The 63,133-nt window shown below is 37.5% G+C and overlaps 1 protein-coding gene across 1 annotated transcript; it reads right to left on the bottom strand.

Annotated features, from left to right (window-relative positions):
• Window positions 1-11,993: 11,993 nt before the first annotated feature.
• On the bottom strand, window positions 11,994-35,761 carry Ednrb (endothelin receptor type B). The gene is made up of 7 exons (XM_090341994.1): window positions 35,210-35,761; window positions 18,295-18,407; window positions 17,952-18,156; window positions 16,183-16,332; window positions 15,149-15,282; window positions 14,466-14,574; window positions 11,994-12,149 (listed from the first exon to the last, which is right to left on the bottom strand). The coding sequence occupies exons 1-7, from the start codon at window positions 35,696-35,698 to the stop codon at window positions 12,015-12,017; spliced, it is 1,335 nt and encodes a 444-aa protein (XP_090198120.1). The 5' UTR covers window positions 35,699-35,761; the 3' UTR covers window positions 11,994-12,014.
• Window positions 35,762-63,133: the final 27,372 nt, after the last annotated feature.

Genomic DNA, 63,133 nt, shown 5'->3' with positions numbered 1-63,133 from the left:
TAAAAGAAATGCAAATCAAAACAACTCTAAGATTTGACCTCACTCCAGTAAGAATGGCCATGATCAGGAAATCTAATAACAAGAGATGCTGGTGGGGATGTGGCCAGGAGGGATCACTACTCCACTGCTGGTGGGAGTGCAAACTCATTCAACCACTATGGAAAGCACTATGGCAGTTCCTCAAAAGGCTAAACATAGAACTCCCCTATGACCCAGCAATTCCACTACTTGGCATTTACCCAACCATCCAGAAACAAGGACATACTAAATCCACTAGCACAATGATGTTCATTGCAGCACTATTTACCATAGCAAAGATATGGAACCAACCCAGATGCTCCTCAGTTGATGAATAGATCACAAAGATGTGGCATTTGTACACAATGGAATTCTATGCTGCTGTCAGAAAGAATGACATTGCCCCATTTGTAAGGAAATGGAAAGACTTAGAAAAAATCATATTAAGTGAAGTAAGGCAGATTCAAAGGAACATAGGCTCAATGGTTTCCCTCATTTGTCATAATCAGTACAAACCTTGGGTTCTCCTAGCAGAGATTTAAAATAAAACAAAGCTTAGATACATAAGGCCATATAGTATGACACTAAATGAAAGGACCTCCAGGATATAGACACAAAAGCCATATAATGAGTGATTGTTGTCCTTCATGTACTATGTTATCTCTCATCTCTTTTGCTGTCCCTTGGTTATCTCAAATTGTTGCAGTATTTCACCTTGTTATCTGATATATTGTATATATGCTTATTTGGTTATTTGAAATCAGATAGGGAAGGGGAGAGAACAAGATAAGGGCAGGGGCCGGAGGAGGGAAATGGGGCCAAGACATGAGCAAGGGTATCAGTGTTTGTGAAGAAATGCACTTTCTATCTGATGAATATAACCCTTCTATTAATTACAATAAAATATATGGAAAAAAGACAGAATGCATGAACACTTTTACTTTATTTATACTCATTGCTGGAAAGAGTATAGATCTTGATTTAATTTTTTCAAAGATGATCAATATATCCTGATTCTTAATCTACCCAATTAGCTTAGATTCTTAAATTCTGCCCAAATTTGGTGTGGAAATAAAAGTTGTGGTGAGTAGACTACCCATGACTTTTTCAAGACCCTCTCAGGCTCTAGTGAGTACAGTCCTTGTAGATTAGAAAGTTTGCACAAATAAATGAATATAAATAAATACCTTTAAAGCAGTCTTGATGCAGTGGACCAGATTCTTCCAGGATTTGCTCTGTCTGTCACAGAGTAATTCCATCACCCACATATGGTGATACATTCTGTTTTTCAGATATTCAATGCCCTTTATCATGGAAATTCTGGAAGCAATAACTATATGAAACAATGTACCTCTCTTGCTCCTCAACCATTTTACTCCACATCTCCCTAGCCTGAAAATCTTTTCCACTGAGCTTCAAGTTACATTTGTATGCATTTAATATTATTATAAAGGTGATGCTCAGTGAAGTTACAATCACATGAATTAGATAAAAAGTACATTTCAGGGCCAGGAGCATAGCTCACTTACCATGTAGGAAGCCCTGGGTTCAATTCCTTGGTACCACACACACAGAAAAAGCTGCAAGTGGTGCTGTGGCTCAAGTGGCAGATGCTTGCCTTGAGTAAAAAGTGTCCAAGGACAGCCCAAGTCCTGAGTTCAAGCTCCAGGGATGGCAAAAAATAGTACGTTTCTTTCTGAACCATGTTACCCCTTCCCTCACACTTTTCTCCCAGTTTTTTCCTCCCATCCCCACCCACAAGTTGTCTATTTCATTTTCTATGTAGTGCTAGCATCATTGCTGCATTTGTTCACTCTGTCCCACCATTTCTGTATTTTCCCCCTTGCCCTCCTAAAGACAGATAAATGAGCAAACAAGATAAAAGGAACAAAGCAAAAGCAAAGCACAGCAATAAAGAAAAAAATCTCATTTCCATTTCCTGATGTTCATTTTAATACACACTATTTTATTTTATTTTTTCATATATTTTTATTGTAATTAATAGAAGCGTTACATTATATTCATCAGCTAGAAGGTGCATTTCTTCACAAACATTGATACCCTTTCTCATGTCCTGTTTCCCATTTCCCTCCCCGCCTCACAACTTGATTTCCCCCCTTCCCTCTCCTATTTCAAACAACCAATTAATCATATATAAAATATATCAGATAACAAGGTGAAATATTGTAACAATATGAGATAACCAAGGGACAGTAAAAGAGGTGAGAAATAACATAGCACATCAAGGACAACAATCATTCCTTATATGGTTTTTGTTTCTATATCCTGGAGGTCCTTTCATTTAGCATCATACTATGTGGCCATATGCATCTAGATTTTGTTCTATTGTAAATCTCTGCTAGGAGAGCCCACGGTGTCTACTGATTATGACAAATGAGGGAGACTATTGGGCCTATGTTCCTTGAGTCTGGCTTACTTCACTTAATATGATTTTTTTCTAAGTCTTTCCATTTCCTTACAAATGGGGCGATTAATAAACACTATTTTATATGATCAAATGTACATAGGTATTATGCCTTTGTGTTCTTCTCCTAAGAATACATCTTTGGTCTTCTGTGTGAATGCCTAGAGATCTATATAATTTACCATGTTCTAATATATATTTTTAATTTTTTTACCATCGAGTGTGCTTACTTATAGATTCTTTATAGGATATTTTCTCTCAGATACTTTATTTGTAGATATAAATCAGTAAAGTTTCAGAGGTTTACATAGCAATGTAAATGACTCCTGTTGGTGGTGGTTCAAAGGAAGCTTATATGGCATAGAAAATGAATCTCTGGAAATCAAGATTTCATTTGAATGAGTCTTACTATAATTAAGTTCTAATGGGCACTTTTGCTCTTTGAAAGTCCTCTGAATCAATTTTGAGTGACATAGCTGTTGGGAAGCTGAGATTAGTGAAGACTCATAAATGAAGTAATAAAGATTAGAAGGGGTGAGGTGTATGAAGGGTCAGACATTCTTCTGTAGACTTCCTTTGACCTGTGTGCTTTGTCTGTTAACTTTGCTGCAGGAGTTTACCATCTTAAGAGGCAGCCTCTGAGCAAGGAGAATGATGCTATCTCCTAGACAAACTTGAAAAGGGAATAAACAACACATTCCTCTTCAGAAAAGTACGTCACACTGCTGACTTTTTTGTATGTAAGAGTTTACCAAAGAAAATCTGGAACCACTAAATGTTACTTGCTCAACCAATACCCTGTAACCACAACATCTAACTTTTTGGAAGAAAGACGAGGATTGGTAATATTTTTAATTAGCTCAAATCTCTATAACTAGGTAGTTCATTGGTTAGTCAAGAAGGGAATCAAGTCTGTGAGACTATAAATCTATAACTGAGATTTAGATTTTATAATCATGATTACGGTGGTTTTAGAGAAGAGATAAGCTGGACTATCACAGTATCAGGCTTCCCATTTTATCCAAAGTCTTCTACAATCTGTTTTTTAAAACAAAGTCTTAGAGAATAATGAGTATTAAAAAAACCTACAGTAGTTGCAATCATATCTGCAATTACTCAATTCTTTTGTCTGCAAACAAACAAATGATTGCCTATATCATTCTTGAATGGAGAGGGTGTGGGAAACAAATGAAGGGAAGCTACTTCCAGGCCAGTTGGACCGACTTTACAAACACTTCACATATAAGAGGTTTCAGGAAATGCATTTCAATTTTCTGGTGATACGAGGGTGCATATGGAGTTCCTCTTCTTTGGTTTGACAATCACAATAACATATCCTGTTATACGATTTAAAAATCCTTTCGATGAGAGGAGGTCACACAATGACAATTGGGTAGATGCAAGCCTTTTCATTACATTCAGCATTATAAGAGGTGAGGTCATGAGACAGGTCCAGGTGGTGAATCGCTCCAGAGTGAGGATAAGAGCTAGCTGGGGGAAGCACTAGGAATCAACTCACGGGAGTGTGGTAACCATGTAGGACTCTGGGATTCCGGTGGGTAGCTAAGTTGAATAATTTCATGCTCCAGTGCATCCAGACTGTTTCTAATTCTCTGATACCTGGCCCTGAGGAAATTAGGGTTGTTCCACTGAAAGAGTCAATTAGTTAGGACCATCACCTTGGCCTAGCTACACAAAACTCCTATGTAGAAAAAGACATTTCTTTCAAAATGCCTTGCCTCTACCTCTTCCTGGCCACTTCTAGTTTTGATAACCTTACCTTGACCCTGGGGAGAGGATTTGCAGCAGGGACTTGATTAGAAATTGGCAACCAATCAGCATGTTATAGGATCTGACTGATAAAGTATCCAGCAGAACACAGCCCAGGGTATCAATACCCTTTAGACAGAGCCATCTAAGGAAGTGAGAGGCTCGTTATGACAGAGAGAACATACAATGGGCACATAAAAAAGTGGGGGCAGCAGCTATTCAGCAAGATACTTTTTTTCTGAAGAAAGTTCTTTCTATGCACCCTTCATTGTCTTGTACTTCATCAAATTCCTGAGACAGGAACGTAAGGAGACGATAGAGGCAGAAGCTGGCAGTGGAGCTGCAACCCTGTCAGGCATTGCTTGCTGCTTAGCTACAACATTAAGCAGGCATTGGCTACCACTGAGCTACAGGATTAACAGGGCATTGTTTAATATAGGATTGCAACTCTAGTGCGCTCTGCCAGCTGCAGAGCCAGTAGGACTGTCTGAGCTGTGCCCACTACAAACACAACAGAAAGTTTACCTCTAGAAAATGAGACAAAACCTGAAAACTAGAGAGAGCATGGGGTTAGAATGGGCACATGTATATTATATGCATACATGAACAATATCACAGATTTATAGTGTATGGATAGAGAATAGACTAAGACTATGTCTGATTCCTGACAGACTTCCTCAAGATGCACAACAATGACAAAATAAGGTATGGCAGTACCTTGAACTGTGGCTCAACTATTCGGCATCAGAGTAGTTTTTTTGATAGCATGACATTTGCTTCTTTCCAGCCTGCTGTATTTAATCCTTCCCTATATACATCCAGTTATTCATAATGTTGTGTCTAGAAGAAGGAGGAAAGTTCATTTTCATCATTTTCCATGTATTTATTGTACTTTAAGTGGTGAATATTTTCTCTTTGTATTGTCTGTTGTCTTCTTGATTTATTTATCTAAAGAATCTGAAAAAAATATAATGTGCTTTGTGGATGCCACCTTATGTAAACAGTTTGTGAGAAATCTGTAAGCAATTACTAGAATCATATGTGAGCAATTACCAAAAACATATTCCCAACATATGCCCTATGGGAGTGAGTATAGCAAGACAGTGGAGGGACCTGAGCTTTCATTCTAGTTCTGTGGCCTACAAGTTGTACACTACTGGGCTGAAACAATTGGCCTAGAACCCAAAAGGTACACAATTTGATACTTGATAAGTGAATGCATTAATTCAAAGAACATATTGTTCATCTACTGTTTTCAAGACATTGTTTTTGATTCTAGGGTGAGATCAATGATTCACAGTCCCTTCCCTGTAGAGTTGAGATTTTAGTGGAATATTGAAACCCAAGCAAGCAAATCAAATCTACGACGAACAACGAGCTAGGTGCAGGTGGCTCATCTCTCTCGTCTTAACTATGCAAGAGACTAAGATCTGAGGATTGTGGTTTAAAATCAGCTCAAGCAGGAAAGTCTTATTTACAATTACCTGCCAAAAAATAGTTAAAAAGGAGCTATGATGTAAGATGTAGAGTGCTAGCCTTCAGCAAAAATCAATCAATCTCAGGGAAAATTCCTAGCTCCTGTGTGCAAGCTCTGGGACCAGTACAGAAAAAGAGGGGGACAAATGAGGCAGAGAAAGGAGAGACAGAAAATATCAAAAAGAAGAGGTTACTCTTGAGGCAATTGCTCAGATACCAACTTTCCCTCAAAGAAGACTGAGGAAAACATCTTGAAAATAACTACAGAGCTATTCTTTGCCCTTTGCAAGAATATTGCAATACTTTTCGAAGGAGAGCAGAGAAATCCATGTGACTATAGTGGTGTGACAGAGACAACTTCTATCTCCAGTTGAGAACAAGAGGAGATCTTGTTGGACAGAAAACTGATGCACTGTGTTTAACAATACGATGGGCATGTGGAGGCGGGCAGGGGAGGGACTGTAACAAGAATCCCCTTAGTGAACTGAGAGGTTATGTTTTGACTACACAGAAAGATTGACCTGATATATTCGAACAGAAAGTTCTAAGACATAAAGAGATAATTGTTAAAATTACTCTGAGACCTAATAGTGTCACCAGGGTGAGGGCAGTCGGTTTAGAAAGTAATGTCCAGATTCTAGACACATTTTGATGGCAAATGTCATTAAGATTAGCTGAGGGGTTGAATGTTGGGTAAGCCATGGAGAGGAAATTCAATGATAACTTTAAAACCTTTGTCCCCCTAAGGAATTTAAAGAGCAAAAATTATCAACTGAGATGGGGGAAGCAGTGGAAAGTCTAAGCTTTGAGAAACGGTTGACGATATCCAGTTTTTGTCATGCAAAAACTTAGACACACATTAAACATTCCAATGGAATATAGCTCGGCGAATCTGAAGGTCTTAAGGCAATGTAACGTTTAGAGTCACCAGCTTCTAGATAGGAAGCAAAGTCAGGAGAATAGATAAAAATTACTGAAGGAAAAAATGTAGAAAAATAACATAAGAGGTCTGGGGTCTGATCTGTGGAGAACTTCTGTGTTCAAGGTTTAAGAAGACAAAGATGATACAATCAAGGAAACTTAGGCAGGGGAGAGAGAGTGATATCTCTACACAGCAGAGTGAAATGGTATTTCAAGAAGGAAGGAGTAGTCACCTGTGCCAAATGTTGTTGACAGGTGTTTAAAAAAATAGTATAGAAAACTCATCATTGGATTTAGCAATATGACAGCCACCAGTGACCTTGAAAGACTTCAGTAAAATAATGGGGGAGGAGGGGAGGGTGGAAATTAGTAACTAACATCCAGACATTTCGTCATGGTTTGTGCTACATAGCTATGAGTGTTTATGTTCTTTTCAGTCAAATAGTAATTAATACAATAAAGTAGTTATGTTCTAGGTGCTTGATGTTTGAGAGTTATATACAAAAGGATCATGTAGCCTGTGCTTGGACCAGTGAGAACTTCAAGTTGGCATCTATGTTATTTAACATAGACTTTATGGTCTTTGAAAGTTTTCTTGATTTCTGGGGATCCAGATCCATCTTATCTATTTCCTGTTCCAAGAAGGGGCCTTCGTTTCACCAAGGTGTCCTGGTTTTGTCCAAAGATAACTGTTATTTAGTGACCAAAGTTTAGGGAAGTTGAGGTGTATCTTACTACCATGTTGTTCATTCAGCTTAGGCCTCTGTAATGGGCAGATGACAGAGGTACAATATGAATTCTTAGTCATATTATCAAGTCAACTCTGGGGCTGTAGAGTTTCCACTTCCTTGATTTAGTATCTGTACCACCCCCCTCACTAAAAACATCTTGTTAATACATTAGGGAACTCAGTAACCAAATTGGAAGATGAGGCTATAAAAGGACCTTCTTTCCCCAGACCACTGTGGAGTTTGAATGATGGAAAGAACAGAGAGGGACACTCACATGTTCAGGTTAGAGTAAGACTGTTCATGAGATTTTGAGACAAATGCATTCTTATATAGATGTCATTCTGAAATTTCACAGATTGCCTCAAAATGAAAGGCCACAATTTTAATAAAGGGAAGGAAGGGGACAATTATTTAGATATGAGGGGATTTAAAAAATCATTTATGTTTTATTAATAGTAGGAGATATTTTGTTATTTATGTTTTTATATTATTATTTACATACCTGGAAAATGTCAAGACATGCATTTATTTCAGAAAGCTCACCTCAAAAACATCCTATGACCTGTTAGAAAAGAAGGCTACTTACTTAGGAAAATAAAGAGCCTTGTTTTCTAATCCATGTCTAGGTTTTAAAAATGTGCTATGAAGTTGGAAGTAGATGGTCTCAATGTGGGTGCCCATGTGTGCATGTGCATGTGTGTGTGTATGAGAGAGAGATGGGGGATGGGGTAAAAGTGGAGCAGGATACATGGTTAGAAAAATGTCTAGTTTCTCCCTTTGGAAACACTATAATTAAGAAGACATGAATATGTGTAGAACTGGTTGTAAGTGGAGCTTAATAATGATGTCAGCTTATTACTTTCTCTCAGGGACAGGGTGACAAATTTCGCCCTCACTCTCAGCTCCATTTTCACACTAGATATTTATTAGGAATCTCAAAATAAGAAGAAAAACATGCAATATCCTGGCTTTGGGTTTCTTTTTATGATACTGTCCTTCTAGCTTTAAGAATTGTTAAAAATATGTTGCATGATCTATTAACACTATATTTTATACTAATGTGTATGCTTCTATGTAAAGTAACTATAAATCAGTACATGGGGTTTTAATGCTTCCTCCTATTTGGGGCACAGTTTCTTGGGAAATCCAATATTTGGAAAGATATACTTGAACTTCTTCTCATTCAGGGTTGTATGTACATAATTATGTGGAAATGTTTTCTCACAGGTGCTAGATTTGGGGGAGGTGAATATTATACATTGATACACAAGAACTTTATTGCTACTAGTGAGTCATTTGTGGTGGAGGGGCTTCTTGTGACACACTGTGGTAGGTTTTTTAATTGACATTGCATCTCTGTGGTGCATGCACTTCTCTGTGCATGTTCCCTCATGTAGTAATTTACTGTAGACTTCAGCTTAAGTATCATCTACTCTGAGATTCTAGTGCTTTTCCAATCAGAGTGCTTACCAAACACTGCCTTGTATGACTGGCCTTCGGTCTGCTGATTGGAATAAGTGAACATGGTCATTCAATTCTAGGATAATAACTTGACTTTCCTCAAAGTATTTTGTTGGTGGTGGTGGCAGAGGCTGTGGGGCTTGAATCAAGGGCCTGGGTGCTGTGCCTGAGCTCTTTTGTTCAAGACTAGTGCCCTACCACTTTGAGCCACAGCTCTACTTCCAGTTTTCTGTGATTAGTTGAAGATCAGAGTCTCATAGACTTTCCTGCCAGGGCTGGCTTTGAACTGTGATCCTCAGATCTCAGCCTCTTGAATATCTAGATTACAGTGCCCAGATCCTCACGATATTTTTGTATGTCCTGATAAGACGGTGATTCCTCATAATGAACCATGACAACTAGAACTGTGGCATTCTAATTCAACAACTTCCAGTTTTACTTGATTATTACATGATTAGCATAAATTGCATTACTTATGCTGTATATTTCCTTCTAATATTTAATGAAACAGTATTTCATAAATTAATGCCTATGGAAAGTGAAAAATACACTGACGTTTTTGAAACAATTTAAAATTTTTATTGGTTTTGTTTACATAATAAGAAACAGCAACTCCAGTAGTTGCCACTTTTTAAGTGACGGGGATTGGAGGGGAAGACAAAATATAGAACTATTTTACATGCTTATGTTACAATTTTATAAAGTTATCTATAGTTTACCCATGTTTTCTTATCACTGGTGATTGTTTTTTATTTATTAATTTATTTAGGCCATATATGCAAATTGTCAGTATTGAAAAGTAGTTAAACACATACCCATTGGCAAAGAAAGGAGAGAAAACGTTAAAAGGAACTTTTGAGCTGTAACACACTTGTTAGCATTGTTTTGCCAGTTTGTTTTTTTGTGGGTCACAGGGATTAAACTCTGGTTCTGGGCACTGTCTCTGCGCTCTTCAGCTCAAGGCTGCCACCCTACCCCTTGAGACACAGCCCCACATTCCCTTTGCTAGTGATTAGTTGGAGATAAGAGTCTCACCGTCATTAGTGCCCAGGCTGGCTTTGAATCACAATCCTCAGATCTCAGCCTCCTGAGTAGCTAGAATTACAGGCTTGAGCCACCACGCCAGGTGAATACTTCTTAATATTAGAAAATAAAAAGTTAGACGTAGCACCTTTCATTTGGTTTCAATTATGCAAAGAAGGCATTCTAATTTGTTGCCCCTGTTTATATGTTAAAGTTTTTAATCAATCATTTCCCATTTTATGTGTATATGAGCTGTACAAAATAATGAATTTCCTGTTGATATTTTCACAAATGCACATAAAATACTTTGATCAGAAGAAGTGCATGAATATTGTGTGTATGGAGGCTAAAATTGGCAATATGATAATAGCTCTCTGTGCTGAATGGGGACAGAAAGAGTATTAGGATGTAAATGAGAAGGTTATTAGAAAATAAAATTTAGGACATGGTAATAAAATTGAACTAAACACCAACAGGAATAAAAAATATATGCATATGCTGCAAAATCGTTAGTGACCTAAAGTTAATTTCAAATTGAATGTCTGAAAAGTCTTTTACAATGACAAAATTTGAGAGGAAAAAAAAAAGAAAAGGAAGAAATTAGTATACAAGAACTGTGGGTAACTTGTGAACAATATCCATGGGGTGCAGGGATTAATTATTGCCCTTTTCTTTGTGACATAGTTGTATTTTGTTTGGTTTATTGTATATGGTCTCATTGGGTTTTGGCAGAAAACAACATTCCTAGCTGATTTCCAACATGTGGCCTGGCTTACCAAAAGGAAAAAGAAGCGGGGGCAGGGGGGGCCAAATTTGGTTATATTTTTAAGACAGAGTGAAAACTCTTGGGCCCCATTTGTTCCTGAAGTCACTCTGAGAACCTTGCACTGGGTTTTGCTGGAACAGAATCAAGACCTTTTACATGGATGTGACAGGCAGTGACGAACGCCAGGCTAAGAATGGGAATCTGTCCCCACTGGTTTCCTCCAGCCCCACCTCATTTCCTCTCTCTTCCTTTTCTCTGGTGCATACTTTCACACACTTCTCATCCGGACAAAACCTAAGGCACTTGGTGGAGGAGCTTAAAAAATTAGGCAAAAATGCACAATGTAAAATGATCTCCATCACTCCCCCCTCCAAAAAAAAAAAGGGTTCCACTAAAGCAGTTTGTCCTTAAAATGATAGAAAAGCATTATATTCAGAGCCTCTCTATTGCTTATTTACAAAAATGCTGTAAAAATTAGTAACCTGCCTTATAAATGGCTGCTACAGTGACTAATTGGTATGATCCTAAAAGAGAGAATTTTAACTAGTGCTAGAGACCACTTTGCCCACAGCATGCTCTGCTACATGAGGGCGCTGTACCAGACGAGTTACCTTCTGTCCATTATTGGGTCACTGGCATCTCTCCGTCCTACAAATATGAACGCTGGGGCCTGCCCTTTGTTTTTATCATCTCCATGGAGTGTGTGTAAGTATTTACAACATAATACTGAACAAATAGAACTTAAACTACAGCAGTGAAAGAATTTTTCAATAATACTGAAACATACTATAGGTAGCTAGAAGATCTCAAAAGAGTATGATGTGTGAACAACTCCAAGCTGTCTTTCTCTTTGAAACATTAAGTGTAGAGTATGATGATTTTCCAAAAGCAACCTTGAACTCTTAGACACTTTCTTCCTGATCATACGTTTTTACTGTTCCCTGAATCCACTAGCAAACCAGCTTTTCACTTTTTGCATGCAATTGCAGTCAGACCAATGGTGTGACATTCTTTGTTTTTAAAAACAGTTGTTTAATTTAAAAAATTCCAACTGAGTACTTGAAATTTCTTTGAAAAATTCAGATTCACTGTGACTCATTTTCCTTTATCTTGATTCATGTAATTTAACAATGAACCTCTTTAATAGAAAATTTCAATGAGCTCATTTTAAAATGGAAGTGGCAAATGAATACAGTAGAAGCTACTAAGAGCTACGCTGGAGTGCTAAGTGTAATGGAAAACTTAAGTGCTTTCCCCGTGAAGTTCCTCAGTTCTCATCAAGAGCTCGTCAGGTGTCAAAGCAATCTCTCTTACATTGCCACAGAGATTTGTGTGAACATACAGCTGCGTGTTTCATTTTGGAATTGGGTTCATGATGTTTTAATGACTTCTGTCCAAAATAAAGAGAATAAGATTCCTTCTCTCAAGATGAGCTGTACTTATTACTGGAACGGAAGTTGTCATATCCGTGATCGTGAGCTTTGAACTTTAAGCAGGACTGCTTTTCCTCCAACGACTGTTTTTCTTCAAATGACTGACACCAGCAGCATAAGCATGACTGCACAAAACAAAGAAATGTGTCACATGCTGACAACTGTCTGTGACAGTGACTTTCTTACAGACTTGGAAGTTCTGGGACCCTTTCTTCCCAGGGAATTTTCCCTTTAAAAAGAATGTTGGCTATTGGATCTATTTGTATTTGGTTATTTGAAATTGGATAGGGAAGGGGGGAAAACAAGATGAGGGGTGGGGGTGGGGGGGAGGGAAATGGGGACCAAGACAGGTGGAAGGGTATCAATGTATGGGAATTAATGCACCTTCTGTCTGGCAAATATCATGTAAACCTTCTATTAATTACAATAAAAATATATGAAAAAAAGAAAAAAAGAAATACAAAAAAAGAATGGTGGCATATGATAACATGCTTTTACTGAAAAATCCCAAGAGGAAGATAAAAATCTCTTTATAATTAAAATTAATCACCAAGAAGAAACTTCTCTTCTTGGTGACTTGGTTGCTCATATTCTGTAATTAATGTAGAATGTAAAACTTTTCTTCCTGGTAAACAGAAATACGACTGCATTTGTCCATGTATGAATATATGTATAATTTATTTCAATGGGCTACCCTTATACATATATTCTATAACTTGTTTTATCTTATGTGATAGTGCCATAAATATCTCTCAGTCATTCAGGATTATCATAGCTCTTTTCAGTATGCACAATAGGAGTATAGGACATCTAAGTGTATTCATTCAATTTTTTTTTTAAAATCCCCAAATTTGTTCATCATTTGTTTTATGAAAAACTGTCTGAGAAAATAGGAGCTTTGTTGTTTTCAGTTCTTTAAAATGAGGGAGTTGATCTTATAAGACTTCATTCCACCCTTAAAAATATCTGAGTTACCATTACCTGATTTTTGAAATAGTAACTCCTCTATACAATACCTTAATAATAACAAAATTATATTTTTAAAAATCTGGCTTATGGCCAGGCACTGTTAGTTACACCTCTAATCCTAGCTATGCAGCAGGTTGAAATCTTATGACTGTGGTTCAAAGCCAGTCTGGGCAAGAAAACTTTTGAAACTCTTTAAAACTCTTTAATCAATCATCAAAAATGCTAGAAATGGGTTTGTGGCTCAAGTAGCAGAAGTGTATGCATGAGTAAAATGAGGTCAGGGACAAGGAGGGCCTTGTCCTATAATCCTAGCTTCTCAGGAAGCTGAGATCTGAGGATCATGGTTCAAAGCCAGTCCAGGCACAAAAAGACCTCAGACTCTTATCTCCAATTAACCTCTAGAAAACAGGAAGTGGGGCTCAGCCCAGGGATAGGGCAGTAACCTTGAGCTAAAGAGCTCAGGGACAGCAACCAGGAAGAATTGAAGCCCCATGACCCTCCCACCCCCGCCACACACACACAAAAAGCTCAGGGACAGTGCTCAGGCCCTGAGTTCAAGCCCCAGGACTGGCACAAACAAATAAATAAATAATTGGAGTTCTGAATGAGCAAAGAATTTCTATAGAGTGTTGTAGTATAACTAGGAAACCAAATCTTTGGATTCTCAGTGATAAATATTAGAGACAATGTCTCATTCCCATATAAGGAGAGGGTTTAGTTTATTGACAGAATAAATGAAGATATGAATAGACGTTGTAGTGCAGAGCTGAAGGAGGACTAATTAGACATCTTACACATGGAGCGGCAGCTCTGCTCACTCAGAAGATGGAAAAGAAGAGGAAGAACCTGATTCAAAATTTAATTTGATTTGATATTTCTTTTTGTTTCCTACCCCTTCCTCCAATTTTGGTCCAAGTTGGGGGATCAAGCCCAGGGCCTTTTGCAAATGCTGTGCCACTGAGCTACCTAGCCTCAGTCCTTCCACTTATTGTTCTTATAGTCCACGTGTAAAAAGGAGTAACAGCGCTAATGCAAATTGTGACTGAGTAGTCCAACATCTGCCTTTAATCATGTTTACAGTTTCCATGTTATTTATGTGATAACTGTCACCACACTTTCTTTTTGCTTTCGGTACTGAGACTTGAGCACAGAATTTGCACAAGACCCTGTCTAGTCCTTGCACTTTTTTTTTTTTCTCAAATAGGTTCTGGCACTTTTTCCTTGGCTGGTTTCAATTCTCCTCTGCCTTCTGAGGAATTTTATGAGTATAACTGATTGGCAGCTGTAGGGGGTGGCTGGTTAGGACTAACAGGCAAATATCAACTGTAGTGATTTCTAAGTGGAAGTCGTATGTTAAAATAATTATCGATGCTGTAGTACAAGGGAACCCTAAGAAACTAGCTGAATGATTTTCAAGGGTTAAATTTCAAATCATACTACAAAAAAGCTTCTGTTTTAGAATATTCTCTTACCTTAAAGCAGTTTTTAAACCTTTTGCTCACCAAGTATAGGGCAATTGGATTAATGCAGGAATTCAAGGAGGCCATATTGATGCCAATATAGTCCAATACCAACAAAAAGCTGTCAAAACAAAAATAAACAAATAAATAACCAATCCAAATGAAAGTGTCTGTCAAAAAAATTCCACTTTGGGTAGAATATTGCAGACTTTGGTTTTGAGAAGGAAATAATTAGCCAATGATTCTGAGATTTTTTTCCCCCAAATTTGCTTTTAATGATGACCTCTGTGTCTGTTTGTGTCTGGCAGTCTGTCTGTCTCTGGCATTCTGTCTCTGTCTTCTCCACTGCCTCCCCCACCCCACCAACCTCTCCCATTTCCAACTCTACCTGGCAAAGTAAAGTTTTATTTGGAACTGCTGAGGCTGGCTGTAAAGAAAGGATTGACAAATGCCAGGGAGAGTCAGATCTGAGATGGTCCCAATCCCTGTGACAACTCTGCCTCTGTGTTCCCAGGGTTCTCTTAGGCCCTCTTGTTTCTTCTGTGACACAGGAACAAACAGGAAGATTGGAAGTCTTAATTGTTCCCCACAGATTAGAAAAGTGCCACTCTTTCTCTCTGCCTGTGAAAGGGATCAATGGAAACACTTCTGAGTGTCACCTGATGACAGGATGATTTCTATTACACCTTTCTTACCTCAAAAGTTCACATCTGTTGGGATCATTCTGATCATAAAGTGTGAGCTTCAAAATCCTGCTCAGGTGAAGGGGAAGCCAACAGAGGGCAAATACCAGGACTAGACAAAACACTGTTTTGGCCACTTCTCGTCTCTGAAACAAAACCACAATTATACCCTTAAAAGTGATTTCTTTAGAGATTGGTTATTTGAAATTGGTTAGGGAAGGGGGGAAAACAACATGAGTGGCGGGGGCAGGGGCGGGGGAATGGGGACCATGACATGAGAAAGGGTATCAATGTATGTGAAGTAATGCACCATCTATCTGGTGAATATAATGTAACACTTCTACTAATTACAATAAAAATTTATGAAAAAAATGATTTCTTTATATTCATAGCAAAATCTCATCCCAAACAAAATAATACTAATTACAAAATCCAGTGACATTTGTAAATACTCAGGATACTGAGATTTCAAGAGGAGAGTGAATGTGAATTGAAACTAGAATGACCAGAGATTCTTCTCTTCAAAGCAACAGTACTCTCTAGAGCTTTTTAGATTGTATAGAGTATCTCTAATTAGAAGAAAACAAAAATATTCTTTTGTGTATCATTTAATTATCATCATATTTTTTTCTTTTTTATGAAAGAATTTATCAACATTGATTTTTTTATATTTTTATTGTAATTAATAATAGGGTTACATGATATTTGCCAGATAGGAGGCGCATTAATTCACATACATTGATACCCTTTCACATGTTTTAGTACCCATTACCCTCCCCCCACCCCCCAACATTTATTTTTACATCATATTTCAAATGTCATCTTTAACTAACAAGTATTCAAGAAGGGAATCTCTATATACAATCACTGGCACATAGATTTTAGAACATAACTAAAATTAAGCTAAGGGTTTGTATATCATAGATACCTATTAATAAATGTAATAAAACATTATGTCTACAGAGTATATATAGCCCATCATAGATTTTTATGCAAAATCAGCATTGTAATTACAATCTTGAGCTACTCATCTTGCATCTTCTTACCTGCTTTAAATGATCATTTAAGGCGATTTGCATGCCACTCTTCTTTCTCAACATTTCACATGTCATCAGTGTATAAAAAAACGCAGTGATAGCCAATGGCAAACAGAAGTAGAAACTGAATAGCCACCAGTCTTTGGCTTTCTTGTAAAACTAGGTCGAAGAGAGAATGTGTGGTTAATACCCAAATTATATATCTATATATATAAATTTTCTTACTGTTATTTGGAATTGAACTCATACTCTTTTAACTGCTAGCCAAATGCTCTACTACTTGAACAATGCTATACTAAATGTTAAGCTTTAGAAAAAATATTCATCAAAGATAAATTTGCTTCTAATATCGATGCATTTTATAATTATTATGTAGAAATTTTCAGCCTACATCTAGTGAACAAAAAATTAAATTGATACAATAAATGAAACAAAATTTCCCAAATATGCTTCAGTTATCTGGGACAGTATGACAAAACTATACCCAATTATCGGGCAACATTTGTTCTTTATTTCCACTTCACATAAGTAGGTTGTCCTTAGGGGATTATTTGCATTCAATATCTTATCTGAAAATGTAAAGATATTCTAATGCTTAGGTAAACTTTTCACATTTTATTAGGTATGTTTAGTGGTCTGTTATGAAGAGGTATCTTAACCATTAAGATCAGTAATATGTGTGTGTATGTATATATATATATATATATATGTCAATCAATGTATTCATGAACCATGCCTTTTTTCTTATTCTTTTTCTCTTCTTCCACTGTTAAAAAAATGTTGCTTCATCTGTATCTATGCCTATGTGGCCCATCCTGTCTTTTTACTAGTAAGACAACAATCTCATTTTCAAGTTCATGTAAGCTCCTTCATTATTCTCTTCCTGTGATATACTCAGTTCACAAAGTTTAGTCATCTTATAAATAAAAGGAAGCAGAAAATAATCCCTGCTGCAACTCCTTTTGTATTACCTTCTTTTAACCTATTCTGTTAAAAACATCCTTTTATAGTTTATGTTTAGGATTTGTTTTTTGGAGTCTAGCGTCATCGTTCTTTTTCTTATTTCTTGATCAAATATTCTTTTTTTTTGGTCTTGTGCTGATCCTGGGGCTTGAATTCTGGGTCTGGGTACTATCCTGTGCTTTTTTGCTTTCAGCTAGTTCTCTACCACTTAAGCAACAGCTCTACTTTTAAGTCTTTGGGTAGTTAATTAGAGGTAACAGTCACAGTCTTTCCTGCCTAGGCTGGCTTCAAACCACGATCCTCAGATCTCAGCCTCCTGAGTAGTTAGAATTACAGACATGAGCCACTGGCAACTCACTCAAATATTCTTTAATAAATAACTAAGATTAAGTAAAAATTTGCCAAGGCAGCTTTCCTTTTACCATCAGACAAACAGATGGGCAGTTTGTCATGCAGAATCCATTCATATGAGGTAACTTCTACTTGAACATTGGCTTTGAACCATCCTTGCCTTTCATGACTGTCGAGCTGTCTTATACAGATTAGACAGCAGTAAGGAGTCTTGAGTGGGACTTAGTAGGAAAATTATAATTTTGCACCAGTTATCATGTGAACTTAGTTAATCTTTGTAAGATCCAGAGGATACTTAGAGAGGTATCTGATCCTGAGTCTTACAACTCAGGTCATGGTTACGGGATTTCCATTCTTAATTTCTGCCAATGATACTCATAAACCAACAATTTCCTAAGGAAGAAGGGCTAGTAAAAGCAAGTAACTATTCATAAGGCAATATCAGAAAAAGAAGGAAAATTTACCTGCATGAAGGCTGTTTGCTGACCAGGATGCAACATACAAATATGTAGACGTTTTCCATGGTAATCCATGGTAATCATGTCAAAAGCTATAGCTTCAGGAACAGCCAGAACTATGGAGGCCACCCATATCAAAGCAATTTCTACTGCTGTCCATTTTGGAACACCAATCCCTTTAATGCGACTCCACGATGCAACAGCTCGATATCTGAAGATGCAAAAAGAACGGTTTTCTAAGCTGATAGAGCTTGGTTTTTATTGACTTTACCTAGTTTACTTCCTAAACAAATAGTCGTGGCAGTAGTATCATGCTAAGAATCTTTGTGGTCTAAAAATAAGCGCTTACCTGTCAATACTTAGAGCACATAGACTCAGCACAGTGATTCCCACAGAGGCCTTCTGTATGAATGGCACCAGTTTACACATCTCAACTCCAAATGGCCAGTTGTTCGCAAGGAGCTGCATGGAAGAAAATACATGAAACTCTGTTAGAGACCCTTACACAGGGCCCCTTCTGAATGTCAGTACTACAGTAAGTCTTTACTTACAATGTAGTTAATCAGATGACAAACTCTGGTTCTTACTCTCATAGACAACTCCTTTGTAAAACACCAGTGTTTAATATGTACAACAAGAGAAAATATGGGGAATAAAAAAGATATAGACAGGGGCCGGGAGTTTGGCCTAGTGGTTAAAGTGCTTGCCTAGCATGCATGAAGACCCGGGTTTGATTCCTCGGTACCACATACATAGAAAAAAGCCGAAGTGGTGTTGAGGCTCAAGTGGTAGAGCTCTAGCCTTGAGAAAGTCCAAGGACAGTGCTCAGGCCCTGAGCTCAAGCCCAGGATTGGCAAAAAAAAAAAAAGAAAAGATATAGACAGCTTATGAGAATTCATCATCTATACAATAAGTAGCTTAGTTGAGTTTCCTCTGGGCCAAATTGGATCTGACTCACTATTATATGGTTTTAAAACTCACGTCATAACCAAGCTAAAATGTAGACAAATTTGAAATAGACTATAGGTATTTCTTAGTGGAAGAGACTAGACGATTCCTATGGAACAATACTTTATGTAGAACAACATGTGAGTCCATTTCCTTATTCTTTGGTGTAAGCAATTTCTTTGATAGTAACTCAGAGTAACCACACTGCTACCTGAGTCCATTAGTACCTTCCTGCTACCCTGTGCTAGCTCTAGGTCTTTATCTTTGGAGGTTCTTTCATAGAAAAACTTGGCTAAATCTCTTACCTTTTTCTGGTTGCTCAAGTCTCTTTCTAGCATAACTTACTTTGACCACACTTTTAAATACAGTAGTAACAGTCCCTGACCCTATTCCACTTCTTTTTTTGGTGCCAGTTCTAGGGCTTGAACTCAGAGCCCAGGTGTTATCCCTGAGCTTTCTTGCTTAATGCTAATGGTCAATCACTTGAGATATAGTTTCATTTCTGGCTTTTTGACGATTAGAGATGACTCTCATGGACTTTTCTGTCCTCAGATCCATCTTCAGATCTCAGTCTCCTTAGTAGCCGGATTAGAGGCATGAAATACTAGTGCTCCATCCCACTTCTATTTTTTCTATAGCAATTTTGACAAGCAATTTGTAATGTACTTCCTACTGCATAGAACATTATTTGATTGGTTATTTTTTTACTGTCTCCCTCCCTAGACAAAATATCAGTTCTTTAATTGCCTAGAATAATGTCTGACAAAAAGCAAATAAATGCTTAAGAAATATATATATATATATATATGCTTCTTTCATCTATCTATCTGCAAGCATCAGTAATACAGTGAGCAAAGGGACCTATTCTTGGTATTAAATACATGTAATTTCTCTTTATTTGAGTATGGACTAATGATACCACCCGTCATTATATATGGTTATTTTCTTTCTTTTGGACAATCATATTGTCACCAAGGAATGATAATAGATGATTCACTCTAAGTAAACATGTGGAGGTAATGCTCTTGAGGTTTTAAGTGCAAAAAATATTTCAAATCTTTGGTTTTAAAAATTATTTTAAGAATATCTTCCAAAGTGAAAACTATTTTGAAGCATAATTGGGCATGTCTGACCTTTAGCTAGGCTATCATATGTATCTTATTACAAAAGAATTTTATTTCTAAATTAAATGTGAAAAAACAACAGATACATGGAGCCAGTGTTGGAGGAATTACCATATATGTGTTTGAGGTAGGGCCCTGGTCTACAGAGTGAGGTAAAGCAGAGCAGAGAGACAGCTATAACTAAGTCATTGTTTTAGGAAGAAAGGAGGAGTGACAGATCTGCAATAATTAATCCCTACTTGAAAGGAATATCTGCCAAGAAACATTATGCAAGGAAACCATATATATAGCTATATATATGCATATACATAGAGATAGCAATATAGATATAGATAGATAGATACATGTGACATCTATCTATGTATCTATGCCTATTGGTTTTTCAGAAGGAACCAAAAGTTTGAATTTTTATGTGACATTTGACAAGTTATGAAAGCTACTGAAAGATTCATATTTTGAAAATATGATCACATATTGTATTAACCAAATTCTACAATTTTATGACTTCTGGATTAATCAAATTCAACTCTGATTTGTTAGTTGATGCAATGAATGTTGCCAAGGAACATTCTGTTTACAGCATACATGAAGAGGTCAATGAACAACCACTGACCATGTAAACCACCCTCTTCTCCTGGAGCCTAGAGTTTGGATAGGGAGACATATAGAAAACCAACACTATTAGATATATTGCCAACCAACAATCCTCTCAAGATGCTGATGGTAGGATTTGGTACTTTCTTTCTTTAAAAAAAAGTTAATATTAAGCACTTGTTCGAAGAGATTATAGAGGTACTTTCTTGATAGACTTTTCAACAAGACACCGCTGAAGATAAACCATTTGAATAGAAAGGTGACTAAAACAAGGGAATATGCCATACACATAGAGCATGAGCAAAGACCTAGACACCAACACAAGCCTGATGAACTGCAGAGACAGTAAGAAGACTTCCAGGCAGGAACATAGTAGGCCAGCCAAGTATAGCAGAGATGAAGTTGTGGATATAATGAGAATTCTTTCTTTCTTTCTTTCTTTCTTTCTTTCTTTCTTTCTTTCTTTCTTTCTTTCGATCGTTCTTTCTGGAAATTGATTGCAAAGTCTGAGTGAGTAAAAGGAATGATACTATTTATCATTGTTATAAAAAAAAGTCAGTGTGAATGGTTAGTATAGAATAGGATGTGTGGACAAGATGTAAGCACTGGAAAGAACTGGTGGCATATTAGGACCATGTGATGCCCTTGTAACTGAGCCTTCCCAGCTAACTTAATGAAAAAAAATTCATGTAAGAAGTTGTCCCAGTGCCCTTCCCTAGTTGAGCCATAAAACCAAGACAGAGTACAATCTTTGATTTCTGTGGTCAAGCTGATCAGATGGTGAGCATATTATTTCTCTTCCCCTTCCTATGATCGTAAGTACAGCCCTCACTCAAACCTTGCCATCTTGGTTGCAGAGAAATAGGATGTGGGATCCAAGATGGATTATAGGACTGTACATCACTCAGTGGCGTAGCAGAAGTCCTCTGATGTCAGGAAGTCTCCAGATCTTGTTGTTTTTTTTTTAAAGTCAACTTGTGAAAGTATCAGTTGGTCCTTTTCTGTGACCTTCTTCCTTACATAATCGACAATCATGTTTTCTGGGTGTGTCAGGGGGGGTAGGGAAGGATATGGATTTGAGGCCTTGCCTTCCTCATTCTCCATAGATACCTTTCTCTTTCATCATTAAAGTCTGGTATTTAGTTCAAATCACACAAGCAATTTGGGATTTGGTAGCCAGGATTGCCTAGGATGGAATTGCACCTTGGCCAGGCAGACTATTGTCAGAGTCACTGAAATTTTTAGGGTACTATTGGTCTTAGGTGTCTACACCTTCTCTGAGGGTGTAATAAAAATAGCTTTGAAAGAAGTCATTACTAGTTATGCATCTGTTCAAAGTGATCAAGCTGTTACTTTTATGGTGAAAGCAACTTAAGAACCATACTGTCTTAGGCATCCCCTGGAGATTATATGCTTTACAGAGAATACAATCTGCCATAAAGGCAGAATGATGAATGACATTTTTTAAAAGAACTGTGAAATCAGTTTGAGTAGGGATAAGGAGATTGCTTGTTCTTTGCTTTGGGTAAGAGCGGGATGGAGGTGCAGGCTCCAATTCCATCTATATAGATTAATGTACAGAGACCATTCCAGGTGCCTCCCACCAGAGGGAGACTAGACTGTAGGAAGAGAAATCTCAGTTACTGGTTGTTTAGAGATGAGGTCCTAATTTGTTCAGGAGGTCCCCCCGCACCCCCGCCAACAACCTATAATTCTCACATTCATCACCTGAAGATTGGAGACTAAGTCCTTAAGTTCTGAGGAAAAAAAAAAACAAAGGGACTTGGTGTAAACTGGATCAGACCTTGTGATCTGTTAAACTTAGTGATTCATCCTTGATTACATTACACCCAGGTCAAGCTTGACCCATTACAGTCTGACTCCAAAGCAGAAATCAGTGAACAGTGTGATCACAACTTAAATTTCTCTTTGAAGAAGCTACTTCTGAAGAACAATAGCTAACATTATATGTGGTTTCAGCTGCATTGTTATTAAGACAATTATTCATCCTTAGCTACATTTTTGTCATTTCCCTGGAAACTGAGCACTATGATTCTGTTTAAATGATTGCTTTTTCGACTCTTATTTTTGTGTATAAAGACAACTGTATGATCAGGCTCTCCCTGACTAGAGCAGAAATGCATGGATTATGGGCTGTGTCATCTCAAACCCTTCATGATACGTGGTCATACCAATCCCTTGGCTTTACCAGTAACTAACTTTTTCTAGAGTAAATACCAAATAAAGGTAATCATCTTAGAACCCATGTATTCCCGTACCTAGAGAGAACTTATCTACTGGTTATCTGTCCATACTTCTTTAACTCTCCTACAGAAAAGATTGAACTTTGCTCTATACCCTATGGTTGTAAATTGTCCTAAGCTTATCAATACAACCACAGTCAACTAGTTATTTAGATGATAATTTTACACTAAATTCTGTGTGAGGGAAGCCACTTTGAGGGCTTCCTAGGACGACTTGGACTGAGGAAATAGCCATACTCTTTCCTTTTGATCAGTGTATGGAGGGGTCAATATTTAGGTTAGTCAGAGTTTACACTCATCCTAGATAACTCTTTAAAGGTCTTTGCTATAAGCAAATCTGAGAAATAAATTATCAAGTGGAAGGTCAAACCACAATGGTTACAGACTATGGGTTTGATATAATCCAGGAAACTGAGACCCAAGACACAGAACTCAATTTAAATAATTTATTAAGCATCTTATGTGTTCTAACAGGATACTTGTTTGCTTATGGGTGCTTTTGAAGGAATTCCACAGGCAGGTAAACATTTGGATAGCTGGAGGACAGAGAGGACTTAACCACTGGTTATCTGTCAGTGCTTCTTTCTAGCCACCACCAGTCCAAGAAACGAAGCACTTGACGTTCTCCCAAGCTGTTCTCAAGAACTTAGAGGTGGCACATGCCTACAATCCCCACTAAGATCTCTCTCTCTCTCTCTCTCTCTCTCTCTCTCTCTCTCTCTCTCTCTCTCTCTCTCTCTCTCTCTCTCTCTCGAACTCAAAGTTATAAACTATGTGAAGTTATTTCTTTTTTCTTTTGTGGTTCCTCCCGTATGGTTTATGCCCTGTTGTCACTGTCATACCCTGTGTATTTTGTATACATTTATCTGAATTTAGAAAGGGAAAAGGAACAACAAAATAGTGAGACAAAGGATGAACCAATAAAACAGTAATACTTATAAAACATTATGTTGGAAATAAACTTTACAGCTTTGGGGGGAATAAGGGAGAGAAAGAGGGAGGAAAATGAGGGAGGGGGTAAAAGTGTTCAACAAGAAATGTACTTACTACCTTACTATGTAACTGTAACCCTTCTGTACCTCACCTTGACAATTAAATTAAATTAAATTTTAAAAATTGCCCAGGAATCAGAGAGGTGGTTTGTGGTATACATTCAACAGAATCTTCTTGCCCCAAGTTCGATATGAACACAGGTTGAAACTTCAAGTATTTTCCTTCTTCACTAACTAAATTAAGTACTGTAGAATTTAATTCATAAGGTCTTGAGTTTCCAAATTAAATCCAACTTTAATTAAAGGATTATAGCCAGGCATAAAAACATAGTATGACGTATTTTGTAAATATAAGCAAGTACAATGTTTATCAAAGCTGTATCTAGATATAAATGGAAAGGCCTCAAAATAAAGAATTCTGTAAGCCAAAAAGCAATTATTTTCAGGTGTTTCCTGTTAATAAATTAGGATAAACTTAAAAAAAAGAGTGGATCAATTTAGATATTGTAGCTGATGAAAGTTCTCAGATCAATTCCCCTCTGGCTGTGGAAGAGTATCTTAAGGTGACATAGTGCCGTTTTTTGCTGGTTATTTTGAGAGGTTTCCTGGGCATTTATGCCTGTGCTAACTTTCAGCCCTGATTCTTTATTCTATTTCCTGAGCAGTCAGAATTACCACTGGAACCCCATCTATCTATCTATCTATCTATCTATCTATCTATCTATCTATGCATCTATCTATCTATGCATCTATCTATCTATCTATTTATCTATCTATCTATTCATCCATTCTTTGTCCTTATAACTATCTATTTGCTTATTCTTTTGGTTTCATTTCTGCAGAGAAACTCAGACCAACATATCTAGCAACTTTTTATCTATGTAAAGTCTTTTCTGTTGGTTGTGGGACTTGAACTCTGGGCCTGGGTATTATTCTTGAACTCTTCAGCTCAAGGCTAGTACTCTACCACTTTGAGCCACAGCACCACTTCTGATTTTCTCAAGGACTTTCATGCCCGAGCTGGCTTTGAACCATTAGCCTCAGATCTCAGCCTCCTGTGTAGCTAGGATTACAGGCGTGAGCCACCAGTGCTCTGCTTAATATTTTTTTAAAAATATTTTTGTCTCAAAATATTTCCAAATAGGTAAGCTGGTAGATGAATGGAGACGAATGAGCTATCAGGAAGGGTGGCAGTCAGTGACAATAAACGTAGCTCTGAGCTCAGGCTCAGTTTTGTGGTTACTATTGCTTTTGGCTCACCCTAAGAATTGGATCATTGCTCTTCATACCACCAGGAGTCCTGCAGTCCAAACCTCTGACCCAAGCTATCAGAGAAGATAGGGAAACATAAACTAAGACTTGTGACAATGTTCTTAAGTTCAACACAGAGATAGTATGGAACCTAATCATAGCTTAGAGATTACAACTGCCAAATCTACCATTTTGAAAGGCACGGGACTGAAGAAAAAAGAACATTAATCTTCGTTTGCTTTCAGTATCTGAGGCTTCAAATTCAAAACGGGATGCTACTGCTTCTGAGAGATTGGAGAAGATATGGAAAGCATATGTTTTGAGGCCTCCATTGTTTTCTACTGAGAAGGCCAGCTACAGCAGGCTCAGCCTCTGCCTTACTCTGGCTATTCGAAGCTCTTTGGAGACAGAAAACTCAGTCTGGTCCTTTCATGGCCTCTGACAGCACAGATCTGGGGCAAGTTAGTGCCTGGAGCTTGTTTAAAATGCAGACATCAAATTCTTCTTTAATTGTAAACCAAGTCTTGGATGTAGAAAAGCAATAAGATTCTATAAGGAAATCACTCTACACTAAGAAGTTATCTTTATAGTTAGTGATTTAAAAAATTCCTATTACACTTGGAAATTTATTCTTTCACTTGTCTGGAAAAAAATAACCATACCAACAACTCAAACATCAAATACAACAAACTATCTTTCTCCTCATCAGAAAAAGAGAACTTCTTTATTGTTAAGAGGAAGCTAATTGAACTTAAAATGTAGCAATAGCACATTTTTTATCTATTGTTATTCTTTTTCCTTGGACTTTAGCAATTAGATAACTGAAAGAAATGGTCTGGACAAAAATAAAACATGTATCAGAAATGCTAGTATGAAGTAGAGGCGTTGCACATGTACTTAGCATGTGCAAGGCTCTGAGGTCAATCTCCAATGCCCCCACAAAAGAGCAAAATAGTAAAGAGAGAGAGAGAGAGAGAGAAGAGAGAGAGAGAGAGAGAGAGAGAGAGAGAGAGAGAGAGAGAGAGAGAGAGAGAGAGAGAGAGAGAGAGAGAGAGGGGTTAGAATTCTGTATCAACATTGAAGCCTTTCCACATGAATTAAATTCACATATCTTGTTCAAAAAGTTTGAATATATGGCACCAAAGATAACATATAGTGTGTCTTGTTTACATATGATGTATCTTATTTCACAGAATAGCCATTTACAGTATTTAGGTCTAACAGTTCAGTATTCACTCAACAAAATGAAGGCTTCTGTTTGTTCTGGTGAATTTCCACTGGAGATTTATATTACTTCCATAGCAAATTTCTTTTGGATAGTAAAATGAACCAACAGTAGACTGAAAGAAGGCATGACCATACTGGTGATAAGGCTGTTCTAAAACTGCTACTATTTCATAAAATGAAAGAAAAAAGGAAAGTAGACTCAATTAAGTACTAAACTATAAAATTTTAAACTATAAAATTATTTTATATGATTTTTAAGAGAATGTTTTAAAATGATAAATAGCATGAATAGGAAATATTCTTTTGTAAGGTAAAAGGAAAATGTAAGACCTCTCCCACTGAGAGAGATTTACATTTTTCAATTTTGTGTTTAATTAAAGATCACATTTTGCAAAATTAAAATGAGGGGGGGAGACTCTGCTAATACCCAGATAATGCCAAAAGGAATCAAACCCCATAAAGTCAGGAAATGCCAAAGTTAATCAGCTTGCAATAGGAAATAAATGTCCATCGCCTCATTACACACACATACCAACCATTACAGGTATTTTCTTCTTTTTGTTTTCACTATATGTTGAGCTTTTACTGTTTACTTGTTTTTTAAAATATTTACAGCATTCATAATGCCTGACACAGTGTGGTGTACTGTGGTCACTCATTAGACTCGTTGAATAAAAATGGATCAAGGAATAATAGCCTGTGATCGTGCAAAAGGCAAAAAAAACTATGCTAAAAATCACGTATTAAGGAAGGCACTCTGCTCTATCTCATGACAAAATGTGAACATTTCTTTCAAATAACTGGCTTCACAGAAGTGTTTTTACAGTACGAATCAAAGGAGCGAAATAATGGAGTGGATGTGTCCACAACTTCGTAAAAGGATGTGCTTTGTTTTTGTCTTGGTTTCCTGTAGCAGATAAGTTTTTTTCTATGTTTAAACTAGCGTTTTAATAAGATAGGACATCCTCATTCAGGGATTCACAAGCCAGCACACTTTCCTGATTTCCACATAGAACTCAACGGAAGTTGCTGGTTAAGTGCTTACATTGTACCCATGCTTCAAGGACAAATATAAATGACAAGTTCTACTAGGCAGCAGTCAAAATGCATTTAACTGCTTAAAGATTAGACTGTGAGGCATACAAAGACGTGGGTCAGAAATAATGCCAATGCCTCCTCTAGAAGCCCTATTAGGTAGGTCACAATATGACACTGTGTACAGGGACTCCCAGAGTTGTGTAAAACAGAGGCCTCAGGAACTATAGCATGCACACCCAAGAACCAGAGTGTTACACAGATGATGGTGCATCACACACCTGTAACCCTAGTTACTAAGGAGGCGGAGATCTGAGAATCTCAGTTCCAAGCCAGCCCAGGTAGGAAAGTTTGTGAGATCTCCAATTAACCACCATAAAGCTGAAAGTGGAACTGTGGCTCAAAATGGTAGCGTGCTAGCAGGGGACAAAAGATCTCAGGGACAGCAACCACTAAGCTCAAGCCCCATGACCACAACCACCACCAACAACAACACAAAAACAAAAAAGTTGTCAGGAATCAGTGGTTTGCTTATGCCTATAATCCTAGCTACTGAGGAAGCTGCCAGCCTTACAGAAAAGTTCTTGTGACTCTTTTCTCCAATTAACTGCCAAAAAGCAGTAGAACTATGCCTCAGGTGGAAGAGAACTAGTCTTGAGTGATAAAGAAAACTAAAGGACAGTTCCCAAACCCTTAGTTTAAGCCCCAGTACACACACACACACACACACACACACACACACACACACACACACACACACACACACACACACACACACACACACAGTAACACCAGGCATTCAACTAACCTAGTAGATTCTTGTTAACATCCTAAAATTGTGCAATGGTTTTCTGAAGATCAGTTAAAGTTCTTAAGACAAAATTTAAAATTTCAGGAAAACCAGAAATAGAAAGATATTTTAAAATCAGTTCCTGGGAGATATTGTACTTCACCTCAAGTATATTTCCCTGAAAGTATCATGTTGAAATTTATTTCTAAGTCTGTAACAGGTCAGTAAAGAAATGACTAGCTACTCTCTTATAAAATAGAATAAACTTAAAATGTAGCAATAGTGTGTGCTTGGAAACTTTCGTGGACACCTACTTTTAAAAGATCCAACTAAGAGAACCTAAAGTATTGGATTCATTTATCTGAATCTTCTAATATCCTATGAGCACAAGAGGAAAGGGACAAGAGGAGCTCTTGGGCTCAGAACACACTAGAAAGAACTCAACAGACCTTAAGTCATTTCCTTACTGCTTATACCTAGTTCTATTGGTATAATATCTCATAGGTCACTGGAAAGCTACTGTCAAAAAACATTGGATGTGTATGGAATCTAATATTTACTGTAGTCTGGGGACACTGAGGAGACAGTGTATGGTATACACATCCTGAGGATAGCCTTTCTTCTTTCTGGAAACTCAATAAAACTGAAACAGAGAGGAGAAGGGATATAGGTCAGGAGATAAGAGTATGGTTTAGAACCTCCTGGATGTAGAATTGTCTGAGAAATGTTTCCATCAATTTTCCTAATAAATTTCTGACTCAAGAATGGTGTTTATTTACACTTTCCCCACTATTCACTTTGTCACTTTGCATCTTGCTCCTTTCTAACCAATATATTTTGATTGTTTTCTTATTCTTTTTTATTTTTACCAGAGGGTCTAGGTAGGGGGTGAAGAAAAAAGGTGGGAGGGAGAAAGAAAGGGAGAGAAAAGGAAAGAAAGAAAGAAAGAAAGAAAGAAAGAAAGAAAGAGAAATAATTCTAATATAAAAAATACTGGGCCTGGGGCTGGATGTAGCTCAGTGGCAAAGTGCTTGCAGGTACAATGTCCTGGGTTTGATCCCTAGTACCAGAAAAGACAAAAAATACAGTTAAAAATACTAGGCCGGGCGCCGGTGGCTCACCCCTATAATCCTTGCTACTCAGGAGGCTGAGATCTGAGAAAAACAGTTCAAAGCCAGCCTGGCCATGAAAATTCCATGAGACTCTTATCTCCAGTTAACCATCAGAAAACAGAAATGGTGCTGTGATTCAAGTGGTAGAGTGCTAGCCTTGAGTTGAAGAGCTCAGGGACAGCACCCAGGCCCAGAGTTCAAGCCCCACAACCGACAAAAAACAAAACAAAACTAAACCATACACATTGGGAATAGGAGCTGAGAGCATGGCCTAATGGTAGAGTGCCTGCCTAGCATTCACAAAGCCCGTGGGTTCAATTCTACAGCACCAAATACACAGAAAAAACTAAAAGCAGTGCTGTGACTCAAGTGGTAGAATGCCAGCCTTGAGAAACTCTAAGGACACTGTTCAAGCCCCAGGTCTGGCAAAAAACCCAAACACTGGGAATAAAAGAAGTCTAAAATTAGATCAGTTTTGGCCACTATATACCCACCACACTGAACTGTTTCTCAAACATAACCCAACCTCTACTTGACTTTGCAAAGCTCTGAAAGAGACTTTCACATCATAAATTATTTTGCAAATCTTATTTCAGCTCAGGCTCCCTGTCAACACCCTTTAAAGTACTTAATCATTTATTAGCATTTGACATGTTTCTCTAAAAATAATCAGCTATAGCATATCAGCCACACAAAGCTAACCTTATATGGCTGGATGTTTTTTGTGAAATGGAGACCATGGCTTCCTTGGCCTTGAGACAACGGGATCGTGGCTGTGTTGTACAACTACAGAACTCCAACAACTCTCTTTAAATGAGCAGAGAAAAATGTAAAGCCTTTGGAAGATAAGTCTTACAATACTAAAAGAAACATTACCTTGATAGTTTTAGAGGTCTGAATTTATGGAATGACCCAGTGTCAGGTCAAAGGTAAACAAAGCCAACCTCGAGAAACTTTTAGTGCCGAAGGTATAGTGTTTGCCAACCATTTTGTCACAGGAATCTGTAGCCAACTTGTGAAGCAATCTACTGGGGATGTGAAGTCTTGAGTGTCTGGATTATTTGAATTCAACTGTGGATTTGGTTATTTGTCTAGCACTCTCAAACAGAAAGGATCTTATTCAGTTGAACACTTCTAAAATATGAGTGTAAAAAGTCCCTTTTATCTTATGTCTTTACCTAAGACAGCATCTTTTATCTGCAAGTACTGGTTAGTTTGTGGTAGGGTCTATGCTCAACGCATGCTGAGTACTGTGAATTGACCCCAGCCACTCAGAGCTATCTGCTTTACTCTTGGTTAGCACTTGTTCAAAGACAATAGAGCTTATAGGTGCTTACTTACTGTTCTCTCAAATGGTATAAAATGCTTCTGCCACTGAACTATCTATGCATTTATTAAATAATCACTGAAATATCTTGGTTAATAGCTCAGGCAACAGGTACAGTATTCAGACAGGACATCGACGCTCACACCTGCAATCCTAGCTATTCTGAGGCTAAGATCTTAGAACTGAGGTTTAAAACCAGAATGAGCAGGAAAGCCTTTGATATTCTTATCCCCCACTAACCACCAAAAACCCCAGAAGTGGAGGTGTGGCTCAAGTGGTAGAGCAGTAGTGTTTATCACAAAGGCTCAGTGCATAGACCCTGAGTTCAAGACTCAGGACTGGCAAAGCAAAACAAAACAAAACAGTATTAATAAGTTGGTACCTCCATTGATTGCTTTATTATAGGTACGTATGATTCAGTTTACTGATAGGAAAACCATGACTTCAAAAATTAAATTTCAAGGTATACCAGCAGTTCTTATACTAAATGACAAAGTTAGTTCATTCTACAGAAACCTGTTAGTTATTAGAACTAGTTATGTTAGCGAGAAAGGTGAGATGATTCAGAAAGATAATTCTGCTTGTCACAAGCAGAAAGGCATCTGATTCTTTGCAGAGGTCACTTTGTTCAAAACTCATTTAGGGGTTCAGTGAAGCAAGTCCGCATTTTGACACGCCAGCATTTCAATGCCTGTGCCCACCCCGTCTTGACTAGTTAAACGTTAAAGATCAGCAATTTTGTCTTCCAGAATTTAGAAAGCAGCCTCTTTGCCTCCCAAGTCTTAACAGCAAACCATCTGAAAGCACGCCTGGGTCACTTGGCTAATTTTGACCTCTCCACTATCACTGAACCCCTGACAGCAGCTGGATCCTTATCAAACTGGTTAATATAGTTCTTGATAATGTACCTTATCCATCAACATGAAGATTGTTTTTCAAGTACCTCTTTGTGGTGCATTTATATGGATAACTGTATCAATACAATTTTATAATTTTCAAATACTGCCTTCTGGGTAAGCACATCGAATTTGAAAAAATACATAACATTTTATGGAGTATAATAATATAACTTTATATAATATACAAAAATATAATACATAATAGTATAATATAATATATTGTGATATCACATTTTTGCCCTAGGGCTTAGTTAGCACTCCTGTTACCTAAGTTACTACCTGGCTGTGATCACATACAGCTTATTGGTTGAAAAGGGATTTTGCTAATGTTTTAATTGGGCTGGTCTCAAACTGTGATTCTCCTGTTTCCTGCCTTCCCTATAGCTGGAATTACAGCCATGTGGTCACCACACAGCTTTCATATCTGTGCTACCACCAATTAATAGTGAGGTAACAGCATCTTATTATGCAACCCCATTCATGGTAGCATGGGCAGAAAGGGAATAGTCAGTAGTTTGTAAGTAAAGAAAAATTCAGATACTTCAGATTCCTCAGATTTCTTTTCTTTCTTTCTTTTCTTTTTCTTTTTTTCTTTTTTGTGGGTCATGGGGCTTGATCTTAGCCTGGGCGTTGGGCATTGTCCCTGAGCTCTTCAGCTCAAGACTACTGCCCTACCCTTGATCCAACCCTCACTTGGTTTCCTAGAGGTTAATTGGAGATAACAGTCTCCTTTTGTGCCCGGCTGGCTGTGAACCTTGATCCTCAGATCTCAGCCTCCTGGAGTGGCTAGGATTACAGGCGTGAGCCACCCTCACCCTCAGATATTTAAGTACTGGATTTTTGGATCATGTGACAAGTGGGCCTGGATAAATCAGACATTTTAGAGAACTATTAGTGGAGATAGGTGGATATGGAGAAGTTATATAAAGTAGTAATCAGGACTGAGTATGGTAATTTTGAAGTACAATGTGGCAATGTCTATCAAAATTACAAATGTATGTACTTGTTGACTTAGTGATCATCCTAGTCTGAGAAATTTTCCCCCTAAACATAGTTATAACATGTATATCAACCTGTGTATACAAAATGTTATTTGTAGCCATGGCTATAATGATTAGAGCTGACAACAACATTACAACCATATATTGCCATTCTTATTCAAATACAAGCATATACATATTCTAATGACATTTTGCTATTGTGTACCTGTCTATTGTGTATTTATGCAGCCCATATTTTATATATGTATACATTCATCTACAATTTTAAATATTCATGTGGATATGATTGAACTTTTCCTTTTCCATCATTTTTTTTGTATATTTATATTACTGCATGAGTCCTCTTGAGTCATACCTCTAGCCCTCCATCTATTTTGTGTTGTTCAATGTAGGAACAACCATGTATGTATTGAGGTGAAAGATAATGATGTTTCCAGCATGTTTGCACATGAATATTTGAAGTGTTGTCTATATTAGGTCTGTATTAGTGTTATCTAAAATTAGTGCCACCTAATTTTATAGCTATCTAGATAGCTATAATTGTAATGATTCTTTGGTTTAATTTGGTCTGTTCAAGATAGGTTGAACAGACTGGGTAGTTTCAGGAGAAAGGATGTAATTTTCTGGGAAATAATAAAAGAATCTGGAATGAAAGAAAATGTGTATGCTTAACCAGATATTCCCAGGTTTGTCACAAAGTACTAGTTGCCCAGAAAGAAAGTGTGATAGGTCTGGAAGATCTAATTTAAACCTGATCTGGAAACAACACAACACAAATGACTGTCCTCATGTTCTCTCACATTGGACTGGCTTTGGGCTTCTTCAGGCAAGGTCTCCCATGACTTCCATAAATAGAACTTTCAATGAATTATATGTAAAACCACCAAAGCTATGTGATATATTCCTTTTGGGGGGGCAAAGGGGTCTTATCTCATTTTTCTTTTAACTTCTGTCAACACTTTTATACTTAAAAATTTCTCATGTCAGTTTTGATATTGAGTTGACTTCCCTCTGACAAAAATGACATATGGTAGATTTTAATCTGAGATACCCTAAGAAATAAATGGGCCATTCAGCACCCTACTAGAGGTTTAACTGCAGTTAAGGAGCTCATTTACAGCTCCCATTCCTCTAAGTAAATCCAGAGTGCATCAGAAATAAATGTTACCAAAGTTTTAGAAATTATTACACATCCTCAACCTATTATCCATTTCTGGGAGTAGTGTTTCAGTTTAGAGCCTGTATCTTAATCTGAATCTCATCTGTAAACCTGAGAAATGTCTGGAATTCTCTTGAAGAGTGGCTCTTGGGATTAGGATTTCCAGAGATTCAGGAAGGGACATGTATAGGTCTTCCCTATTGTAACCGTTCCAGCGGCTGAGGTCAAAGCACCCTCCTCCCCCAGCTTTCCAACCCTACTGCCCATTTGCCCTTGCACAAAGGTCAGGGCTGACCTTCGCAAAGGCACAAGGTGCATGCTCATTTCCTAACACTTGTGTTTTACAGTGGGATATTCTATTGTTGCTGATGGTGGAGAAGCAGTGTAAAATATTTGCATCATACTTTCGCATCACATATTTCCAGTTTGTTCGCTCAGGCTGTTTCTCTTCACACCACAAATTCCCAGGAGGTAGACACTAGTTGTCTTATCGGAGAGTTGAGGACACTGGGACCCAAGAAGTATTGGGATAGAATTCAGAGTTCTAAAGCAGCCTGGAGAAAACTATGGATGTTAGTGTGCTGCCTGGGTCTTTAAGCCTTTGATACCTATGCAAATCACACAAGAACTGTTCATGACTGGAAGCATGGCAAGCTGTGACAGCTCCTTGGTCTTGTTCATAAAATAATCAATGATGAACAAGCATATGGTTTGCACTTGGAACCTTGCAGCTTTGGGCCTGGGCTCCATCTCTACTTCTGATAGTCATTGTGAGATCAGGAGCATTCTATTAGCATCTTGTAAAATGGGGCTATTGGAAGAAGCAAAGGACAGAAGACATTTTAACCCAGTGACTGCACCACTGCAGGCATGCAATGAAGAGTAGGTAACACCACTGTTGCAGACAAACTATAGTGTCACTAAGCTGGGGTCCTTTTTCTTCAAGGACATTTGTTTCTTAAAAGTTTATTCCCATGGCCTCCTTTCAGAGGCCACCCAAACAGTGCTTCCCAGAGTATTAACAACACCAGCGGCACATATGAATCACTTAGGTATCCTGAGATGCAGACGCTAATTTAAAGAAGTGTGGAGTAGACTTGCACTCCCAACATTTTCAGCGATTGCAGTGCCGGTGAGCCATGACTCACATTTTGAAAGAGAGAGGATGCACCCAGAGAGTGGGACTTCAAGACTAAGGGATGGCCAGATTTTGTAGTTCATCAAAATCATACAGAGCAGGACTTTTCCATACGAATTACTATGATCATGGCCCAGAATTTCTAGTTCAGTAAGTGTGGGGTGGCCTAGAAAGATCTTGATTTCTGAAAGGAAGCAAGCAAGCAAGCAAGCAAGCAAGCTAGTTAGCTGGCTTCCAGTGATTGTGGCGCTGCTAAGTCAAGAGTGCTATACTGATGCTTGGCAGAAGGCTGTAAAATGAACAATCGGAAGAGAATTTAGATCCAATCGTCAATAATAAAAGCTGTCTCCCTTCCCACTTCCGGCTGGCCCCTCCCCTAGCCCGCAGGCGGCCCGAGCTTTACCTTATAGACATTGGTGGGGATGTCAATGAGGATATGTAACAGGTCCCCCAGGGCCAGGCTGGCGATCAGAATATTGGGGCCATTCCTCATGCACTTGTTCTTGTAGATGATTCTCAACAGCGTGGAGTTTCCAATGATACCCAGCACGAACACCAGGCAGGACACAACCGTGTTGATGTACTTGAAAGTCAGCTTGATCTCGATGCTGCCTTGGCACGGGGGAGGGGGTAAGGATCGAGGTGGCGGGGCTGCAGCCGGGCCCCCTCCCTTAGTCACCTGTACAGGTGCTGGAGACCCTGGCTGACTGGAGTTCGAATCATTTATCCAGGAGGTCTTCGTGGGTGGCATCATCAGCTTTTCGGTCCCCTGAAAGGAGTGCGTGGCTCCGGCAGGCGGGAGTCCACTCCCTGCTCCCCAGACCCCCACCAAGCCACAGGCCAGCACCAGCGCCATCAGGGCGCGTCCGCCCAGGCTTGGCGGCGGCGGCATGCCGAGGGCTGGCGGCGGCGGTGGGCTTCCGGAGACCGCTGCGCTGTGGACCGTCCGGAGACCCGCTGGGGAATGAAGACGGGACAGGGCTGGGGACCCCGGCCACGCCCCTGCAAATGCACAGGCCGCCGCTGGGCGCCCCGGCCCCGCCCCTGCCAACCCAGCTACCGCGCGCAGCCGGGAGAAGTAACTTGAGTGCGCGCGCCGTGGGGAAACTTTGGCCGGCGGGGTCCGCCTGCGCGCCCGGCCTTCCCTGCCGCCCTGGCCCAAGGAAATCATTTGCCCTGGGGCCGAGGGTTCTAGAAGGGATGTCCAAGCAAAGCTTCAAGCATTTCTCTGTGCCAGGCGGGAGACTCGGTGTGTTTCAGCTAAAAGTTTGGTGGGGGGTGGGGGTGGGGTCCCTGGAACCCAGGGGTTTTCTTTCCCTAAGGAAAGCTAGACAGCCAGCAGCCGACCTGGAGACTCCTGCCCTCCGGATACCACACTGGCTTCCCCGGGTCTAGCCGCAGAGCACTGGAGACCAGGAAAGGCTGAGATTTCTCAACTCAGCCCGGTTTAGGGACAACGTTAACCTGCGTTCTGATTCCTCCCTTCCGGCAGCCCTCTCCTTCCTTTACCCCATCGCATTTCAATACGCCCGACTTGTGTTAGAAGAAGCCCTTCCTTCCATGCCTAGTACTTTTACTGATATGCACGTTGTAATTTCCCACACCAGTCAAGCGAAAGCTCCCGCGCTAAATGCCCACACTGGTTGTAGGTCAGGATCTAGGCAGAATAGTTACCTGGCAGATCCGATGCACCAGGCACTGATGACACCAATCCCGGACCTTCCTGGGGGTGCAGAGACACTTCGGGACGCGCGGTGCTCTGCTCAGTTCCGGCCAGCTGGCAGTCGGAGTGGAGAGGGACTGGCCCCCTCCCTTGGGCTGCAGGCGGGTCAGGCTCTGATGAAACTCTGAGAAAGCCAGTCTTCACAGGTCACGCAGACAAGTACTTTTATTCATTCCTCCCTTGCTATCCATCACCGCCAACGTCCCCCTGAGCTTTCGACCAGGCTGCAACCTTTTCCCCTTGGGCGATGCCTGGACAGCGTCAGCTTCCCACTGGAGAGGGCAGTCCTGGGCCAGAGCCCTGTCCCAGGAGGCTGTTTATTTGTCATAGTTTGAAGTTCTTCTAAGCAAGAACAAAGCTTCAAGCACTTCTCTCTGCCAGGCAGGAGACCCAGTGTGTTTTCAGCTGAAAGTTGACGCTCTGGTAACTGCAGACAAGAGAAAACTTTTTTTTTTAAATTGTCGCGATAATGTATAGAGGGGTTACAGTTACATTCGTCAGGTAGTAGGTGCATTACTTCTTACACATTGATACCCCTGCTCATGTTTTTGTCAAGAGCAAACTTGTGTATTAAAACTAGACTTGTAATGCTGACCAAGACTTCTTAGTCCCTTCGAGATATTGTAAGGCCTAGTTGATTTAGGGGCTTGGATCTTTCTTTTGTTTTTGTTTTGCCCTTAACTTTCAAGTTCACAGAGGCCCCCCAGTGTGGAAAGAGAAAAGCTCCTTTCTTTTCAACTCCCTCCCCCATCCTCACTGCCCCAAGAGAGGACTAAACGTCACCCCCCCACATCCCCTTACTTTATCTAAGACCTCTTGTCCTCTTTCCAGAACTGTCATCTTCAGACCAGCTCAGAGGTTTTTATACTGGATAAATCCATGAAGGAACTAATAATATAGGAGACATAAAAATAGCCAGAATGTTACCATGCAAATTCAACCTGATGTACCAAATAGAGCAATGAACACTTTTGGGGGGGTGTGGATGTACTGTGGCTTTAACTCGGGGCCTAGGCACTTCTACTGTCCCTTAGCTTTGTTCACTCAAGGCTAACACTCCATTACTTGAGTCTCAGATCCACTTGCTGCTTTTGGTTGTGCAAATTGAAGGTAAGAGTCTCACAGACTTTCCTATCCAGGCTGGTTTTGAATCTTGATCCTAAGAGCTCTGCCTCCTGAGTAGCAAGTATGGCAGACATGAGCCAGCTTCTACCCATTTTTATGGAATAGATGGAAATAAATTGGGACTGGCAGTTTTGCCTGGAGATTGCATAGAACTCAAAAAATCCAGGTTGTATAGTGCTCTGGTGCTACTGGGCTATTTAGTCAGAAAAATCCAGGGTGTATCTGTGGAGTTAATTGCAGAAAACCACTCCACATTGCAGTTCTGGGCAGAGATGAAGGCTTTCCTTTGGAGCTTAGTTGTACAAGTGGGACACAAATCTTTAGACTTTTTTGGCTCCTTCCAAATACTTTTCAATTAAAAAGACAGTAGGAAATTCCATTTCTATTTTAAAAAAATGAACTTTAAGTGTGAAATGTAGCTAAGAGCAGGATTAGGGAGAAAATTTTAAGGAATGAGAAATATGGTCTGGGTGTGAGCAAGTGCTAATCCCAAATCTGGCTGCTTTGAAGGCAGCCCTTATCCTATGTGTTTGAGTGAAAACAAGATCAACATTCACTTTCTCCAGAGCCAAATAATGATGCACAGCATGTGTGAATAACGAACTAGGTGGTTATCTTTGGCAAATGAATATTTTGCACAGTTGACAGAGGGTGGTTTTGAACCTGCCCTATACAACAGCCTTCTTCCCTTCCATCCATGACTCTGTCTCCTGCTCCTTCAACATTATCTCCATTTATACAAGTACTCTACTAAGTTCTGGAAGATCTTTCCAGTCTCCACTGAGGTCTACCTCTTCCCTTGCTTCACAGCCCCTTTACATTGTGAACTATATAACTTAGCACCTGATCATGTAGAGATGTGTGTGGTCCACAGCCGATGTCATAGGAATTCATTGCTTTTGAAGGGTAAACAATGAATTTCCTGTTTTATTTTTCTGTATAATCATAATGCCTGCCACATCTTGAACTCAAGAAATACTTTTTATAGATCATTACATTTTGCAATACTGAATAATATTTTAGTAACTTTGTTTAGCAATACATTGGTCTTAAGACCAAAGCCAGAATTAATTAGTTAGTTAATTAATTAATTAATTAATTTTGCCTGTCCTGGGCTTGAGCTCAGGACCTGAGCACTGTCCTTGGACTTTTTCAAGGCTAGAGCTCTACCACTAGAACCTTATCACCACTTCCAGATTTTTTCTGTGTATGTGGTACCGAGGGATTGAACCTGGGTCTTTGTGCATGCTAGGCAAGCACTCTACTAAAAGCCCAAACTCCCGGCCCCTAAAGCCAGAATATTTTAAGGTCATTTAGAATTTAAACTCCAATGTAACCGGTTATAGACTTCTTGTAATAGGATCCATCACCTACACTAGGTATTTTATTCACAGTTGTTTTTCTCCTGAGCAGCTTTCAAGCCTGATATTTGTTAGTTTTTTTCATCATTTTATAGGTAGTGAAAATGAATCTAAATTTTTTTTTCTTTTCATATGACTTAGTTGTAAAGATTTGGAGTTAGGATTTCACTCCATCTGGTTGTTATACTATACTTGGTTTATTAATTTATTCAGAGAAATTCTAAATAGATTTTTCTATTATGTGGTAAATCCCAGTACTTTATATATTAGTAACATTTAGTTGAAGCTAAAGCATAGTCATTTCACATTCAAATTAAAGAAGGCCATGTTAAATATGAGGATGAAATTTGATCCTCATGAGTGATCATCTTCAAGTCATAAGAAATTATGTCTTGTTTCTTCTATAAAATATTGGGAAAAGAAAGAATTGAAAGTATTTTTGCTCTAAACTGAGCACTGGTGTCTCATGCCTGTAATCCTAGCTACTCAAGAGACTTACAAATTGAGGTTTGAAGTCAATCTGGGCAGAAAAGTCTGTGAGATTCTTATTTCCAATTCACCACCCAAAAGCCAGAAGTGGAAATAAAGCTCAAGTGGTAGAGGAACAGCCTTGAGTAAAAAAAGCCAAGCGGGAGGCTCTGAGTTCAATATACCAATATACACACAATTATTCTTCTAATAAATCAGTATGACACATACCTTGTGAAAGCATCCTGATGGCCAGAACTATGCAAAAAACAGGTCTGTAGCCAAAGTCTCTTCTTCTTTTTCACTGTCTTTAGTCATGCTTCAGCCGTATTGCTATTCATATAGCTCTTTTGTTTTCCTTTCACTTTATAACATGAAATCTTTTCAGGTCATCTCTGTTGATTATTTTATTAGTAGTGAAGTATTGTACAAATTTCATTTGTATATTTGAGATAAATGTTGCATCAGAGTTTAAGAATCCTGGCCTGGCACTATGGCTCAAGTGATAGTGTGTTTTTTGTCATACATGAGGTCCTAGGCAAAATACCCGATACTTCTAAGTTGAAGGACCCATTCCTGAAAACTTTGGGGGTTATGGCAAACTTGTACTTATTAAGGATTATTTCTGAAAAAAAACATATGTTACTTATATGTAGAATCTTTTTTACAAAGTTACTTTTATAAAGATTTTTTTTTCTGAAGTATTCCAGGAAATCTGTCAAAATTCCAGCCTGGCTAAGCTCGCCTTCCCAAATGAGAAAGGTGGTGTCTGGCAATGTGTTGGTATCTTTTCATTCAAGTGCTCTAATGAGGAGGTTTTGAAGACATGGTTGAATTCTTCAGAATTCAGTCCTCAAAGGAGTGTTCAGGGGGACATTTCCCAGAACCTTTTCCCCTGGTGAGAGGAGAAAATGAAAAGTCCCTTTAGTAACAAAGGAGTGACCACTTTCATGTCATCTTCTTGATATGATTATAGCCATTAAAATCTACCTTGAACTCTGTAGATCACTGGTGCTGAGGGACCTGGTATGAAAAATGTAGGCAGAGCTGGTTCAGTTGCTTTCCCAAACATTCCCTGAGGACTAGATCAAGTGATCAAATTGTGCTTGAAGTGGGAGCACAAGAAAGATGTCAAGTGCCTGCACAGATCAATAACGAAGTGCACGAACATTTCCCTCTCTAGAATTTGTCTCTAAAAGTAAGTGATTGAAGTTCAGTGGGCATTATGGTTAAGGATTTAAAAAACTGAGATAAAACTGATATACAGCTAAGTGGGTAAGAAGAGTACACAGTTGGAAGGGTTTCTTTTTTATGTGTCTACTTCTGTAATCCACACATAGTGGGTTTTTGAAAATGCATTTATGATTGCAAAGTAACAAAGTGGGAATATTTTTAATTTGGATACTATTTATATTAAGTTTTATATAGACAGTTTTCTGTTTTCTTCATTTATTTTATCTACATTGTAAGCTTCTGTACTTTAAATAGAATTATATTTTAAAAAGAGACTGAGTTAAAATTTTATCAACTATTATTTCTGAGTACTAATTGCAGCCCATGCCTCTAGCATAATTAAAATTATGCTTAATAATTAAAATTAGGCTTCATCATACATAGAAAAAACGCATAATGATTTATTTTCTCATACAGGAAATATAACTTCCAGAAACTTCACACTTCTATATTCTCTCTGTAAGTGGCAGAGGTTAAGTACTTTCAGGCTTTTGTCCACATTAACATATAATGACTTTCTCTTCTACTACTTAGGTAATTTTTACATACCTTTTTTAAAATACATTTTTGTTGTAATTAATAGAAGCATAACATTATATTCACTAGATAGAAGGTGCATTACTTCACAAACATTGCTACCCTTTCTCATGTTTTTGTCTCCATTTCCCTCCTCCCTCCCCTCCTTTCATCTTGTTTTCCCCCCTTCCCTATCCTATTTCAAATAAACAAATAAACATATATACAATATCAGATAACAAGGTAAGATACTGTAACAATATGAAATAACAGAGCCATAGCAAAAGAGATAAGAAATAACAGTACATTAAGAACAACAATCACGGGGCTGGGAGTTTGGCCTAGTGGTTAAAGTGCTTGCCTAGCATGCATGAAGACCCGGGTTTGATTCCTCGGTACCACATACATAGAAAAAAGCTGGAAGTGGTGCTGAGGCTCAAGTGGTAGAGTGCTAAGCCTTAAGAAAGTCCAAGGACAGTGCTCAGGCCCTGAGCCCAAGCCCAGGACTGGCAAAAAAACAAAAACAAAAACAAAAACCCCCAACAATCACACATTATATGGCTCTTGTTTCTATAACCTGGAGGTCCTTTCATTTAGCCTCATCCTATATGGCCTTATGTATCTAGGTTTTGCCCTATTGTAAACCTCTGCTAGTAGAGTCCAGGGTTTATACTAATTATGATAAATGAGGGAAACCATTGAGCCATTCATTTAATATGATTTTTTCCAAGTCTTTCCATTTCTTTACAAATGGGACGATGTTGTTCTTTCTGACAGCACCATAGAATTCCCTTGTGTCTGAATACCACATCTTGTTGATCCACTCATCAACTGAAGGACATCTGGGTTGGTTCCATATCTTTGCTATGGTAAATAGTGCTGCAATGAGCATCGTTGTGCTAGTGGATTTAGTATGTCCTTGTTTCTGGACTTTTGGGTAAATCTCAAGTAGTAGAGTTGCTGGGTCAGAGCTCTATGTTTAGTCTTTTGAGGAACTGCCATACTGCTTTCCATAGTGGTTGAACAAGTTTGCTCTCCCACCAGCAGTGTAGTAGTGATCCCTCCTGGCCACATCCCCTCCAGCATCTGTTGTTATTAGTTTTCTTGATCCTGGCCATTCTAACTGGAGTGAGGTGGAATCTCAAAGTTGTTTTGCTTTGCATTTCTTTTATGACCAGAGATGTTGAGCATTTCTTCATGCATCTATAGGCTATTCTTATTTCTTCTTCAGAGAAGTCTCTCTAAGTCTTTGGCCTGCCTTTTAAAGGGATGGTTGTTTCTTTGAGGATTTGTTTTTGAGAGATTTAATTTCTTGAGTTGTAGGTATATTTTAGATATAAGACCCTTGTCTGTTGTATGGCTAGTGATGCTCTGCATTTTAATGCAGTTCCATTTGTCCATTTGGTTGTGGGGCTTGAACTCTGGGATCAGGTGTTGTCCCTGAGCTCTTTTGCACAAGGCTAGCACTCTACCACTTTGAGCCACAACACTACTTCCTGTTTTCTTTTGGTTAATTAGAGATGAATATCAAGGACTCTTCTGCCCCAGATTGGCTTGGAGCCATGTTTCTTAGATCTCTCTCAGCCTCTGAGTAGTTTAGATAACAGGTATGAGGCACTAGTACCCAGCTTGCATTCATTCTTTGATTTACTTTTAATACTTTAATGATTTACTTTTAACCTCAGTAAAACAAAATATAAATATCTACAAATTTGTTCACAGGATTCTTTGTCACAACTTAAAAATATCTTGGAAATATCTTTTTAAGCAATCAGACCTGTACTTTATTTGTCAGTTCTAATATTATTTATGCAAGTTATATCAGGTTATGCAATCAATGGAAGTAAAACACTGATAACTTAATGTTAGAACAATTCTATTATGTGTAAGGCACACTGGGGAGCAATTATTTTATACAGAGTTCAATTTATATATTTACTCAACAATTGTTTTCTTTATTAGCTGCCTTTCTTGCTTCTAATCTTTTGATACCTGAATGGAATATCCAGAGAGGTGTGAAGTAGTTAAAGAAGAGATGAGCACTGGTGGCTCACACCTATAATCCTAGCTTCTTAAGAGGCTGAGATCCGGGACTCAGGGTTCAAAGCCAGTCAGTGTAAAAAATCTATGAGATCCAATTCATCATCAAAAAGCCAAAAGTGGAGCTATGGCTCATGTGGAGTGCTAGCTTTGAGCACAAAAGCTGAGGGGCATCTCCCAGCCCCATAACTGGCCCCACACAGAAAAAAAAGAAGTTAAAGGAGTTTAGATAGACAAAAACAAAGAAGCAATGTTGCTTAGGAGCATGGGTGCAGTGGTTTCTAAAAGAATGTAAAAGAGGGTTTTTTGTCAGTCTTAGGGGGTGGTAAGGAGAATCTCGTAATAGCTTTCCCTTGTAACAAATGCATTTAATCAACCCAACTATTTTTACCTCATTTCTGCTAGTAATTACAGTTTGTGGGTAATGGAAACGTTATCAATCAAAGTCCGTTGACAGTTGTGCATGATAGAGAATGCCTGCCTGTAATCCCATCACTTAGGAGGCTGATGCTGGAGAACTGAGAGTTTTAGATCGGATTGGTCTCTATAGAAAGTCTCTATCTAAAAAGCCAAAACCAAACAGAAATCGATCGACATTCATTACGGTTTTCCATATGTGCTTTGGGATTCAGTTGTAGTGGAAACAATGTAAAGGGAAGCAATGTTTTCTTGACAGTTTCATTTACTGTACATTAGGTAAACAATGTGATATTTCTTTCCAGTCTGAGGATGAATAGCTCAGAAGACTGAGAAAGTTCTTTTCAAGATGAAGGTGGTAGCTCATGCTTGCATCCCTACTTATGCAGGAGGCTGAGATTTGAGGTTCATGGTTCAAAGCCAGCCCAAGCACAAAAGTCCCTGAGACTCTTTATCTCCAGTTAACCACGAGAAAACTGGAAGTGGTGCTGTTGCTCAGAGTGGTAAATCTCTATCCACAGAGACAGTATCCAGGCCCTGAGTTCAAGCCCCATGACTGACAAAAAATAAGTAAATGAGGAAATAGTACACAAGACAAGTCTAAGACAAATTCTCTCTTTTTATTTTATTTTTTTGTGACAATTTGATTAGAAAGAGGTGGCATTTAGATGAATTTGCCAATCAATTATTTTCATGATATTTAATTTTAAGTTCCAAAAAGTGGCTGCAGGATTATAGTCACTGAGATATTTGGGATGGAATTTATCTACACATGAGTATAGATATCTCAGTGCCCTAGGTGTACCAGTTGCCTGGGTTACAAGTGCTGGGCAGGGACTTCTAGGGAAGGGCCTAATGTACAAAGCGAGAGCAAAGGGAGGGGACCTTTCTCCATAGTGGACCTAACAAGACGTGCTTAATCATTTACATGCATACAAATAGATGAGGAGGCTAAATGAGAATTTACTGGTGTACACACACACACACGCACACTATACTCACATTATCATTCTATTTTCAAGGATATAATGTCAACTACTGGTTGTACCAACATCCATGTGATTTGAACTTTGATGGACTTGATTTATAACAAGAAATAATCTGAGATGATATTTCATATTTTCTGTTTACCTCAAGGCATCTTCAGTATTTTCAGTATTATTCCCATAGATATTATATATAAAATAGCATTTTTGTATATAATTAACTGGAGCCCACAATATTTTAAAGAGGAATGCTTTTCCTGAAAATGTTTACCACTGGAGGCAACAACAATGTATTTGGTTTAAAATTAGCTCTGAAAACAACATATTTAAGTTATTTAATTTGAAATACATACATGCAAATAGATATTCCTGGTAAACAAAACTGGCCTTTTCCTTTGGAATTCCAGACATAACACAGCTTCCCAGAGTCAAGAGAAGAGAGTCTGAACACAATGCTATTCTTACCTTTACCCTGGGGAAAAGATGAATTTGCTTCAGAGGTAAGAAACAAAAGCAAAATAACATTGTCTCACTAACATTTTTACCAAATTAAGAACTTCCTAAGCATGTCCCAAAGTATTTCAAATTTGACAACAACCCAAACCATCTTCCAACCTTTGACTTTTCTTTTCCTTTTGCCTATTTTTCATTTATGAAACAATCTCACTGTGTAGACCAGGCAGGCATTAAATTCATCCTCTTACCTTATTTTGGGATTGCAGGCATGTGTCACCACACCTGTCACCACACCAAGCCTGACTTTTCATTATTGTGGTGCAAAGCAACCATAGTGGTTCAGATTAAGCATTTTTAGTTGAAAAACTGTCATATTCAACTATGAGTAAACTTTAAATCTTACATACAGACACTGATGATGGGCAAAGTTTAGTGATTCATTTCCTATACTTATCACTCTGCTCTTTATTACAACATATTTCTGGAAGTGACTGACAACGGAAATATTCATGTAAAGGTCTTGTTTATGAAGCATGAGCAAATATATTTCAGACTCAAAACCAAGAATTGTTGTGGTTACTGGAGATATTGTATTTCTGGAGATAGAATTCTGTCTTGTCCAACAGTCCCAGGTATGACATAGGAAAAGAGAGCAGGAAAGTATATAAGGTCTGACTATAATAGATTCACATTTTAGTCTGTGTATACATGAATATTTCTGGGTATTTAGTAACTTTTAACTTATAATGTAACCCTGGACTCTTTACAATTATAAGATTTTTCTTTTATGTGACAAGTAGTTGATACGAATTCTTTTTTAAATATATTTTTATTGTAATTAATAAAAGGGTTACATGATATTTGCCAGATAGAAGGTGCATTAATTCACATACATTAATACCCTTTCACATGTCTTGGTACCCATTACCCTCCCCCCCCATCCCCATCTTGGTTTTCCCCCCTTCCCTATCAAATTTCAAATATCCAAATACAAATAAATTCAATATATCAGATAACAAAGTGAGATACTGTAGCAATATGAGATACCCAAGGGATATCAAGGGAGATGAGAGATAACATAGTACATTAAGGACAACAATCATTCGTTATATGGCTTTTGTTTCAATATCCTGGAGGTCCTTTCAATTAGCTTCATACTATATGGCCTTATGTATCAAGATTTTGCTCTATTGCAGATCTCTGCTAGTAGAGCCCAAGGTTTCTACTGATTATGACAAATGAGGGAAACCATTGAGCCTAAGTTCCTTTGAGTCTGGCTTACTTCACTTAATAGGATTTTTTCTAAGTCTTTCTATTTCCAAACATACTAATTCCTTAGACAAAGATTTTTCTATATGAGAACAATGAAATAGTGAGATTTTAATGTCTGAAGCACTATCAATCAAGGACCTAAATGCTGATTTTTGTATGTAGCACTTTCTGAGGACAGCCTTTCATTGATACCTCTAGATTAGACATAGAGAGCCAAGCTTCATTTCAGGAAGAGGGCCTGTAAATAAGGAGTAAGTATGGATTTAAGCAATTATGAGTGGAGGCTATTTATCTAGCTGAGAAGCTTTACTGGAATAATTTTACTTCAGTGTATCTCCTGAGTGTACGGGAGACAAAGACTAATGTCCCCATTGTAAGATGTAAATTCAGTCTTTGTAAATATTTAGTGTCTGTACTAGTGACTCTTCTAAAGAATATCAGGGGTTTTTTTGTGGGGGGGGGGGAGATGCTATCAAGTCCTGATGCTTGATATCAGAACCTGAGCATTTTTTTTTCTCAAGGTTAGCTTTCTACCACTTGAGCCAAATTTCAAATTCTGAGTTTGGGTGGTTAATTGTAGATCAAAGACTAATAGTCCTTCCTGCCATGTCTGGCTTTGAACCCTGATCCTCAGATCTCAGCATGCTGAGAAGCTATGATTATAGGTGGGACCCACTGGTACCCAGCTTCAGGGATGGATTTTTATTAATGCTTTCTTTTTCCCTTAAAGGTAAATAGGGGATACTGTTAGATTACATGATAGAGTCTCATTAGCAAGAACATGCTTCAATAAGATTGAGCTATTTATGGATCCACAAATCAGCTGATAGCTAAGCCTGTATCAGTGACCAGAAAATGAGTAGTATTGACTGCCTCATGATTGGCTCACAGATTAAAGAGACATAGTCAACATGTTCAGGATAAGTCAGGAACAGCCATTTGAACCATTGTGTAACAATTTAACCATTTAATAGTTTTCAACCACTGGAAAAACAAGTCAACAACCCCCCCACCCACATTCCCCATCCCCCCACCCCCACAAAATAACACAGCAACTTATTTCCCATGAAGCATGTCCCAACAAGCTAGTTTCAGAGGACTCTACGAATAATTGGTCCATGACTTCATGATCTCATTTTAAAAAAAAATTTAGAACCCTTATTTTTAATTTGATGTTTTTAAACTTCAATGTGGTATCACCATTAACATGACTGATTCTTTCTTTTTACTTTTACTTCTTGTATTTTTTTTTTCAGGAAGACATTATTGTGGAGATGCAAACAAAAGCTTTTTTGGAAACCTCCTTAGTAGTGGACATAATTAATCCACATTGGTGCAAATCTGAGACTGGCATCACATCTGAAATATTGATAGCTCATGACTTAATAACTTTTCAAAAGTCTATACCAAAAGCTATCTTAAACATTTCACACTAGTGGATACATCTATTACATACCAAAATAGAGCTGTTAGCAACTCAGAGATATTCTCAGAAATAGCGAGACTTGGCTACATTCAGGCAATGTCTACAATTTGATCTTCGAGGCATTTAACATGCACAGCTGGGTCTTGTTATTGGTGCCAGTGGAATTTGTAGCACTATCTATTTTATGACAGTTCCACACCTACTTTTACTTTATAAGGTAATGACCCAAATTCTACATGTCTATTCTACATGGTCCTATATTTAGCAACAAAATACCAATTTTGCAAGCCAAAGAGAAACAAGACTTCAGTCTCCAGATGCTGTTTTTGAAAAGCAGCATCTAACTACTTGCTGTCCAATGTCATGATACAGTTGCTGGCTAAGATAATTTCTGCCTGTTTTCCTTAAGTCATCATGTAAAGTCAAATTTGTGTTTTTTTCCAAATATTTTTATTGTAATTTATAAAAGGATTGCATTCCAAATTTGTATTTTTATAAAATATGATAGCTACATACTTAAATGCATAGTGGAGTCTAAAATAAAATGAAACTGAATATTCTATAAGACCATAGAAGAAGTGGATCGGTTTTACTACAGTTTATATTTAAAACCACATCTTCAAATCTTTTATCTTGTAGAGGAATTTCTCGAGTTTTTTTTTTCTTCTTTTTTGCCATGCTGCTTGAACCTTGGAGGCTATGTATGTTTGATATTTTAAGCTGTCACATGTTTAGTAATTTTATGCACAAATAAGACATTAATAGAATGGCAGAGATGGTATAAGGACGCTTAGCTATTAGTTTTTAAAACATACTTCGGGGAGAAATGATTTTCTATATTTTTTATTTTTGTGTTTTTTGTATCTTATTTATATATTATTATTAAGTAGTTGTACAATTCAACAGTTGTCATTTAACAGTGTTTTCAATACAGTATATCTTGATCAATACCACTCCTTTCAACATTTTTACCCTTTCTTCCCCTTCCTTCATATTTTTAAATTTGGTAATATACATATATATATTTTTTTCTTTTCCTTTTGTTTTGTTTTTTGGTCATCGGGCTTGGACTCTGGGCCTGGGCACTGTCCCTAAGTTCTTCAGCTCAAGGCTACCATCCTACCCCTTAAGCCACAGCACCACTTCTGCTTTTCTAGTGGTTAATTGGAGATAAGAGTCTCAAAGAGTTTAGTGCCTGGGCTGGCTTTGAACCATGATCTTCAGATCTCAGCTTTATGAGTAGCTAGGATTACAGGCGTGAGCCACCACACACACCTGGCGGTAAAATATACATTCTGACTGCATTCTCCCCACTTCTCCTCTTCGTTCATGTACCCTTCTTTCCTTACCCCATCTCTCCATCTGCAAGTACCCATTTCATGGTGCTTATTTTGTTGAACTTTGACTTTGCCTTTCTAAAGGATGACATTATTTGACTTCTCCCTTGAATCTATCATATTTCTGTAAAGCATTTATATACACTTGCATATCTTTATTTGTGATTACTTTTCTTTCATGTAATAATAACTTTCTTTGATGCTTAGATTCCTGGTAAAATTATTGACTCTTTCTTTATACTTTTATTTTACTTATTCATTCATCAAGAAACTTTTGTGATTAGCCTGTGTTTATGGAGCTATCTCTAATTATAGAATAACTTTTTAACCATTTCAACATCATTTTCTATATTGACTATACCTTAGTATATATTCAGTGTCCTTTAGAAGTAGTTACTATTTGGGGAAAAGTCTAGGAAAACTGAGTTTGGCAAGAAGAGTCTAAGTATTTTGTACACAAGCATAAATAAAAGATAATTAAATGACAGATGATTGTTCCACACCATGGAATTATTTTTAAGTTACATTTAGGTGAATAAAAGTAGGCTAAACCAAATTCACAAGTTGTTGTAAAGATCTTGAAATATTATCCCTACCAATGAACAAGTACTATTTAAAAGAAATAATTTTTTTTTGATTTTGGCTAAAGTTTTCAGTAGACAGAAATTGGTTACAGTCATCTCTCTAGCTACTCATTTTATTTATGTATTCTGAGAACAAATAACTATCAACAAGAACAGTAGGGACAAAACAATGATAAAGACATGGCCCAATACTACTGGGCAGTAGTGTGACCTTAGTTTGTGTTTTAGTAATACCAGTTTTTGTTGTATGGCTTCCCTCTTGGTTACGAGACTTATTCAAAGCTATCACAAGGATTTCCCTCTCACTATTGGCTGAAGAGGGATAGCTACAGTATATGTTGATGGGATCAAAGACCAATGACACATGGATTGTCAACAAATTGATGTCACTTGTCTTATTTGATACCATCATTATTTTCTTTTGCATTTAAAATTTTAAGTGGCAGCTGGGAGTTTGGCCTAGCACTAGAGTGCTTGCTTAGCATGCATGAAGACTGGAGTTCAATTCCTCAGTACCACATGCATCAAAAAAAGCCAGAAATGGTGCTATGGCTCAAATGGTAGAACTCTAAGAGCCTTGAGAAAGCCCAAGGATAGTGCTCAGGTCCTGAGTTCAAGGCCCAGGACTGGCAAAAAAAAATTTAAGTAGAAAATTTAAAATTTCAAAATTGTCCAGTGTTGCAGGTTTTTAGGCCATATAGTATGACACTAAATGAAAGGACCTCTAGGATATAGAAACAAAAGCCATATAAGGAGTGATTGTTGTCCTTAATGTACTATGTTATCTCTCATCTCTTTTGCTATCCCTTGATTATCTCACATTGTTACAGTATCTTACTTTGTTATCTGATATATTGGATATATTTGTATTTGGTTATTTGAAATTGGATAGAGAAGGAGGGAAAACAAGATCTGGTGTGGGGGTGGGGAGGAGGGAAATGGGGACCAAGACATGAGAAAGGGTATCAATGTATATGAATTAATGTACCTTCTATCTGGCAAATATGATGTAACCCTTCTATTAATTACAATAAAAAATATATATGAAAAAAGAGCAAGTTCATTTTGATATCTGTCGTAGCCATGCTACATTGCCTTTGCCATGAAAATGGCCATGCACAATAATCAACCCAGCATAGAATGTTACAATAAAACTTCACTTATAAACACTGGAGGGCTACAGATTTGGACTGTGTGTTGTTTGATTTGTTGATTCACCCAATACAGTTACAGCATAAGGATAATTCACCTTTCCCTTCAATAAAAAGAATTTGAATTTGGTTTCTGCTTCTCTAAAACTTTTTGGGTAGGTAAGACCTTGACCTTGAAGTTGCTGAGGTATAGAGACACATTTATGGAGAATACAAAAAGGTAGGAAAAATTTTAGAAGAACTTGAAACGATAGTATTTCCCATCTTTAGCCCTTTTGGTTGTTCCTCCTTTAAAGTTTTTGGATAAATTCGTTGTTCTATCAAAGCAACTGGTGAATTTCTTCATATAACTCAGCCTCTTGACCTCAAAGACAGTAGTTAAAATTACTTAAGAACATTTGAGGAGAACTAGGGATTCAGTTCCTTATACTGGCAAATTTCACTTTGGTGTCTTTCGTCTGAGTCCAGCTGGAGGACTGGGCAGAAATGTTTAGGTTAAAGTGAAGAGACAGCAATGGTACAGCCTTGCCATATGAAAACATTTTCCAATATAAATTATAGACAGAAATATTTGACCTACAGGAGTGATGTGGAGAATTTCAATGTCAAGAGCTCCTAACAATTGCTAAGAATGTTTGTATTAAAAAATTTTTAGATGTAAATTTCCTTTATCATCTTAGAGTTTTATTTTGAATTCTCAGTACAAACTACATGTAGGTTCTGTGACACTTGTTTCCAGACACAAAATATAAAAATGAAGAGTCCTGGGGCCGGGAGTTTGGCCTAGTGGTTAAAGTGCTTGCCTAGCATGCATGAAGACCCGGGTTCGATTCCTCGGTACCACATACATAGAAAAAAGCCGGAAGTGGTGCTGAGGCTCAAGTGGTAGAGCTCTAACCTTGAGAAAGTCCAAGGACAGTGCTCATATCCTGAGCTCAAGCCCAGAACTGGCAAAAAAAAAAAAAAAAGAAGAGTCCTTTGCTTATAAAAGTTGAAGAACAACATTACGTAAATACCTGAATGAAAAAAAGAAAGTAACTTAGGATATTGCCTTATAAAATAAGTATTTAAAGAAATAATCTCTGAGTGATATGTAAAGTGTGGTTACTTATTCCTAATTATTTAATAAAGCCTTAATCATGATTTTATTTTTGACTGTTAATAAATATGTTTGCTGGTTAAGCTCACCCTGAAGCATGATTTCAGTGACATCTTTACCATCATAAAGAGTTAATTTACAAGTTTTAAAGTAATTTTGCATTAAATTGACTTCAAATGAGTTTAATGCTAAAGTATTCCCTGGGCTGAAAAGTAATTTGTATTCCTTCTTAGACAATCTGAGTTATCTAAATAGATGACACTTGGTTGCATTTAGAATCAGATTAAGTTTCTGATTATTAAATAGGTGTACTATTTTCTCACTACCTTTTGTCATTTTCCTCTCCTAAGAACAGAAGGAAAAAAAATTCCATCCAGTTATTATCAGCTAAATGTTTTGAACAGTGTAGCTCAAATCATACAATAACAGTTTTCTATAAATTGTTCACAAATTGTTGTTACTGCCAACCCAAAGGTTTTCACTAGGCGTCTATCACTAATTCGCCTTTCTTGCTCCAGCAAGTGCTTTACCACTCACCTGGCTTTTTTTTTTCTGCTTATTTTGGACTTGGAGAGCTTGTTTGGAGGTTCTAGCAGGAGAACCCAGCTAGTCATATACTCTTGAACGAAGACCAGGTCTCTTTGATGGAGCATGCGTACAACAACGTTGGGAGGGTCTCACAGGGAGCAGCGAGGGAGGGGACACAGGCGTAGTCAGCCCGATCAGCCAAATCAACCACGAGGGTCAATGGAGGGACAGATGGTGCGGCTGGATGGCTCTCACATCCTTCTGCTTATCATGGAGATGGATCATTTGGACTCTTCTTCCTGGGCTGGCTTTAAGCTGTAACCTCTGAATTGTAAACTCCCAGCTTTGCAAATTGAATTTTGTGCCATTGTCTCTTGGAAGACTTAATCTGTAAGTTTTTATAGATAAAGACAAGACAAAGTAATATCAGAACCCCATTTTGATACAGCCATAGCTCTCTGCGTGGATGACACTATTAGAACAAAGAAACAGAAGAGCCGTTGGGTCCCAAAGTAGGAATAGAGCTAAGAGTGGAAAAATCTTGTATTTCCTTTTTCCTTCCTGTCTTTTCACTAATTCTAATTTTAAACACTCCACTTTTTATGTTCGTGTTAGACCTATTTCTATATAGATAGATGGACATACACTAGATATGTAAATATGTAATATTTATGTATATTATATACATAAGTATATAATATACTTATTATATACATAAGTATATAATATACATAAGTATATACACTTATGTATATTATATATATATCGGTTTATCTGTATATGAGAGGAATTATATGGTATTTGTCTTTCTGAATCTGGCTTATTTCACATAAGGTGACGACACCCACTTCTACTAATTTTCTTTCTAAGGAATAATTTCACTCTTGTTTATCTGAATATTTAGTGTACTGTTAATACACACCTTATTTTCTTAATCCATTCATTTGTTCATAGGTACCTAGGCTAGCTTATTCTATAGCTTTGCCATTGTGAATAGTGTTCTACTTCTATTCCTTTAAATTTATTTTCAAGAATGGGATCATACTACAGTTCTAGTTTTAGTCAGATCATCCTTGATGATTTCCATAATTTACTGGACTAATTTACATCCTCACCACAATGTATGAGGATTCCTTTTGCATGGTTACCAGCATTGTGTTCCTTGCTTCCTTGGTAACTGCTTTTCTGACTAGGGTGAGATGGAGCTTTGAAGTTGTTTTGATTTGCATTTCCTTTATAGTTATGGAAATTGAACATTTCTTTATCAATCATTTGTGTTTACTCTCTTTGAAAACTATGTGTTGAATCCATTTGTCTATTATTTAATTGATTTACTTGCCCATTTTGTGTTTAACTTTTTGAGCACTTTGTAAGTTCTGGACACTAAATCTTTACCAAATGAATTATAGGCAAAGATTTTCCTCCCTTCCTATGGGCTGTCTCTTCATCCTGTCATTGTTTCTTTGAATGTGTGAAAATTTTTAACTTGATGGAATCATATTTGTCTATTCCAGTTCTCATTTCCTGAGCTATTGGATCCCTATTCAGAAAGCAGTTGCATATTGTTTTATGTCTTCAAGTAGTTTCCTTCCTTCCTTCCTTCCTTCCTTCCTTCCTTCCTTCCTTCCTTCCTTCCTCCCTTCCTCCCTTCCTCCCTTCCTTCCTTCCTCCCTTCCTCCCTTCCTTCCTTCTTTCCACCTCCCCCCTCCCTCCTTTTCTTTATTTCTTTGTTTCTTTCTTTGTTTCTTTCCTTTCTGTCTGTCTTTCTTTTTCTTTCTCTCTCCCCCTTCCTTTTTTCCTTCCTTCCTTCCCTTCTTCCTTCCTCCCTCCCTCCCTCCATCTCTCTCTTTCTTTCCTTCTCTTTCTTTCTTTCTTTCTTTCTTTCTCTCTTTCTTTCCTTCTCTTTCTTTCTGTCTCCCTTCCTTCCTTCCTTCCTTCCTTCCTTCCTTCCTTCCTTCCTTCCTTCCTTTCTTTCTTTCTTTCTTTCTTTCTTTCTTTCTTTCTTTCTTTCTTTCTTTCTTTCTTCCTGCTTTCTTTTCTTTCTTTCTTTCTTTCTTTCTTCCTTTTCTCTATATCTCTTTCTCCTTCCTTCCTTCCTTCCTTCCTTCCTTCCTTCCTTCCTTCCTTCCCTCCTTCCACTGTTATTGTAAAGATGTTGTGCAGGAGGTTACAGTTACAGAAGCAAGTTAGGTAATGAGTGTATTTCTTTCTAAACAGTGTCACCCCTTCCCTTGTTTTCTTCAAAAATTTACCTTGTGATTCCCCTCCTTGTATAGTTAATTTTCAACACCGTGTGTAGTGGATATCAATACTTCATTTGTTTACTATTCAACTGGTTTCCTACAGTAGTTACATGTATTTCATTAAAATATTTATTTTGGTTTATTTTGAATTGACTTTTGTACCATATGAGAAGGAATGATAGAGCTTCATCTACATGTGATTATTTAGTTTCCTAAATAGGATATACATTGAAATGCAGCAGTAGTAGAAATAGCTATCATCTATTGAGTATAATCTCAGTATAAAAGTCTTTTTAAAAAAGTCCCTGTGAAGCAGATACTATTTTCAATAACATTTAAAATGAGAACACTGAGAAAGTGAGTCAGTGTCCATGGCTAGAATACCAGTAGATGACAGAAAGATTTAGGGCCTGAGATCAAGTACATCTGACTCTCCTACCATGTTCTTAATCACGTTTTTTGGTCAGGTTCCCATTGACGTTTCATGGAAGTTCTGGTCACAGCTCCTTTGCTGACCTTCCATTGATGTATTTATTGGAAAGGACAGTAAATACTCTTCAATTACTAAGTAAATTGTACTAATTATATGTACATGCCAAAGTAGTTCTTCCTTCAATCCTGGTTTTAGATAGATCAAAATTTAATGTTTTAATTATATAAATTTTGAGTTCAGTTCTGTTCAATCCTCACTAAGTTTAAAACCAATGAATAAATCAAGAAGTGAAATGACTTTTGGAAGGCATTCAACAGTAATAAATCTGCCATGACTAAATAAAGGATACATCGCATTAAAGAAGCAAACTTTGATGTTTTGCCATGTATTAAAATATGTAAATTTCCCTCGTGCTGCATTAAGTATGTTTAAGAAATGGTGATGACATTGGCTATTTTGAAAGCTCTGAAAATATCCTTTTTTGGAAATGTTTGGTTCTGTTGCAATCCTCCTATACAAGCAGCTTATCCTCACTTAGGATCATCACAGAGAGGTTTCACTTCAAAATTTAAGTTTTTGAAAGTTTATTCATTTTTAAATAGTATTTTGTTCTCCAGGTGATGTATAGAGGGGTCACAGTTACATTCATCAGGTAGAGAGTATATTACTTCTTGAATATTGATACCCCTTCCCAAGTTTTTCTTCTACTTTCCCTCACCCCCATGCCTCCCCCAAATCTTGTTTTTCCCCTTTCTTTCCCTATATCAACTAGACAAATTAATGCATATACAATATACCAAGTACCAAAATCAGATACGATGACAACATGAGATAAACCATAAGGGGAAAAAAAGAGAAAAGAAGTAACTTTACATAGTACATTAAGAACAACAATCACAAAGATAAAACTTTTATTTCCATATCCTGGAGTTCATTTCACTTAGCCTCATCCTATATGGCCATATGTACCTTATGAGCTATTGTGATCCTCTGCTAGGAGAATCCTAGTCATATGAGGGAAACCATAGAGCTGATGTTTCTTTGGGTCTAACTAACTTTGTTTAATATGATTTTTTTTTTACAAATGTGGCAATGTCATTCTTTCTGATGGCAGCATAGAATTCCATTGTATATAAATAGATCTTTTTGAACCATTCATCTACTGAGGTTCATGTGGGTTGGTTCCATATCTTATCTGTGGTAAACAGTGTTGCAATGAACATAGTTGTGCAAATATCTTTCGTATATTCTTGTTTATGGACATTTGGGAAATTTCCAGGAGTGGGATTGCTGGGTCACAGAGGAGTTCTAGGTTTAGACTTTTGAGGAACTGCCATACTGCTGTTAAGAACAAGTTTATACTTCCACCAGCAGTGTAGTAGCTATCCCTCCTGGCCACATCCTCACCAGCATCTGTTGTTATTTAGATTTCTTTTTTTTTCTATTGTGATTAACAGAAGGGTTACAATATATTGACCAATAGAGTCATGTACACAGAGATGCCTTAAGAGAGGTATGCAAAGGACCGAATGCCTGGTCAAAGCCCTTTAATTGCCGCTGAGCCAGAATGAGGCCTCAGAGATGGAGGTCAGGCCCCAACATAGGTATATTTTTAGATATGATGCCCTTGTCTGTTGTATGGCTAGTGAAGATCTTCTCCCACTCTGTGGGCTTTCTATTTAACTTGCTAGCTATGTCCTGCCATACAGAAGCTTTGCAGTTTAATGCAGTCCAATTTATCCAAACTTTCTTTAATTTGTTGTTTCTGGGTCTTTATTAAGAGAATTTTGACCTGTGCCATGGAGCCCTAGTGTATTTCTTATTTCTTCCTGTAAAATTTTGAGGGTTTCTTCTTTTACCACAATGTCTTTGATCCATTTGGAATTAATTCTGGTGCAGAGTGACAAATAAGGTTCCAACTTAATTTTTTACAGTGTTTAACCAATTCTGCCAGCACCAACTGTTGAAGAAGCTGTCTTTCTTCCATCCTATTTTTTTGGCTCCCTTATCAAAGATTAGGTGGCATAGTTCTGTGGGTTAATTTCTGGGTCTTCAGTTTTATTTCATTGGTCCTCAGGCCTGCTTTTATGCCAGCACCAATCTGTTTTCATTGCTATATCTCTATAATAGAGTCTAAAGTTTGGTATTGATATTCCTCCAGCGCTGTTCTTTCTGCTAAGGATTGTTTTTGCTATCCGAGGTCTTTTATTATTCTGTATGAATTTTTGGATTCCTTCCTCTATTTCATTAAAGAGTAACCTTGGGATATCGATATGTGTTGAATTGAATTTTAGATAGCCCTTGGCTGGATTGCCATTTTCATTATGTTAATTCTTCCAATCCAGGAGCATGGGAGGTTCTTCCAATTCCTTAGTTCTTGCTTTTATTTCCTTTTTCAGGTTTTTAAAGTTTTTTTTTTTAATCATAGAAGCCCCTTTTCTTCCTTGGTTAAGTTTATTTGTATGCATTTTATTTATTTATTTTCAGGCTACTGAAAAGGGAGTTGCTTTCCTGATTTCAACCTTGCTCTTCTCATTGTTGGCATACAGGAGAGCCAATGAATTTTAGGGTTAATTTTATTGCCTGCTAGTTTCTAGGCCAAAGTTTTAATCAGCTCGAATGACTTTGGAGTGGAGTCTATCAGGTTCTTTAAATACAGAATCATGTCATGTACAAGGGAGAGTTGAACTTATTCTTTACCTGTTTGGATTCTGTTTATGTTTGCCTCTTACTTTATTGCTCTAGCTAGGAATTGTAAAACTATATTGAAGAGAATTGAAGAGAGCAGACATCCTTGTCTCGTTCCTGATTTTAGAGGAAATGGCTTTAACTTTTGACCATTAATTATAATGCTACCTATAGGTTTGTCATACACAGCCTTTATTACACTGAGAAATGTGTCCTGGATTCCTAGTTTCTCCAGAGCTTTTTATCATAAAGGGGTATTGGATCTTATCAAATGCTTTTTGTGCATCTATTGACATGATCATGTAGCTCTTGTCCTTGCTCTTGTTGATGAGATGAATTATATTAATTGAGTTGCATATATTGAACCAGCATTGCATCCCTGGGATGAATCCTGTTTGATCATAGTGTATAATTTTTTTTGATGAGTTGTTGAAATCGATTGGCCAGGATTTTGTTGAGAAGTTTTACATTGATGTTCATCAAAAAAAAAATGGCTCTGTAGTTCTCTTTCTTTGATGATTCCTTGTCTGGTTTGGGGATGAGGATTATACTGACTTCACAGAATGAGTTTGGTAGGGAACGTATGCTTTCAATTTCATTGAAGAATTTGAGGAGTATTGGTGTAAGTTCTGCTTTGAAGGACTTATAGCATTCAACTGTGAATCCATCAGATTCTGGCTTTTTTTGGGTGGGAGTTCTTTGATAGCCTTTTTTTTTTCTCAAAATGGGTCTATTTAATTGGGTTTATATCAATATTTGCTAGAAATTCATCCATTTCTTCCAGATTCTCAAATCTGTTGGCATAAAGGTTTGAAAAGTATTCCCTTAGGATATTCTGTGCATTGGTAATATCTGTTGTGATACTTCCATTTTCATCCCTGATTTTGTTTATTTAGGTATGCTCTCTTCTTTTTGGTAAGATTTGTTAAGGGTCTGTCAATTTTGTTAATTTTTTTTTCAAAGAACCATCTCCTTGTTTGTTGATTCTTTTTTTATTATAATTCGTTTAATTTTGCTTTAATTTTAATAATTTTTTCCTTCTACTGGATTTGGGCTTGGTTTGTTTCTCTTTTTCCAGAATCTTAAGGTACATTATTAAATTGTTGGTTTTAGAATTCTCTAATATATTAATGTAAGCACTCAGAGCTATACTTTTCCCTCTGAATACTGCCACTGCTATATCCTAAAAGAACTGGTATTTTGTGTGTTCCTTTTTGTTAAATACCATAAATTTGAAATCCTGATTCTGATTCTCTTCAGTGACTCACTGGTGATTCAACAATGTGTTGTTCCAACTCTATAAGTTAGAGGACTGTCTATGGTGGTGTTTGGTGTTGAGTTCCAATTTTATACCATTGTGGTCTGAGAGAAGACAGGAAATCATTTCAGTGTTTCTGAATTTTCACAGATTTGTTTTGTGCCCTAGAATGTGGTCTATTTTAGAAGATGTTCCATGTGCTGCTGAAAAAAACATATATTCTGGTGTTGCTGGGTAGAATAATGTGCAGATGTCTGTTGGATCTAGTTGCTCTATGCAGTCATGCAGTTCTGAGGTTTCTCTGTTGAGTTTTTGCTTGGTTGATCTATCCAGAAGTAACAGTGGTGTGTTAAAGTAACCAACAATCACTGTGTTTGGATCTATGTGTGGTTTTAGTGCAAGTAAAGTTTGTTTGATGAAGTTTGGTGCTCTAGCATTATGTGTGTAGATGTTTAGGATGGTATATCCTCTTGAAGAAGAAATCCCTTTACTAGTATGCAATAACCCTCTTTGTCTCTTCTCACTGATTTTAATTTGAAGTGTATTTTATCTGATATAAAGATGGCAACTCCAGCATGTATGGGACTGTTTGCTTGATAGATTTTATACCAGCCTCTCACTTTCAGAATATGTTTGTTTTGTGGGGCAAGATGTGTCTCCTGAAGACAGTAGAAAGATAGATCTTGCTTTTTGAACTCACTTGTCAGTATACATCATTTAACTGGTGAGGTAAGTCCATTGATATTGACCGTTACAACGGAAAGCTCTTTGTTAGTTCCTGGCATTTTATCAATTTCGTTATGGCCCGTGTCTTGTTAATTCTTGATGTAATTCCCTGGTACTCTGGTTAGGTGCCATTTCTCTGTCAATATTATGTTTGTGTTGGTTTTCAATATGTAAATCATCTTTGAGAGTTTTCTCTAATACTGGTTTGATTTATATATACTGTTTCAAATTTTCCTTGCTGTGTGAGTTCCCCCCCCCCTCGCTTAGCTATGAAGAGCTTAGCTGGGCACAGTATTCTTGATTGGTAGTTGTTTGTCTTTAGGGCATGACATACATCATTCCAAGCCTTTCTTGCTTGCATGATGTCTGTTGAGAAATCTGTGATTATAGTAATTGTTTTCCTTTATAAGTGATTATTCTCCCTGGTAGATTTAAGGAACATTCCCTTGTTCTCTATTGATCCTGTGTGGATTATAATGTGGCAGTGGATGTCCTATTATAGTCTGGTCTGTTTGAGGTTCTAAAAACTTTTATATGGATGGGCCTATCCTTCTGGATATTTGGGAAGGTCTCTGCAATGATTCCCTTAAATATATTTCCTATTCCATTAACTTCCTTCTCCAGGCCCTTCTCAATACCGATTAGCCTTAAATTAGGCTTCCTAATTGTACCTTTTAGCTCCTGAAAAGATCTTTTGTCTATTGGATTTTTGAATAATTCTTTGGTCTTTCTCTATAAAAACTAGACCATCTTCAATTCTGGAGATTCTCTCTTCTGCATCCTCTAATCTGCCATCTATACTTTCTATTTTTTTTTTAAATCTTTCTTCCTTCTAGTTTGTCTTTGTTGATCGCTTCCACATCTTGTTTTAGATCTTGCATGGATTTCTTTATCTCCTTGATTTGGTTTTGAGTACTCCCTCTGAAATCCTTTAGCTGAGGTATACTTTCATTTGTTTGTTGGAATTTATTGTTTTTTGTTGGTTGATTCCAAATTCCTCTATTAATCTTTGAGTAACCTCATATATAGCCTTATTCATGCTTTCAATCTTTTTTTCATATATTTTTTATTGTAATTAATAGAAGGGTTACATTATATTCACCAGATAGAAGGTGCATTAATTCACATACATTGATACCCTTTCTCATGTCTTTTATTTATCATGTTTACCAGAAGCATTTGTAGAGCATTTTGTGGACTCTCCTCTAGATTTTTATTGACTGCTGTGTTGACTGTTTATTTTGAGTGGTATCTTGAGTTTCTTGTTTTGCCCATTTGGAAATGAGAGCAAGACTAGTAACACACAAGGTTGCAATTTTAAGATAAGAACCAACCTAATATTCTATAGCTGCACAGACTACAAAGGTTCACAATCTGAGACAGGTATTTTCACTCTCTCTCTCTTTTTCTCTCCTTTAATGCATTAAAAAATAGATCCAATATCACCAACAAACACTGAAATCGTGAATAAAATTGTCTTGCATACAATAGGCATTCCAAGATGCCTATTTTAAAGATTTGCTGTGCAAATTAAGTAATATGATAATGCTAGAGGATCTGGACATTGCAAGCATTCAGTAAAGATATGCAAGTCTCTTAGACATTCTTTTTGTAGACTTACAGTTTTTTTTTTACTCATTCTTATGAAAATCACAGCTTGTTGATATATACTATGATTGTGTCTATGCTCAAAACAACTATTTATCATGAATTGGTGAATTGCAGATATTATGCTAGGCTTTTACATCTAGATATAGAGAAGGAAATCCAGTATAAAGTTTGTGTGAAAGAGATTTGATTATACATATATGCCCTTTGTGATAAAGGCAGAATCTCTTATCTCTAGTTAGTATGAAAAATTAGGCATTTTGTTTTTATAGAGCTCGCAATGGAGCTGAGCTGCGAAAACTGAGCAAATGTTCTTTCGAGAAAAAAAAGCAAAGATTTTCAGACAAATGAAGCAGCTTGGTAAACATATCAAGAACAAAATGCTTTAATGTACCTAAAGATCTTCCATTTCAGTATGGCTGGAATAGAAAGTAAAAGAGGGCCTTTGGGAATACTGTCTGTAAAAGCAGGTATAGACCGATCGCACAGGAAACTGTCTCTCACCTCTTACATGATATGAGCATGTGACTCATAGCAGAAGTCAGAAACATGTCAGCTTATAAGAAAAATCTCATTGTAAGCCAAGTGGAGGGTGGATAATGGATGTGTGTAGAGGATGAATGATGATATACAGAAAGAAAACTGATTAAAGCTCATAGTCCATACAAAGAGGAAATGGCTTTGGCTTCAGATACTTGAAAAGGGGAATAGAAGTTATGATTGTTATGATTCAATTCACAATATAATCTCTCTGTTTAAGGTGAGGGTTAAAGAGGAATCTAGATGCTGTTTTGGCATAAAAAGAGGAGGAAATTTGGGGGAAAACTATAATGGATTTTGTTTGGGGTTAGTTTAAATTAGGATGCACAGGGCCTATCCATGTGTGACATTGGACTGGAAATCAGCCATGAGTGCAATTCAGAAGGAAGGGCTTACATGCTGATAGTTGCTTGGGAGGTACGAGCCATTGAGTGCTACAAACTAGGTTTGCTCGGACAATTCCTCCTGACACAGTTTATAAAAAGACAGAGAAGAAATATTTAAATGAGAAGAAGGAAAATCAGAGGTGGGAAGGAGGAGAAGAAACTCAAAAAGTAAAACTATGAACTTTTGTTTTTTTAATGCCTGATAAACATTCATAATTATTTCTATAAGGGATGAGGTAGTATGATTGGTTTTTTGAGTCTGTCTTCTAAGAAAAACAAGTATCTGTAGATGATTTTGGATTGGACCATTGCTTTTCATTTACAAAGTCAAATTGAGTTGTCTGTCAAATCAGTAACACGAGCATGATGTTGACATGATACATTGCTTTATGCTGTATGTGCTAGCTTGTTTTTGTCACCAAATATATCTATTTTATAAATTAGGGATTTTTTTGAATGGATGATATTAAAGTGCATAAATAAGACCAGATTAGAAAGCCTAGGAAATTTTTATGAAACTATTAGAGATGTTAGTATGTTAGAGAATATATAGTAGGAGAGAAACAATTGTTTTTTTTAAGTTTAGCAAAGCAGTTTATGAATACAATATATCTTGACAATTCTCACCTATCCCTTTCTTAGACAGCTCCTCCCTCACTCTTCTTATCTTTGCAGGCTATACATTGGATTCTTTTTTTTTTTTTTTTTTGACAGTCCTGGGTT

The sequence above is a fragment of the Megascapheus bottae genome, chromosome 11, assembly GCF_031878675.1.
Source record: "Megascapheus bottae isolate mThoBot1 chromosome 11, mThoBot2.hap1, whole genome shotgun sequence".
NCBI classification, from domain to species: domain Eukaryota; kingdom Metazoa; phylum Chordata; class Mammalia; order Rodentia; family Geomyidae; genus Megascapheus; species Megascapheus bottae.
The sequence above is the reverse complement of the archived record's forward strand: the minus strand, read 5'-3'. Positions and strand labels throughout refer to the sequence as shown.

What these genes read in the sequence shown, in the direction of transcription:
- Ednrb (XM_090341994.1), bottom strand. Translation starts at nt 35,698, where the DNA reads ATGCCGCCGCCGCCAAGCCTGGGCGGACGCGCCCTGATGGCGCTGGTG. An exon ending in AGCAAACAGCCTTCATGCAG is followed by an intron (nt 16,333 to 17,951) that starts GTAAATTTTCCT and finishes TCTTCGACCTAG; the next exon opens with TTTTACAAGAAAGCCAAAGA. An exon ending in GGTTTAAAAACTGCTTTAAG is followed by an intron (nt 12,150 to 14,465) that starts GTAAGAGAATAT and finishes TGTTTTGTGCAG; the next exon opens with TCATGCTTATGCTGCTGGTG.